The 72089-nt window shown below is 43.3% G+C and overlaps 1 protein-coding gene across 6 annotated transcripts; it reads left to right on the top strand.

Annotated features, from left to right (window-relative positions):
* The first annotated feature begins 13044 nt into the window (after window positions 1–13044).
* LOC131419428 (ral guanine nucleotide dissociation stimulator-like) lies at window positions 13045–47631 on the top strand. 6 transcript variants are annotated; one of them, XR_009223217.1, is made up of 8 exons: window positions 13045–13128; window positions 13898–14113; window positions 14488–14590; window positions 15523–15647; window positions 16927–16998; window positions 18083–18264; window positions 18806–18896; window positions 47350–47631. XR_009223217.1 is itself a non-coding variant. In XM_058564488.1 (7 exons), the coding sequence occupies exons 1-7, from the start codon at window positions 13078–13080 to the stop codon at window positions 18834–18836; spliced, it is 780 nt and encodes a 259-aa protein (XP_058420471.1). In that variant the 5' UTR covers window positions 13045–13077; the 3' UTR covers window positions 18837–19228. The 6 variants fall into 6 exon arrangements, 2 of the variants coding, with proteins under 2 accessions (XP_058420471.1, XP_058420472.1); XR_009223219.1 differs by lacking the exon at window positions 47350–47631 and adding an exon at window positions 31944–32412; XR_009223218.1 differs by lacking the exon at window positions 47350–47631 and adding an exon at window positions 19539–19575.
* The last annotated feature ends 24458 nt before the right edge of the window (window positions 47632–72089 follow it).

The raw sequence follows: 72089 nt of genomic DNA, 5'->3' as shown, positions 1-72089 counted from the left end.
TTTTTCATTTGCTATGCAGAAGCTTTTTAGATTGATGTCATCCCACTTGTTAAGTTTTGCATTTGTTGCTTGCACTTTTGATATTATATCCAAAAAACTCGATGTCAAGACCAGTTTCATGGGGCTTTTTTCTCTATATTTTCTTCTAGTTGTTTTATATTTGGTGTCTTACCTTTAAGTCTTTAATTCAATTTGGGATCATTTTTAGAGTGGTGTAAAATAGGGGTCCAATTTCAGTTTTCTGCATGTGGTTATCCAGTTTTCCCAACAGCATTTGTTGTAGAAACTATCCATTCCCCATGGAGTCTTCTTAGCTGACTTGTCAACTGTTAGCAAACTGTATGTGTGTGGTTTTATTTCTGGGTCCTTGATTCTGTTCTATTGGTCTAGATGTCTCATTTTATACCTGTATCATACTGTTTTTATTACTATAGATTTGTAATAAAATTTGAAATCAGAAATTGTGATGCCTTCAGCTTTTTCTTTCTCGGGGTTCCTTTGGTTATTGGAGGTCTTTTGTGGATCCACATGAATATTAGGATTATCTGTTCTATTTCTCTGAAAAATGCCATGGGAATTTTAATAGGAATTGCAGAGAATCTTGAGATGGCATTGAATAGCATGAACATTTTAACAATACTAATTCTTCTGATCCATGAGCATAAGATATCTTTTCATTTCTTTGTGTCTTTGATTTCTTTCCTCTGTGTCTTATAGTTGTTAGTTTCTAGATCTTTCACCTTCTTGGTTAAATTTATTCATGAGTATTTTACTATTTTTGATGGCATTGTAAATAGGATTTTTTTCTTTATATCATTTTTTTTAATAATTTTTATTTATTTATTTGTTCCCCCAAAGCCCCAGTAGATAGTTGTATGTCATAGCTCCACGTCCTTCTAGTTGCTGTATGTGTGACTCGGCCTCAGCATGGCCGGAGACGTGGTGCGTCAGTGCGCGCCCAGGATCCGAACCCCGGCCGCCAGCAGTGGAGCTCGCACACTTTACTGCTAAGCCACGGGGCCGGCCCTTTATATCATTTTTAAATAGTTCATTGTTAGTGTAGAGAAAGGCAAGAGATTTCTATATGTTGATTTTGTCTCCTGCAGCTTGAGTGAATTTGTTTATTAGTCCTAACAGTTTGGGGAGGAGTCTTTAAGTATTTCTCTATATAAAATCATATCTGCAAACAGAGACCACTTTGTTTCTTCATTTCCAATTTAGATGCTTTATATTTCTTTCTCTGGCCAAATGTCTCTGGTTAAGACTTGCAGCAGTATGTTGAAGAGTGGTGTTGAGACTGGGCTCCCTTGTCTTGTTCTTTGTCTTAGCAAGAAAGCTTTCAACCTTTCACTGTTCAATATGATGTTAGCTGTGGGTTTGTCATGTAAACCTTTTATTATGTTCAGGTATGTTCCTTCTGTAACCCTTTCTTGAGAGTTTTTATCATGAAGGGGCCTTGAATTTGTCAAACTGCTTTTTCTGATTTGAGAGATTATTTTAGGATTTTTATCTTTCATTCTATCAATGTGGTGCATCACATTCATTGATTTGCATCATGTTGAACTTGATCATGTTGTTTGATCCTTTTTTTGAGTTTAGATAGTTTTGTTACAATGTGTCTTGGAGAAGAATGTTTTAGTTTGAAATTTTAGGGTGACTGATCGGCTTCAGGACCTTGGATGTCTACATCTCTCCCCAGATTTGGGAGGGTGTCAGCTGCTACTTTTTTAAGTCAACTTTCTTTTCCTTTCTCCCTGTCTTCTCCTCTGGTATTTTAATAATGCTTATCTATTTCTTTTCAAGGTATCCCATAATTCACACTGCCTTTCCCCAATCTTATCTGTTCCTTTTTTTTCTTTTTGCTCCTTTGACTCGATGATTTCAGATGACACATCTTCTAGTGCACTAATTATTTCTTGTACATGGTTGAATCTGATTTAGAAGGTCTCTATTGAATTCTTCAGTTCAGTCATTGTGTTCTTCAACTCTAGGATTTCTGTTTATTTTTCCTTAACGATTTCTGTTTCTATGTTGAACTTCTCACTTGTTCATGCACTATTTCCTTATTTTATTTAGTAGTCTATCTTTGTTTCCTTAGAGTTTTATGAATTTCTCAAAGAGCATTGTTCTGAAGTCTTTGTCACATAGTTCCTATATCTCCATTTCTTTGTCGGTCATTGGAGTTTTATTCTTTTTCTTTGGTGGTGTCATGGATCTTTGATTATTCATGATCCTTGTGACCTTCCATTGGTGTCTGCAAATTTGAGGAAGTAGGCATTTCTTCCACTTATTACAGACTGGCTTTAGTAAACCAAAGCCTTCACATTCAGCCCATCTAGGGGTCCTGGGTAGGCCATCTGGTGGTGTCCAGGGGCAGGCTTGTTGCTGGAGTCCTTGAGCAGCCTGGTACTGGGGTGAGTGGAAAGCTTGGGTCCACGGTATTGTGTCTGGCCCTGGGCACAGCTGGGACCCTGAGTTCACGAGTAACCCCACTGGACCCTGGTTTGGCAGGTCCTCATTGAGAGCCTGTGACCACAGGAGTCATCCAGGGCCATGAGAGTTGGCCAGAGCTGGGATGATCTGAGAGTCTTGGCTCACGGGAGCCTGCCAGAAGCCTGTGCCATGAGAGACAGTTTGTGCTGGTGTGGGCCAGAAGTCTGGATTCCTGGTAGCCTGGGGCCACAGGAGCTACCTGAGATTGCAGGAGCCAGCAGGCGCTGGGTCAAGATGGAAGACTGGGTTCATGGGAACCTGCCAGTGCCTGGTGCCATGGGAGCTGCCTGGGGCCGCCTGAGTCAGCAAGCACCTGGGTGGGCTGGGGGCTTGGTTCTGCAGAAGCCTGTCAGAAGCCTGGTTCCATGAGAGCTGTCTATGGCTGCTGGAACTGGCAGGTGGTGTGCTAAGCCACGGGCCTGAGTTCCTAGTAGCCCCCGGGGAGCCTGGAGCCATGGAATCTACCTGGGGTAGATCTCTTAGAACTCAATTATAAAAAACAAAGAAGTTTGAAATGAAACTTCATTCAAAGAAATTTGAAATGAAACCATTTTCATTGGTTACCCAATGAAAATGGGTAACTAGCTGCAATGGACATGTCTCCAGGTGAAACACAGATGGCCAATAAGCACTAGATAGATGCTCAGTATCATAAATCATTAAGAAAATGCAAATTCAAAGCATAGTGTGATACTATTTCACACTCAAAATGAAGGCTATACTCCACATAATGGAAAGTAACAAGTGTTAGTAAAGATATGGAGAATGGGAAACCCACATACATTACTGGTGGGAAAGTAATTTGATGCATCCACTGCAGAAAACAGTTTGCCATTTTTAAAAATCTTAAACCTAGAATTACCATGGACCAGGAGAGTCACAAGGTTGGTATGTCCAAAAGACCATTGGAAACATATGTTCAAAGAAAAACTTTTCCATGGATATTCAAAGCAACATTATTCACAGTGGTCCAAAAGTGGAACAAACCCAAATTTCTATCCAGTTATGACTGCATAAACCAAATGTGCCCTATTCATAATATAGGACATTATGGAGCCATAAAAAGGAATAAGCTACTGCTACATGCTCGGCCATGGATGAACCTTGAAACATGTGTGCTCACTGAAGTCGTCCACAAAGGCCACAGATAGCATGATGCCATTTGAATGAACTGTCCAGAATAGGCAAATCAATAGGGAGAGAAAACAGATGAGTTGTTTTCATGGGCTTGGGTTAGGAGAAAATAGTGTGAATGAGTATGGGTTTGTTTGGGGGTGTTGAAAATGTTCTGGAATTAGTTAGTGGTGATAACCACACGACATAATCATTGTACTAAATGGCACTGAACTGTATACTTTAAATGCTTACAACAGTGTATTCTGTGTTAAGTAGATTCTCCATAAAAATTTTGAATTTTTTAAATTAATCAGGGTATTGATTAATTTTAATTTAGTTAATTTAAAGTTGGTTGGGATAGTTAATAAGGGTAATTAATAGAGTTATTAGGGATAGGGCACATTGTAGCCAAGAGAGTAAATATCCGATGATGGCTATAGTAACAGATCCTAAAATTGTACAAGCAACAGTCTAAAATCCAGTCTGTTTCCATTGTCGCCAACTTGGAAAGACCAGCCATGAAAATAGGTCAGTGATCTCGGGGGCCTTGGGTATCTTTTAAAAGATTTAGGTAACATTACGCAATATTTTAACCTCTTGGGCCATCTGGTGGAGGTAGGTTTGAACTTGTGTGTTGATGTACATTCAGCAAGTGGTTCTAAGAAAGGCAAAAACCCCTCCTTTGTTGGTTGGTATAGACAATCTAGGGCCAGGCCATTCTCTAAAACCATTTAGGCAAGAGACTCATGAGACTGTTCCACAAGGGCTAGGATAGGGTCTTATGGAGTTGTTGTCGATGTTGGGTTAAGGTTTTTGATACTTCTTGGTTGCCTCAGTTACCTGATTTTGCGTGGGTAGGGCCACCGCACCTGTGTCCAGTCCAGTCAGTCAGTCCTAGTAGAACTGAACACCCAGTCCTATAGGACTGACAGTGTCTCTATGGGTTGGTGGTAGCCAGTCAGGGCAGGAACCTCAGGGGACCTGCAACCTGAGGGAAGCAGGCTGAGATAGAAACAATGATGTATTGCAGAATATAGCTTGGAGAAATCTGCTCAGAGGGCTGGGGAAGAGAGAGCCTCACTGTGTGAGAGCCTTGTGATATCAGCCTACAGTAAAACCCAAAAGTGGATGTTCCTGGTGTGAAATATTCATTACGGCCTTTGGAAGTAAAACCAGTAATTTGCACCCATTCACTAGTTACCTATGCTATATGATTTCAGGGGGTATGGTTAAAGTGTTTGTCGGCCAAGATCTGTTTGGGCCTGAGCACAAAATCACCAAGGTGGTCTCGAAGGCTACCCCAAAATGACTCCTCAAGGAGCAGTTGGGGCAGAAAGTGGGTGGAGCATTTTGAAGGAAGCCTGGGGCAAAGATGTTGTGCGATTGAGTTGGGTAAAACTGAGTGTCTCCGCAGGGTAAGCCCTTCAGCTGGGGTACAATAGGTGATTGGAGGCCAAGTGACAGACCCTGCGGCTCCTGATTCCCAGTGCACGGGCAGGCCTCTCAGCCCATTGGACATAAATGGTGGTGGTGTTTGTGAAGCATCTTGATGGCAGTGTGGAAAGTATAGGCGACGTGTGGTGGGAGACGTCATGATAGTGTCGGGAGGAGCTGTGTGTGAGATTACGGTGTTGAAGGGGAAGGACTGGAGGCAGGTGCAGTGGGTGTGTGACCAACAATGGTCAGTGAAGGGACAGCCGGGGGGTAACTGGGGAAAGCAGGGACCAGCAGAAGTCATGTGTTTAAAACAAGACACCAGACCCAAATGGAGCCGCTTAGGCTATGCCTCACATAAACAAGTCGAGACTTAATTAGACTTTTGGCCCAGGAATAGAATCTTAAACCAGTCAATCAGGAATCACCTCATGCGCAGCAGGTAGGTCATCTTCCTGATAGAACCCTGCCATCCTCTAAAGGAAAGTAACCTTGCAGTAACCAACCCGCTTTTTTATCTAGTGTAACTTCCTTGTTCTTGCTCCCTTCTGCCTATAAATTCCTTCATTTTGTAGAACTCCTTGGAGGTCCTTTCTCTCTGCTAGACTGGATGCTGCCTGATTCATGAACTGTTGAATAAAGCCAATAAGATGTTTAAAATTTACTGAATTTTATTTTGTTTTGTACCAGTTTGGTGGCAGCAGTGGGATCCAAAGGAGACGCCTGATGGCTTCGAGGATGAGAAACAGTCATTGGTACCAGCAAAACCTTTGAGTTCTCCATCTTTTTCACTGTTTCTGAGGGCTGTGGGTAAGTTTCTCTTGGATCTGAGATCCACTCTGTTTGCCTTGACCTCCTGATCTACCTGGCTTTCCAGTCCAGGGTCAGTGGGTCAGTCTAGACTGACAGGATGCTCTAAGAGAGCATCAGTCTTAGCACTTGGTTAGTCAGCAGTGCCAGGCAAAGGCTTAGTGGTTCAGCTTGAGCTGCCAGATGGTTCTGCCAGGAACCCGAGTCCCTGGCCCTCAGTTAGTCCACAGTCCCCGTTTGTTGGGGTCTGCTGGGTGAGTCTGCAGTCTCCATGTGTTAGGGTCTGCTGCTTCAGTCCGTGGTTCTTGCTAATGGAGAGGAGTGGAAGAAATGTGTGCTCCATGCACATCCAATCTTTGAAAACTTCCTGCGTGCATTTTACATGCATTTTGCCCTCTGTTGACTGTCGATGGGTTCTAAGGAAATGGTGAAGCCACAGTGAGGAGGAACTGTGGGTTTCTGCACGACTACCTCGAGGAGTGCCGCCCCCTCAACCTCAACAGCCATCCGGCACTATTAGAAATGAAAGACATCCGATCACCGTGGATTGGAACACTCCTTATTGTGACGGTGTCAACATTATCCAAAGAGATCAACAAATGCAATGCAGTCCTTATCAAAATCCCAAGGGCATTTTGTGCTGAAATAGAAAAAAACCCATCCTAAGATTCTTATGGAATCTCAAATAAGCCCAGATACCAAAAATAATCTTGAAAGGAGATACTAAGTTGGAGGACTGATTCTTCCTGATTGAAAATTTACTATAAATCTACAGTATCAAAACAGCATTGTCATGGCATAAAGACAGCCATATTGAGCAATGGAAACAGAATTGAGAGCCCAGAAATTAACCCTCACCCATGTGATCAAATGATGTTTGACAAGGGTGCCAAGATTATTAAATGGGGAAAAGTCTTTCAACAAGTTGTGCTGGAAATAGTGGATATCTACATGCAAAGGAATCAACTTGGACATTTACCTAACACTGTATACATAACTTGATTCCCAGTGAATCAAATACCTAAGTGTAAGAGCTAATGCTCTAATACCCTTAGAAGAAAACATAAGGTAAAACTTGACAAGATAGGATTTGGTAATGATTTCATGGTTCTGACACCCAAGAGCAGCCAATAAAATAGGAAAATATGTATGCTGGACTTCATGGATATTAAAAAGTTTTGTGCCTCAAAAGCCATTATCAACAGAGTAAAAGCACAACCCATAGGATGGGAGACCACATTTGCAAACCATGTATCTGACAAAGGCTTAATATCCAGAATACATAGAGGAGAACTAAAGTCAACAACAAAAAACAAAAAATCAAATCAAAATTGAACAAAGTATATGAGTAGACATTTGCTCAAAGAAGATATGCAAATAACCAATAAGCATATGAAAAGATGCTCATCATCAGTAATCATTAGGGACATGCAAATCAGAAACACAGTGAGAGACCACTTCACATTCATTAGGATGGCATCTATCAAAAAGAAAAAAAAAAAGAAGAAGAAAAAGAATAGAACCACTGTTGGCCAAGATGTGGAGAAGTTGATACCCTTGTGTACTGTGGTGGGAATATATAGTTGCTGTAGAAATCAGTATAACAATTCCTAAAAAAAATTAAAAATATAATTATATAGGACCCAGCAATTCCTATTCTGGGTGTATACCCCACCAAGGAGTTGAAAGCATGTTCTCAAAGACATATTTCAACACTCATGTTCATGGCATCATTATTCATAATAGCTAAAACATGGAAGCCACACAAGTATTGTAATCAAGGAAGGGCTTACAGCCCAATGCACCCATTAGCCAAACAGGATACCCGCTCTTGTAGAAGGGGAAAAAGCTTCATTACGAGGTTGGCCAGCAAAGAGACGAAGTTTAAATCTTTCTCCCCAATGGGCTGTTGAAAAGGGCTTGAAAAGTGCAAAGGAGCGGGTGCAGTAAGTTTGGGAGCAGTCCTAGGCATTTTGTGCAAGCACAGATTTTCGTGTTCTGTCACACATCCCACGTTCAAAAGATGGTGTCCTTAACATGGTTGGCAGGGGAGTTCTTGGTCCCCCAGTTCATCCTCCAGTCACTTATGCAGTTGCAGTTTGAGTCTTGCAAGCCGTCTTGTTGTCTCATTGGCTCAAAGTAGTTGAAATTTGCTTAAGGAAGAGAAATGGAGTTTCTGAAAAGCAACTCTCGGCCCAAGATTAGATCCTTAGTAAATATCATATGGGGTATGGCTTAAGAAAGTAGTCTCCAGGGTACTGTTGAGAAAAATCTGGCTGGGGCCCCATTTTATTTTGGGCTTGGTTGTGGGCCTTGCTATGGTATCTGTCCAGGGATGTATGGATGAGCAAAATGTGCTATATACATACAATGGCATATTATTCATCCTTGAAAAAGGAAGGAAAGTCTAATATACGGCACACCATGGATGAACCTTCAAGATATTACTCTAAATGAAATAAGCTAGTCACAAAAATACAACCTTGTGTGATTTCCCTTCTAGAGCTTCCTGAAATCACCAGATTCAGAGAGACAGAAAGTAGAATGGTGTTTGCCAGTGGGTGGGAGGAGGGGGAATGGGGGATTATTCATGAATGGGTATAGAGTTTCAGTTTTGTAAGATGAGAAGTGTTCTGAAGATGGATCGTGATGATTGCACAGCAATATTAATGTCTTCAATACACGTCAATACACATTAAAACATACTTAATGTATCTATGGGGCCTGATGACTTGTCCTGGCCGAGCACAAGCTTGTGCTGTTGCACATCTTACCCCTCACTGTACAGTTGGGAAACTAGCCCAGAAAGAGGCAGGTACTGTCCCAGACCACAGGAGGTCGTCAGAGTCCTGAAGACTAGAGAGAGCTCCAGCTTACTTGGCCAAGGCTCCACCCCTTCCCTCAGGTTTCCTTTGGCAATGAGTGGCGTTAAGATCCTAGAGGATTGCGGCCCACCCTTTTCCATATGGGGTCATTTTCCTCTCCTCATCATCACACCTGCACAGGCACACTCCCTCACACTTGACTTCTCATATGGAGAACACTGAGGTGCAATCAAGAAAGAGCTGACACCGGGGAAGTGACAAGAGGCAGGAGGGAGAGAGGTTGGAGGCAGCTCTCCCACGGGGCAGTAGCATCCGTTCTCCTAGATTCGTGCACAGGGGCCCAGAGATGGGAAGAGGAATCCCTAAGGTTCCTAGGTGTCTACCTGTTCCAGATCCATCCCTGGCCCAGCCTGGGGATCACAGGACTGGGGTCCTGCAGTCCACCTCTGTGGGCACCCAAAACTGTGATGAGCCCATCCTCCCTTTGTGTAGGCATTGGGAACAGGAGAGAAGATCTCAGTGAGGGTCCTCCTGTATAAAGTGGAGTGCATCCAGCGAGTGACTCCAAGTGTTCCATGCACTCACTACATGTCTGTTGGACTAGGTTCTCTGTTGATGACCTACTGTGCTCTGAAACCCTGAGAAAATGATTTCCAGCCCCTGGAGATCCTTTAGAACTGACGAGGCTAGGGGGCTTGGGTGGATGAGAACTGAGGATAAGGAAGAAGATGCCAGAGCACTGGACACCAAGTCCAGAGTCCAGGGAGAAGACTAATCCTTGTTGGACCCTTGCGGTCCTCATCTGGAAGTAGGGGAAATCATTGTCATGGCTGCAGTTAGGATGCCTTAGGAGTGAAGAGGACACCTGGTGGGGAAAAGCAAGAGAGGTGCACGGTAGGCTCCCGAGATTCCTCCCACTCCCTCGAAGCTGACAGGTCCTGCTGCTTTACCCCTGGGACCCTGGAGAGCATCTGCCTTGAGGACACCTGAAGAAAGATTCCTTTCTGTTTGGAGTTCCGGCCTGGGCAGCAGTGCTAGTTCTGGCCACGAGGGGGCGGGCAGCCTCTTGTGTCAGTGGTGGCCAGTGAGTTTTTGCTTTTATTTTTTTTCAGTTGTATTGAGGTATACTTGATATACAGCACTAAGTTAACATTGCTGTGTGGTATATTTGAAACTTGCTAAGAGAGTAGATCCTAAAAAGTCTCATCATCAGGAAACAATCTTTTTTTCTGTTTGGTGATTGATGTTAACTAAACTTATTTTGGTAACCATTACATAATATATATATATATCAAGTCATTCTGCTGTAATCCTGGAATTTACTTGGTGTCCACTGAACTATTCTTGAGCTCCTGGAGCAGCGAAGAGTCAACCAGAGGTCTTTCTGGCTGTCCCCCTGCCTCAGAAACAACTTGTACCTCCTATTACTAGTGTTCATCTCCACAATGAAAGTTGGTCAAAAGCAGGGGGCGGGGTGCAAGATCTACCCATATACTCATTCAGCAGCTGTGTCCTGAGCACTCACCCTGTGCCAGGTGCCCTGGTGGGCTGAAGTGCAGGATGAAAATGACCAAGTGGTCCCTGCCTGCCGGGAGCTCACAGTCTAGAGGGGAAATGGACAAAAGCAAAGACATGAGAAAGAAAAGAGCAAGTGCTGTAGAGAAACACAGCAGGGGGCTGTGAGGGAGGGCTGGGCGTCACTGGGTAGGAGGGTCTGAAAGACCTCTCTAGGGTGACATTTTCTGGGACCGGAATGACAAGAGGGAGTCAGCCTTGCACAAGTCTGGGAGCAGTGTGTCAGGGAGATGGCACCACTGGTCCTGAGTCTCACAGGCAGAAGTGAGTTTGGCCAGAGGAGGTTAGAAAGGTGGCCAATGCAACTGGAGGGAGGCTGGGAGAAGAGAACAGGAGCTAGGGTGGAAGGTAGGGCCAGGGCCTGGTAGGCTGTGTTCGTTACCTTTCCCTCTCTGACTTCATTGCCCCTAACCTTCCATTTCAAAACAACAAATGTTGACAATCTCACAATTTGTGTGGGTCAGCAATCAGGCATGTTTTAGCTGGGTGCCTCTGTCTCAGTGAGTTTAACAGATTGGGGCTGTGGCCTCAACTGAGGCTCGACTAGGGGAGGACTGGCCCACAAGTTCACTCTCAGCCTTCAGAATTCATTTTGTATTGAGAGCCTGAGTTCCTTTCTGTCTGTTGGCCCAGGCACTCCCTTGCTTCTCTCTTCAATGTGCCTCCACATTGGGCAGCCCCAATACACCGGTATTTGATTCCTCACTTCCAGGGATTTGACAGAGTGAGAGAGAGAGAGATGGCACATGAGAGAGGGAGTAAGAGGAAGTGAGAGACATTTTTAGTTAAAATTTAGACAAGACATCCCATCACTTTGGCTCTTATTATGTTCAGAAGCCAGTTACTAACCTCTTTGTGGTTCCACGGGGAAGTGTATAACATGGGTGGGGCTTACTGGGTACCACTGTGGAGGCTGCCCACCTCATAGGCCAAGATGAGGCACTTCGGTCTCATTCTCCATAAAACAGGAAACAATTGAATGGTTTTATGCCACAGATGGCAATATCTGAATTTCCATTAGTTGCAACCCCCTCATGGTGTTGACCTGAAAATGAGGCCAAGTTGGAAGTGACTGTCCCAATATCACATTCTTGGAGCCCAGGCCTGTTTTGAGTGGTGTTCTGTACTACATCCCACCCCTCCTTGTTATTCTTCCATCTCTAAGTTTGTGCCTTAGGTACATGTGACACCAGCCCACAGGGGTAATAGATATTATCTCATATACACCGGGTGATGTCCCTAGGAAGTAGATTCTAGCTTGATTCCCATGGTGCAGGTTTAGAGACTGGGGAGGACCTGAGAGGCACAGGGACTATCCCAGGATGAAGAAATAGTAAGGAAAAAGAGGTCTGCATTCATCTCTGTCTCCTCAAAACTAGGTCCCTAGTTAGGTTTCCAGGGACCTGTGGGTAGGGCTATGTGGTCTCATTGTGTACAGTTCAAGAGATGACGTGGGGTCATAGACCTCAACAGATCTTAGAACTCTGGTAACCAGGCACCCACATTGCCCCATCCACCTCACTTGATTGGAGACAGTCAACAGGCAAAGATGTTTTGTTGTTGTTTCCCAACTTTTGGAGGATCTGGGCTCAAAAAATCCCAGAAAAAGAATCTTTTTGGTAGTTGGCGATGTTGGCTCAGCCTTAATTCTTGACGCCTCTGGGCATCTGGCAGGAGGCTGTGAAAGGTAACACGGGGCAGCCCAGGGGAGGCTAGTGCAGGCCAGGGCACAGCTGTGATCCCACCTGATCAGCCCCACACCCCTTGCCCCTCTTTGTGTGTGTGTGTGTGTGTGCATGTGTCTGTGAGGAGGAGAGAAGGCAGGACATAAGGGGCGGGTCATTCCTGAGCAGGTGCTGGTTGTTAGGTGTCGGAAACCTAACAGCTAGGTCATGTTCATACTTCAGGCCATGCCTGGCAGCATGAGAAGGTGAGCACCTCTACTCATATTGTTACCGAGCACTAGAGGATTCATCTCCTTCCCTCCCTGACCAGAGTTCTTTGCAGAGATGCCCCTCTGTGCCTGAACTGAGGAACAGATATTCTCTTGGTGGTTGGCCCCAGTGGCAGTGTGCAGGCAGCCCCTGATTTCTTCTGGCCCAGTTCCCAGGCAGTCTTTGCAGAACTCCACTCATTAGGTTGTCGAGTAACTGCCCAATGGTTTCAACTCCACAAACTCACTAGACAAGGGGCAGGTACATGAGGCCACCCACACTTTCCAGTGCTGCTCTGAGATGAGAGCAGGAGCAGAGGGTCTCCACACTCAGGAGCTTGAGATGATGAGGTTGGACTAGAACTAGGGAGGGACCAGACTCAGGCTGTCCCTTTTTGAAGCTAAAGGGGATGTACATGAATGTCACCTTGCCTGGCTAGGAGATGAGCTGCCGTGACCCTCTTACCCTTGTCCGGTGTGAGCTTCTGGAGGCCACTGAGGCAGAGCCAGATGGTAAGGGGGACTGCAGGCTGGGTATTCCTGGAAGGGAGTGGGATCTTTCTTGTGTTTAGAAGGTCACATGGAAAGTCAGCTATGTGGGTGAATCTTTGTTTTTATCCCACTCCAGCGTCAGCTGCTGAGCTCCAGCCAGCGGCAGAAGAAGAGCAGTGGGCAGTGGTGGAGGTAGAGCTGGCTCCAGCTCCGTTGACACCACCCCCTCTAGCACTGGAGCCAGTGTCCCCTCCACCAGCAGTGTTGGAGGTGGAGCAAGGGCCAACATGGGCTCCAGCAGGAGTAGGAGCTGCTTAGCTAGAGTCACCTGGACCATCATTTCTAGTGAGAAGTCCATCTCCACCTGTGGCTCTTAAGGAGCGTGAGAAGCTTAATCTCATGGCCTTCCCTCCTAAGCTGGTGGTGGAGCAGTTTACCATGATGGATGCGGTGAGCAGCTGGGCTTTCAGGGTGGTGTGGGGCAGGCCTTCCCTCTGCTATCGTTGCCCCAGACCTGATCCAGACTCCTATGATCTGGGCCCAAATCCAGGCTCCACCCTTTACCAATCATAAGACCTGGGCAACTTTCTGAACACCCAAGCCTTTGCTGTCCACCTGCAGACCGTGGAGGTGGACATTAAGAGGACCTGTTGCACAGAGTGACTGTGCCAACTCCATGAGGTAGAAGAGATGGAAAGCTGGGTGGGCCCTGGCCCATCTGTGCAGGGAAGGGCTCACTGTGTACAGCCTGGACCCTGGTGGCCCAACCGTCTGCTCAGGAGTCTCAACAGCCTCAGGACTTATTAGACGCCTGATGTGTACTCCACTACAAGGGAGACAGACAAGGCCTGTGGGTGTAGCTGCCACGCGGGGATGTGCATCAGAATGTGGAGTGGGACCAGAGGGGGGATCAGGGTATTGGAAGATGCCCCCTTGGGATGAGCCTAGTTGAGCCACCATCTGGAGCTTGGAGTTAGCCAGCACGGGCTGGGTTCAAATGCCCCTCTCCCTTCCCTGCCAGTATTGGGTCCTGGGTCATCCTGTGCTGGGTGTCCTCAGTGGACAGAGAAGAAAAGCCAGGGACTGTCACAAGGCTCAGGCCACATCCTGAGCTTTCTGAGCTCCAGCTCTAAACTGTGACTCCTGTGTGGGACTTTGGGGGCTGTAGGCACAGACCTGGGGTGTGGCAGGGCTCGGTGACACTCCCCCTGTTCTCCAGGAGCTCTTCCAGAAGGTGGTGTCCTCTCCGTGTCTGGGCTCCACCTGGGGCAAGAGGAACAAGCCCGGCAATGAGCACCAGACACCCAACGTCCAGGCCACCGTCGACCACGTCAGAAGGGTGGCCAGCTTCGTCATCATCCCCTGCCTCGGGGACCCGAGCAAGACAGCCCAGGACAGGGTGAGGGTGGTGGAGCGCTGGATCCAGGTGGCCCAGGTGTGCTGTGGGAGGCCCAGTGGAGCCCCTCTCTGAAGCCTTGGGAACTGCCTCTCCACATTTATCAGCTCCCAGGATTGCAGTGTGTGGTCTAAGCCCCTGCACAGTCCCTAGGACCTTCCTGCCAGGGGCCCGCTGACTTTAACTCCAGGTCCCAGTGAGAGGATGCTCACTTCCTACCTGGCTCCTTCCCTGGGTTGAGCTAAAATCCTGCTCCCTGTGAGTGTTACTCTTTGGGTCCTAAATGTGCCCTTCTGGGACTCCCTGAGCATCTGTCTCATCCAGGAGGGGAGATTTAAATAGAAGGGTACTGAAGCTAGAGCAAGCTGGGCTACAGTGCCCCACCTCACAGCTCATTCTCTTCCCTTCCCCAGGAGTTCGAGATCCTGAAGAACTTCTTCTCGTCCTGCACTGTCAACTCTGCTCTGCAGAAAACCTTCACAAGCCACCTGAAGAACACACGGGGGAAGTTTCCCGGTGGGTAGGCCTCTCTCCATAGGAGGACCAGGGTGGATGGGGGATCTCTTGTATGTCTGCCATTGGCCCCTCAGTCAGCTGGGAACTCCTGGGAGGCAGCAAATGCTGGGGACAGGGCCTGGGCCTCGGCAGGGGGTCTCTAAACCTTCCGGGGTCCTTAATGCACCAGTTCTGCTTTAGGACTCGGCTTCCCTAAGTGTCAGGTACTAAGTTGAGCCAAATTGGAGATTTTCAAGTGTTTATAGCAACAGAACCCCATGCCCAGTTGAAACTCAAAGCAGTCAAAACAGAGCTGTTCTGTAGAACTGGGGAGTGGAGACCCCAGTGACCAACAGGAGAGCCCCCTCCCAGTACCATGAGACCTTAGCGCTCAGAGGAGCCCAGTGAGAACACTCCTTCAGGCAGTTTGAATCTCTTGGGTTTGCAAAGAAAAGGGATTTGCATTCAGACCCCTCACATTATTCCTAAATTTATCCCTCGTTCTTTCCCCTCCCCTGAGAGAGAGCTCTGAAAATCTTAAGGAACTCAATAGTCAAGACAAGTCCTTGAGCAGAGAACTGATGATCAAGGTAGAGTGGAGGCTGGGGGTCTGGAAAGAGAGGAGGGGTGCGGAGGAGGGGCACTGGGCAGGCTGTGGTTTTGATAGTTTCTCCCTTGAACTTTCTCTGAAACATTCCCGTCTATCTCATCCAGATTAACAAGCAGAGGGATCTGTTCTGCCCATGGGCAGGTGGGGTGCCATTTGTGGGCGGGAGGCCCTGGTCATGAGACACAATGGTGTTGGCTGGGCTGTTCCAGGAGGAGTTGCCGAGCTGGCGCCATCAACAGGTCTCTGGCTTCCATGTATGTCCATCCTGCTGGATGTAGCTTCTTCCAGGCTGTTGGGTGGTTGGGGTGGGTTTAGCCCTCAGCCTAAACCTATCCTCAGGAAGCCAGGACCCTGCTGCTCCTTCTATCTTCACCACATCTCCAAGGGGCTGCATCCTGCCTGCCCCAGGGATGTGCGTGGCAGAGGATTCCCATGGCCCAGGTGGAAAAACAGGCTGCTCATCCTCAGGTGAGAGATGTGTGTGCATTCTGGGACTCCCCACTGGACCCCTAGAGCAGTCACTTCACTTGAATCAACCACAGGAGTCTAACCTGAGTGCCTGGTTGGCAATGACATATGCCCCCAGTGGCTTATGAGAAGTGTCTAGGCAACTGATGGATTCTTAGTGGATCCTGCTGAAAGGACCTTAGGAGCTTCATGTAAACGGGGAATCAAAATGTCCTGTCATCCCCTTCTCTGTTGATCAGAGGTGGCACCTTGGAGGTCCAGTTCTTGAGTGGATAAAGAAAGAGTTCAGGGGCCGTCCCTGTGGCGCAAGCGGTTAAGTGCGCGCACTCCGCTGCGGCGGCTCAGGGTTCGCCGGTTCGGATCCCGGGTGCGCACCGACGCACCGCTTGTCGACCTATGATGTGGCAACGTCCCATATAAAGTGGAGGAAGATGGGCATGGATGTTAGCCCAGGGCCAGTCTTCCTCAGCAAAAAAAGAGGAGGATTGGCAGATGTTAGCACAAGGCTGATCTCCTCACGAAAAAAAAAAAAAGGATTCAGTGCAGGGGAATGTCCTGAGGCGTTCCTTGGGGAGGAGAAGGCTTTGGCTTGGCCTCTGGCCCAGCCTGGGGCCCAGACACTCCACGGGACTGGGGCAGGCAGGAGCCACTCAACCAGACTCCCAAGACACCCCGTCCTCTCCATCCATGACTCAGCCCAGGACCAAGCTTTGAGAGCTCAAGGGACAGGACTCTTGTCAGTGGTGGGGCTGGGGGTTAGGCAAGGATGTTGGAACAGGGCCTCTGACTGAGAGGGGCAAGCGGCCTCTCTTCTGTGGGCCCCTGAGCAACACACTGCCTATGTTTGGGTCTCTGTCTCCTCATCAGGGAAATGGAGGGATGGTGATTGTGTGGTGCAGGCCTCACAGGGTGGTGTTGAGGTAAGAGGGAGGAAAGGAATGTGGGAGCTTTCTGCCTACTCCACCTGGAGGGGTGAGGGCCAGAACAATGATGACAGTCTTGTGACACTGAGTCCTCATGAGAACCTGTGTGGTAGCCGGAGTTCTCACACTTTCCAGATGAGGAAACAGGCTCAAGGAGGCCAGGCCACAAGCCCAAGCTCACACCCAGAGTGAGAGTTGGAGCTGGGCTTGTTCTGGAATCACAAGACCTTGGAGGATGGAATGACATTGGTACCAGTTGACTCAAGTCAGATGTCCAGTGTCGGAGGCCAGTGGTGCTGGAGAGAAATGGGGTGAGGGGAGTATGGCCTCACTGACACTGTCCTCGATCCTGGCAGGAGGGGCCCTCCACGTTTGCTCCCCCAGAGAGCAACCCCCAGAGAGTGCAGGAGAAGCAGCAGCAGCGGCAGGTTAGTGTGCCTGTGGGGGAGGGGCTCTGTGCTCCCAGCTGGAGGCCTGAAATCAAAAGATGAGGGCCCTTCATCTTGGTGCCACAGTGTCTGAATCCCCCAGTAGAAGTGACCAAGAGGAGGGCCTGGAAGAGCTGGTGCAGGATGAGTGTGTTTTGGGGAGGGCAAGGGACTGCACACCCTGTGATTTGCCAGAAGCCGGCCCTGGGAGGTGAGGAGGAGGAGTGTGGTGTTCTTGGGGTGTGAAGGGAGTAGGAATTGACGGGAGGCTGCTGAGGGTCCTAGGCTGCTCCTCGTGGGAACCCTGGGGTGGGCCAGGTGGCTGAGTGTGGGGACTTTTCAGGAGAGGGTCTACATGGGGTCGACTTGAGAGCAAAGGTTCATCCCACCCACACCCCGATGTCACAAGGTGTTGTCCCCTATCTTGGAACTCTGCTCAGTGACCTGCTGATGCTGCACCTGGTGATGGGTGACTATTTCGAGGTGGGTGCACCTGAGGTCTAGGCAGGAAGGACCAGGATTCTGAGCCTTGGGATGCGGGAGCCCCCGAACTGAGCTCTGAGTTCTCAGCACTTGGCACATCTCCTCTCATGAAAGCCTTGCAGCCACCGCTGGCAGCTGGGGCATCAGGCCTATTTTAGCGATGAGTGAACAGAGTTTCTGCCAGAGAAACCCATTCCAGTTACCCAGGCTGGGGAAGCTCAGAGTTGCCTGATGGCAGAGCTGCGTGAGGTTTTATCTGAGCTGGACTCAGCCTGTAACTCCCATGTTGCCCATGAAGGGAGAAAGAAGTCGGCCCCCCCCAAGTCAGGAAGCACATAAGTGCCTGAGCAGTCCCCTCTGCCTGAAGCCTCAGCCTCCAAGTCTGTCATCAGAGAGAGTTGTGCTGCCAGGTCCCTCAGTTACACCCCCATGTCCTCCTCCTCTGGAGCCCAGAGGCAAGCCTAGGTCCAAGTCCTGTTTTCTCTGCATGCCTGGCCCCCTCTGGGGATCTGGCAGTAGTGCAACATGAGAAGGGGTGGGCATAGGGAGCTAGTCAGGCTAGGGGTCTTTGTCTGATGTACTCTGGCTGTCTACCTTCCAGGGGAATGGGATCAACCTTGAGAAGAGTACTGAGGAGCAGCTGTGGCACTCCCTGCAGGGGAGAGGAAGGAGGTGGAAATCAGAGACCTTCTGGGCAGAACAGTCCTTGGCTTCACCCGCTGTATCTTACATTGAGTGGAAGAGTTTGATACCAGAGAAGTGGGAGACCCATCCAATTGGCGGGTGGGTTGAGGGGAGGATGGCATCAAGGAAATCTTCCTGGAGGAGGGGTTGATTATTCCCATTCTGAGAACTGGTAGATCCTGGATGGAACTGGAGGGAAGGATGGTTTCCAGGACTGGTCCCCTGCCCCACTCCTCACCTCCAACAAGACCCCTGCAGCATCCCCCACCCAGGCCCTGTCTGCATCCTCTCCTTCCCTCTGGTCCCAGGAATACCGAGTCATGAGGGAGATCCTGCTGCTCCAGGAGGCTGCAAAGAATTACAAGCTAGAGCCCGAGGGAGCCATTTGGGGCCTCGTTCCAGGACATGGAGTTGCTCAACGAGAATGAGAGGTGAGGCCGGGCAGGAGTTGGGTGAGGGCAGGGGTGGACTCTCCCTGTTGGCCAGTCCAGAGAGCCTGTCTCCATGGTGCCCCACTCATCCCCCGGCCTGATTACATGGTGATCTCTGGGACACCCAGACTCCAGCTGCTGGGCAGGCAGTGGGGGGACCCCTGAGGTGTGGTTCCTGGTAGGCTCACAGGTGCCTCTCTGTCCTGTAGCTACACCTTGTCCTGCCAGCCAGAGCGCTAGACCTAGTTGGCCTGCAGAGTACGCAAGGCCAAGAAGAACCGGCCATCATCAAGGTCAGGGGTGAGTGAGTGTCTGGGCCGGGGTGACTGACTCCTAGGGGTTCAGTAAGGCTTTGGGCTAAGCATGGCCTTGGGGAGTCGGATAGCTGGCACTGGGATCCCAGCTCCACTATTGACCAGTCCTGTGACTGGGGTGACTCTCTTCAGCTTCCTGAGACTCCGTTTCCCCCTCTGTGAAATAGGTAATACTAAATGATTGCTCACGTGGCAGGGACAAATGGGGTACTGGTGGCTGACAGCACTGAGCACAGGGTCTGGAGCACCCAGTGCAGTGGGGACATGGTGGGGGGCCATGATTCTGAGGGAGGCCATGCAAGATAACCCGACTCTTCTACTCAGCCCCCAGGCCCCAACCCCGAACCCCATACCAGTGGCCGATCACAGCCCCATCCTCAGCAGCGGGGACACAGCTGGGATGCTTGCGATGCACAGGGTCAGCTCCTCCCATTTGATGGGAAGGGGAGCATTGTAAGCTGATTCCTGGGGTCCCCTGAAGCCCAAGAGAGAAGGGATGACCCCATCCCAGCTCCCTGACATCTCTACCTCAGCACCTACTCACCCATTGGGGAGAGACAGTGGTTATTTATTGTAAATAATAAATGACATATTTGAATATTATATTAAAGTCCTGTTCCCTTTACAGCTTGGGAGTTGTGGTGTGGTTCTGTCGCTTTCTGTAGGCATGTGAGTGAGACACAGAATCTCACATTTCTCCTTGAATCAAGAACTCTTCTGGGCCGGCCCCGTGGCTTAGTGGTTAAGTGCGCACGCTCCGCTGCTGCCGGCCTGGGTTCGGATCCCGGGCGCACACCGATGCACCGCTTCTCCGGCCATGCTGAGGCCACGTCCCACATACAGCAACTAGAAGGATATGCAACTATGACATACAACTATCTACTGGGGCTTTGGGGGAAAAAAATAAATAAATAAAATTATAAAAAAAAAAAGAACTCTTCTGAGTCATCAACTTATTGTATGTTGGAGAAGGGAGAAAGGCCAGCCCCCTTTTTGGCTAGTGACATCACTCCCAATTCCCCCTAACTCCGAGAACAAGTTCATTTCAGTATCATTCAGCCGCTCCAGGGGCGGACACGGTCCCCGGCCCGTTCTCCTGGGATTTAAAGGTTAATGGTACTTTCACAGGCAAAGCAACAACCACTGAAATGTGGATGTCTTTAAAACAGCACTACCCAGGACCAGGTCGTGCCATAGGCAGGGGGTGCCTTTCTACATTCTGGAGGAAGAAGGAATGTTTTCTGCTTCTCCTGTTGAGGTTTCTTTTGACCAAATTTTAGGAACTTGTAGTTTTCTAGTTCAATCTCTGGAATTGCATCAGCTGTAAGTGGGGAAAACAATGTAAAAAGATCAAAACATGCATGTGGAGAGGACAAGGCCCGCAAAGGTGATTTGCAAATGGACTAAAGGCAGACAGGACTTTCCCTCCTGATACCCCTCTAGTGCCTCCATGTTCACCACTGACCTAGAATTGAATCCTGCTGGGGTCCATGTCCAGGACTGTGAAATCTGTTTCCTGCTGTTTTGTATCCAATGGGAAAGATCTGTGACGCAGCTTTAAGTCTACCACTGGGCCTCATTCCATAAACACGACCGACCGCTCTCTGTGAACCAGGATTTCCAGCACAACTGCCTTCCTTATGCCATTCACTTTAGGGCAGAAATTCCCTAGAAGGCTCCCAGCCTCCTCCCTGGCTTGGGCTGATGGATCCCGGGTGAGCTCTGCTTTACCAGGATAAGGGACCATAATCCTGACCAGTGAGTGACCCCACACTGTCCCTTGCTGTCCAGGTGACATCTGAGGCCGTGTCATTCTGAGGTCCATGGTCTTAGACAGTCCTCCAGTTTACATACTCAGTGTTGATGTTGCCAACTTGTCCAAATGGGGCAATTTGGCCCGAACCATTAAAGTGTGTCACCCTTGGGTGGTTGTGTTTTTTTCCCCTGTCTTGCGCTGTGGTTACATTACAACCACCTGATGGGTTGTGAACCCTGTTTGGAGCTTTGAAAGATGAGGCATGACAGGGGTGTGGGGTGGTCCAGCAGGAAATGCCACGGAACAGATGATCCATGGTCGTGCATGAACACAGACTTAGCAATTAAAATACTGAAATGCTTCCCATCTGGTGGTGAATAGACACTGCTCTGACCTCACACCGAGAACCCACCCCGTGACCAGGAGCTTTCAAGGGGTTACCAAGTGGCATTTTGAACCTCATCCCTTGGAAACACCCTGTAAGACAAGAGCCAGATGAATCGCTTGGCACTTGTGAGTTATCGCCTCCTTTCTGATGGCTGCAAGTGTCACCCAGACACACAGGCTGGACTCTGCCAGGGAAGCCTTCTCAGGACAGGCAGAAGCTGAGGATGAATCCTGGTTCCCGGCATCCCAGGCCCTTCCTGACAGGGCACAGCCACCCAGGAAAGTGGTTTGGTAATGGAAAGACTATGAAGGCAATACTTCCCCTCCAAAGAGAAAGAGAAGTACCAATAGTGAAAGCTTGATTCCTCAAATAGTCAATTAAATCTCAACAAGCAGTGAGTTCTTGTCAGATTACTGATGCCGAAAAATGGTCTCTTGATAATAGCATAATCCCCCAGCTGCCATGTCCATCTTCATGAATCAAATTTCCAACACATATGGATCTAAAAAACTGAGGGAAATCTGGTATTTCCTTAGATGCAACTCTGAAGTAGCATGCAAGAAGGAACACAAAAATGGAGACCTAGAAGTAAATATCTAATTTGAGAACATAGACATCGAAGTGCTTTGGAAATAATATTTTGGAATCTATTGGAATATTACACAAAAAGAATAATCCACTTTAAGTAGGTTTTACTGTGACTGTATGGGGAAAAACTGAATCATCCTGTGACGTTGATAACTCGCTGCTGACTTGAAAGTACAAATAAATAAAGTACATAGTAAAGGAAAATGAGAGAACAGCATGAAAAAGGAAGATCTTTCTCTCCTCACCTGCAACTCAACCTCTCACCTCAGAAAGAAACCACTGTCTATATTTTCTATTTCACGCAGCAGAGTTTAATAAAAGAAACGTATTGTTATATTTCAAAGTTTCAAGAGCTCAAAGCACAAAAACATTTGGGATGCTGCCAAGAGACCTCACTGAGGTGCCTGCTCCATTTCATCTGCTGTCAAGACGGCCTTCTTGGCCCCTCACTTTCTCTGCCTCACTAGCAAGTCTGTCCGCCATCAGTGCTATCACCAGTCTCTCTCCTGTGCTCTTCACTGCCCTTTCCTCCTTCCTGATACCTTCCTCAGTCGCCAGAAATTGTTGGCAGTGGAGCTGTGGAATGCCCAGATCAGCTCCTGGAATCATCCCTGCCAAATCTGAAGACCGGCAGGAGTGGGCATGGGACCTGGAGTGCAGACCACTTGCGAGCACACCTGGCAGGGATTCACCTGTGTGACTAGGTGCTAGGTTTTGCAACCCTTTGGCAAGCTTGAAAGGAGTTACCAGTTGTCCTGCATTGCTGCAGGCCTGGAGTCCTTGCAGTCTCTCTGGCCAGCAGACCTGGTGGGGCTGGTCCAAGGTGTCCTCCCAGAGACCCTTCATTGCCAGGATGGGATGGAATTCTAGTACCCAGCCTCTTGAATATGTCACTGGACATCCTTATAGGGATGGAGATGTTTAAACCAGGCTTTGGTTTGGACTGGATCCCACAGTTATGCTGCTTCCTCTGTGAAGACGTGGCTATCATCCTTCTTTTCCTCTTACCCTACAAAAGTAAATCATGAAATTGAGACAAATGATAAAGGAAGCCTGCCTTTTTAGGACAATTATCCTGGCTGTTTTGTACTTCCACCCTCCCTCTATCCTCTGGGAATAGATCTGACCTGTGTCCCGGGATGTCATCAGGCAGATTTGCATCAAGAACAGAAAGCTCAAGGTCAAAACTCAAGGCTACTCCAGATCATTTCTCCTCCCCCATCCTGTTAACACCCCCTCCTTGTTTGAGTGTGTTTCTATTCTTTTCTTGTCCTTGTCACTCTCAACCTCATAAGTCCTGGCACTCTCTCTCAGGACAGTCGGTCCCCAGTCCTTTACTAAATCCCAAATCCTACCATTTCTGTGTTTTCTGATTACTCATTTGCTTAATCCATTGACCACTTGGTGTTCATAGAAGTTAAATCAATAGTGATATTATCAACCACCCCCTGTTAACGACTTACTCCCATATCCCAGATGTTCACATAATCCAAATGGTTATGTTCAAAAGTAAATAATTCAGAAAACATATTCACCCACCACAAATTCCTGATCTCTAATATTTTTATTCAAACACTCATACAGTAGATACCTGTGCCTCATGATCAGAAGTAGTGCCAGATCACCGATCCTCACCTTAATTTCCTCCTACACCTATCAATCCTGAATTCCACGGACTATGATCTCAATAATTTCCTTGGAATAATAAAAAATTCCTTACCACTCATTTATGTTGTAAACCTCCAAACCCAGAAGATCCCAATTATCTGCCATGCCGCAGCTACTGCTGGTCTTATAACAAGCTGAAGAAAAAGCATGAAACATGATCTTTTGGTACCACTGTAAATACAAAACCATCTGTATCAACTGGGAAGCATCCATAATGCCTGGAAATCTTGTTCTCTTTTTTCGTGTTGGCTCAATAACAAGACGATAAATCAATTTAAAAAATGGGCAAAGGACCAGAGTAGACTTTTCCTAATGAAGACATACAAGTGGCCAACAGGTGTATGAAAAGGTGTTCAGCATCACTAATCATCAGGGAATGCAAATCAAAACCACAATGAGCTATCACTTCACACCTGTTAAGACTGCGATTATCAAAAAAACTAAAGATGGCAAATGTTTTTGAGAATGTGGAGAAAAGGAACCCTTGTGGGAATGTAAACTAGTAAAACCATTATGGAAAACAGTATGGAGCTTACTCCAAAAATGAAAACTAGCATATGATCCAGCAATCCCACTTCTGGTATATGCCCACAGGATTGAACTCAGGGTCTCAAAGAAATACCTGCACTCTAATGTTCATTGTAGCTAATTCACGATAGCCAAGATATGGAAGTAACCTAAATGTCACTGACGGATGAATGGATAAAGAAATGGAATATTAGTCAACCTTGAAAAAAGAAGGAGTTCCTGCCATTTTTGACAACATGGATGGACCTAGAAGACGTTATGCTAAGTGAAATAAGGCAGACAGACAAAGGCAAATACTCATTTATATGTGGAATCTTAAATAGTCAAACTTATACAAGCAGAGGTTAGAATGGTGGTTGCCAGGGGTTAAGGGGATGGAGAAATGGGGAGCTGATGATCAAAGGATACAGAGTTTCAGTAATCAAGATAAATAAGTTCTGGAGATCTAGGATATGGCATAGTGCTTACAGCTAACGAGACTGTATTGCGTACATCACATTTGCTAATAGTGTAGATACTAAGAGTTCTTACTACACAATAATAGTAATAAAGGAGGTGAGAGAAAACTTTGGGAGGTGATGGATATGTTTGTGGCCTTGATGGTGGTGACAGTCTCAAGGGTGTATACTTATGTCCAAATTCATCAAGTTGTATATGGAAAAGTATGACATCATCATTGATTCTTCTGCACCTTGAAGTACGCCGTGTCCTCATCACAAGAGAAAAAAATTTGTAACTATGTATGGGGACATATGTTAACTGGACTTATTGTGGTGATCATTTCAACATTTATACAAACACTGAATTATTGTGTTGTACCGCTGAAACTAATTTAATGTTGTATGTTAACTTTACCTCAATAAAAAAAAAAAACAACAGAAAAAACCATTTTAATATTGTAAATGAGTTCAGTGAATCCCTGAAACTGCCTCATTCCCATATGAGAGTTACAGGAAGCAGAGAGGATGAAGTAAGATGGAAGAAAGTTGTACAAAACACTATTCAAATCAAAATCATTTAAGTTGATATCAACTCCTTGTGGCAAAGTTCTGTGAGCACCGATCTTCTTTCACATTTTTCCTGGAAAAGCATACCTTCAGATCCAACCCATAATAGTTTCCTCATTTGCTCTAATAAGAAAATTTTAACTTAATAAATAAAACCAAAAGCAACCCTTATGTATGAATAAAGTTAGTGAACTTTACAGAGAAAAAAGCATATTTGGACAATCTCAATAAAGGTAACAGAAGAACGGAATGATGATGAAGTCTCATTCAAGCTTACCTTTGAAAGCCAGTAAAACCAGGTTATCTTTTCAAGAATGTGTGTAGAGCTGACAACCTTGGAAGATAGAAATAGTGGCCTCCTCTGGAGCAAAAGGCAGGCTTGCTTACTCCCCAGTATAATAAAAATAACACCCTTCCCCAAACCAAAGGTCAGCAGATTTCCTGCCTCTTATTGAAGATTTGAGTTCCTTAAGCTCTGAGTTCTTGCAACCCTCTGCATGTCTCCTGACCCACTGTGTATCATCCTGCAGGAAGTGGGATTTAGTGAACCAGTGCAAATGTTGATACTCTGGCCACTGCCATTGCTGTGTCATTAAGTCCTGTGTCTCTGACCCATGGGTCTCGTATCTTTTGCCAGCATCTGTAAGACCATGGTAGCTAACTTATTCGTTTGCAGGTAAGGTAAAATATCAGACCATTGACAGTTCCAGACAAGCCCTTAAAGTAGCTAGTAGTCTTAGGAACAGAGAGCTATCCAGAACAATATGCATGGATGGTCTTCATTGAAGACTTCATACAACCAAAACTTTAATAAGTCTCTCTGACCTCTTTTATTTCTACCTCAATTAGAAGGAGAGGCACCAAGCTTTATAGACCTAGGGCTTGTGCAAGCCACCTGGAGACCTAGTGACCAGAAACTTCCCATGGGGAGCAAAGACAGATGGGCATATTTCCAAAATGGACCCATATGCCTCCCGATCATCCAAAAGACAGTACATTATCTTAATTTATGATGATTTGATTCATTAAAATCTTGTGATGGGCCAAAGATACACTTCTAAGAGGAATGAGGCACATGGCAGTTGTAAGCAGATTAACACATTTGGTGAATATCAAACTCTGAATTAACTTTAGTGTTCTAATCAATCAAAAGGTACAACAAATTTAATTAGGTAGATTAAATGATATTTAATGGTATGCCTGATTATTACTCTGCAGTAATGAACAAGCAGCTCATGTAAATAACTATAATTGGTCTTTAAAATATGATAGTCAGGACTGTTTGAGATAAGCTGGAGAGAAGGAAGGGGAGAAATAGATAAAAGCTAGCTGCTCTGACACCACTCTCAAGACCCCTGGATCTACATGTAACCCAGGAGATCTAGGCAGATGGCTGTGTGCCTAGATCCTCCTGCACTGTGGTTCTCAGGGATGTCACAGGGCTGAAGCAGCTTCCTGAATCTTGTTTACACGTCCACGTGTACAATACCCTTGACCATGGGGATGAACCACCATTCATTCATACCTTACACCCCTCTAATTAAAAATTAGATTTCAGAATCATTGTACCATTACATGATAATTTATTCCTCAAACTTGTAGGATGGCGAGCTAAAAGAAAATCAAATTTCAATGGCTTCTTTTCTTTGAAGGACCAAGATGTTCTTTCACACTTAGAATCTGGATTAGAGGATAAATCCATAAAGTCAATGGAAACAACTTAAGAAATGGACAGAGGGATACTTCATTCATGTATACACAGTAATCACAGAGACTTGAGGATATCAAAGGAAATTCTTTATTAAGAACCAAAGTTATGGATTCCTATCTTGGGTTCATTACTTTGAATTTTTGACCCAAATCATATACATTTATTGGACCATGTTCAATTCTATGATCTTTAGAAGATGCAGCCTACAGCTGAAGAGAAACAGATACAACACCAATATCTTACCCTCTCTGAAGCACAACTGAGAGCCCCTGGAGTCAGATGTTTTCTAGACAAGAAAAAGTCATTCTTCCTCTGAACAGAGAGAGTAGTGGCTATTCAAACATTCAACTTTAAATTGTTAACATGACTTGTTAGATTGTGATGGAGCAAGCCTCATACCTTCTAAGTTTCATGATTTTTCTCCAGAATACTGAGATGGATGACCTTAAAGTCCAGTTTCCCCATAAATGTCTTTATTCAGTGATAAAATTAAATTCCCTATAAAATAATTCCCATAGGGCTGGCTCCGTGGCTTAGTGGTTAAGTGTTCTGCTACTGGTGGCCCGGGTTCAAATCCGGCATGCACTAACACGTCGCTTCTCCGGCCATGCTGAAGCCACATCCCACATACAGCAACTAGAAGGATGTGCATCTATGACGTACAACTATTTACTGGGGCTTTGGGGGAAAAAAAGGAGAAGGATTGGCAACAGATGTTAACTCAGAGCCAGTCTTTCTCAGCAAAAAGAGGAGGATTGGCATGGATGTTACCTCAGGGCTGATCTTCCTCACACACAAAAAATAATAATAATAATAACAATAATAATTCCCATAAAATTGTTAAAAATATATCATAGTCTCTGACCAAGAGGAAACAAGGAAAATTGAGCAGTTGAATAGCAGTGTAATAAACTCCATGCAAGGATCTTACTGTAGCATTATGTATAATAGTGAAACTGGACATAATCCCATCTCTATCAAAGAAGAGATAAACAGATCATGGTATTCCTGTTCTTTGGAGTACCTCTAAAACTTCTAAAAAACTAAGTTAGAGTGGCGAGCACTGATAAGGAGAGACATCTATGATATATGGTTTGGGAAACAACAAATTGCAAAATGATGTAGTTATGTCATTTATGTTAAAAAAACTTTATGTGTATTTATAAATTCATAGGAAATGCCCAGAAGAATAAGCTGCAAACTCTTAACAATAGTTCCTTCTGAGTAGGGGAGTGAGTTTGCAGGGAAAGGGATGGATGGGGGAGGTTTCACTTTGCTCTACACAGATCTGGGTAATTTCACTTTTTTTACAGTATGTAACTCTTTCATAATTAGAAAAATGAGTAATGTGACCGTTTGGTGCAGGGCAACAACATTATGTTCCCCAGTCTCTGTACTGTATGTTACTGCACAGCACGGACTGTAAGAGAAAGCCCAGAGAAGCAATGAAGACAAAGAAGACATGACACCTGCAAAAAGTCAGTGGAGTATTTCTACATAACAAACCTTCCAGGTGAGTGATGGTCAGTATCTTCCACTGCTCCAGCTCTCCCAAGAAACCTAGAACCTCCCCAGGGTAAGCTGGAGGACCATGCCCGACTAATCCACTCCCTGCATGGGGCCGGTTTGTGCAGGGTGACTGCCATCAAGCAGAAAATGGACTCAGGATGGGGCGTGTGCCTTTGGAGAGGCTGGCAGAGAGGCACAAAGTGGAACACCAGCTAAGTGCACACACCTGAGAGGCGGAGTTCCAGGTGGAGACTCAAAATGTACCAAGAAACTGTGTGAAGTGAAGGAAGCTACTCAACCTCTCTGAGCCTCAGTGTCCCCCCCCTGTAAAATGGGGATCACAGGCCTACTTCACAGAGCTGTTGGGGAAGATACATAAAAGTGTCTGTTAGAATCAGTGTCACATTATTAACAAAGTCGTCTCTGACTTCAGAAAATCGATGAAAAGAATAATGTTGATGACCAAAGATGAGATGCCCAGCTTCGTAAGCAGCCCCAGCAGCATGAGAATGAGAGGAGCTCCGACTAAGCAGGGTTCTTCACAGCTCCACTGGAGAGGATAAACATGGGCTACACCAGGATAAGGGGCTGTTGTACAGTGACTTGTGTAGTGAGAGTGGGTCCCTAAAGACACTGTGAAATAGAGTTACACACAGTGGCTCCTAGGAAACAACTACAAAGCAATCAACACAGCGGATAGGCGTGGGAATGGGGCAAGCAGAGGAGGGTCAGAGCGACAAAATCTGATGGAAGACACTGAACCACGATGAGTTCCCAGCTCTGTCAACAGCTGCTGTGGTTGCGCCAGGAGATCAAACGCCTGAGACTGCTATTGTGGGGACTGCTGGGAGCACAGTGGTCACTGCGGCCATACCCCAACAGCAGTGCATCAGAGCACACACACCCTGAGACTTTCCTCTCCATTAATCCTTGTTTTAAGATGATGAATATTCTCATGTTACAATGTCTCCTTCCAACACTTGTGGACCAGTGTCATCAGAACCCCCTGAAGAGGGCACAGGCCAGAGTAGGATGGAACACTGGGGGCTGGGGGAGCGGCGCTGCACCTGACTACACGGACTATCACCTGGGCCTATTGAACACGAGAGAAGAACCCTAGGATGTGGTCTAACAAGACTTCCCTATCTTACCACATTCAGAGACACTACACACTCTCATTCTTTCTTTACAAAACTGTTAAAGAATTCATGTGTCATTAATTCATAAAGAGGCAAATTCTTGACAAAGTGACAGGGTCCAGTTTCCATGACCAGGTTTTTCAGTTGTTTTGATAATATCCCACATTCAGGAATCGGAAATGTAACCTATTGGGATGTGTAATATAAACAGGGAGTTTTTTTCATGTAGATCAACGCCCAGATTTTTAGGGACGACATAAATCATGAAAGCTGCTAACCATTCCTCCACAGGTTTCAATAAGACATTTAAGTTAATTTACCAATCTCAGGAAAAGAGAATTTGGCAATTCAAGTTTTTTGTTTCTGCATTCAAACATACAGTACAGCTAAGAGAATGAGCAGAAAAAAATTAACAGGAAGGTCTTGCTTGCATTTTATCTTTTGCAAATAAGCAAGATATTTTATGCTCTGTTCCTTTCACAACTCTAATCAATTTTTAAAGAATATGGTACCTCTGACTATCCCTAGGCATGTTTATGTGGGAACCTTGCCAGAATCCAAAGCAGAGATGTTAAAGGTGACGGGTTTCAAATGCTGCCCAAGTGCTGTCTACCTTGAACATCCCTCTCCCAAAGCTGGATGACTAGTCTCTTCCTGAGTGATCAGAGTCGCCATTCGTGTCCCTGAGAGACTGGCCACTCAGGCCTGAGCTGAGATTAGGTGATCAATCTAAAGGGCAAAATGATTAAGCTATTCTCGTCTTAAGGTTGCTGCTTTGGAGGCCACTGCCCTGGAATGCGTTGGTGAAAATGGCCTACTAGATACTTGCCTGGGAATTGGGTTGTTCTCCTCTGCTCTTAGCGGATCCTGGGGAAACCAGTGATTAACCTCACAGATGCCTTAACTTCCACACCTGTGAAAAAGGCAAGAAAGAGCCAGTGTTACCACCCAGCAAAGCTCTTAAGTTGTACTTGCAAGACCAGCCACAAGGGGGAATCTCTCTCAAAAGCTGATGAAAGGATGGCACTTTGGCTGGAGAAGGCAGAGGGCAGCAGGCAAAGTGGAAAGTTTCTGGGATGTCAAACCAGTTCCCATAAGCATTTTAGAGAAGCACCTGGCCCTGGACTTGGTAGGGGGCTGTGGAAAGACCCACAGGCACGCAGGTGGGAGGAGGAATCAAACAACGGAGGAAGGCGGTGTGGAAGAGGCACGAGTCCGACTTCTATTTTGGACAAAACCAGTTGCACGCTGCAGGCCCTTGGCTGCCCATGCAGCCGCCACATCCTCCTAACTCCCTGGTCCCGCTAGTCCCGTCGCATCCCTCTGGGATTCAGTCCACGTGCAGCGGGTGCAGGACCAGAGTCCTGAGTCAAGGGCGGTGTGTCCCTCGGCCAAGCGCACACAGCCCTGTTCCTCCCCCCAGGGTTAGGCACCGCCCCATGCTCACAGCCTCCTGGGATTTGTAGTCCTGCGGTCCTGCAAGCTCCCAGCTGGGAGCGTTTAAGAGACAAAAGCTCCCAGCATACACAGCTAGGGGCCCCAACTCCTACCTTGTCCCCCCGCCCCTGGTCCCCATCCCTCTGCTTCTCCACCCCACTCTCTATTCCGCCTCTTCTCTATACCATGACCACTCTCTATGCCCTGCCCACCCCCCAGAGTATGCGCAGTGTGGTTGGGCTACATCCCTTGAGGCCAGCACTCAGGTAGGGGTGGGGCTCACCAGCCTGGCTATTGCTGAGGATGCTTGCAGCCCTCCTGGAAACTTCCTGGCCAGTATTTGAAGGGTAAATTCTATATCTAAAATGGAAATATTGGGTGCCTGGGATTCTGGAATTTGCCTTTACAAGGCCACCTGTCCTATCATCCCCTCCATCCCTCCAGGTTGCCATGATCCTCCCTCTGGTTCCCGTGGTCAAGGTCGCTGCAGAGATCTTTCCCTTGGACCTCGCCCACCTGAAGGGCCCATACCCATCATAAAAACTCAAAGCCATGCCACTTGCCAAATTGAGGCAAAAATGGAAAGACCCAGGGGGACACGCAAGGATGAGGGCATTAATAAATCCATCTGATGATGTCATGAGTGAACGTGTTCCACTTTAAAACAAAACATTGCTGTTATTCTGAGATATTGAGTTAGGATCTTTGTGCAAATATGAAGGATTTAAAATGTTTATTGATGTATAACATGAGTACAGAAATATATGCAGAAATCATCCATGTAAACCTCAAAGAATTATTACAAAGCGAGCACACTTGTGTGACCAAGAACTAGCACCAGCTTCATTCCAGCGCCAACAATCCATTTCTCCCTCCTTCCTCCCAAAAGGTAAGCGATATCTTACCAGCAAACACTGTATATCGAGTTTGTCTTCTTATACGAGTTTTTTATTACAGAACAATTTAAACAATATACAAAATAAACAAAATAGCATAGTAGGCCCGTCACCCAGCTTCAACAACTACTAACTGTCAGCCAATTTTGTTTCATCCACATTCCATCCCATTCCCACCTCACTTTATTATTCTTTTAGTCCTTTGTGTGTGGGGGGTGTAAGATGTACGCACACTGAAAGACACAACTCTCAACTGTACAGTTTTGGCAAATAAACATGCCCATATAACCTTCACCCCTTTAAGAATAGAATAGTTCCATCACCCCCAGAAAACTCCTTCCTGTTCCTTCCCAGGCAATTTTTTCTTTCCCCCGAGGCAACCACTGCTCTGGTTTTTTCATCATAGGTTCATCTTGGCTGAAATCATCCCAAGTGTTTTGTTTTCTGTCCAGCTTGCCTCCCTCAACACGAGGTTGATGAGACTCACCCAGCATGTGTGTGTCAGCGTTTGCTCCTTGGCATGGCTGAGGGCGTTCTGCTCTGTGGTTGCCCTACAGTGCGCTCGTCTTGCAGGTCATCTCCTGTGAACATTCTTGTACAAACCCTTTTTTTTGCTTCTTAATTCCTTTATTAGCATTTAAGTGACACACCTTTGCATTTTTTAGTGGTTGGTCCAGATTACAATATGCATCTTTAACATATCACTGCCTACCTAGACTTAATAGTGCACCAGTTTAATCAATGTAAAATATGGAAGCCTTGCTACAGAACAGTTCCATTTACCTATGTCTGTCCATTATGTTATTGTTGTCATAAATTTTACATCTACCCATGTTGTAAATCCCACAATACAATGTTATAATTTTTGCTTTAAATAGTCATAGGTCTTTTAAAGAAATTAAGAGAAAAAATTTAAGTATTTGGAGGGAGATGCTTTGAGGCTCTGCAAATGTACTGTTTCTTCTTTAAGTTTCACCCACAGTTTTTGCATTCTTCAGTCAGTCTTGCTCACAGTAATTATTACTGTGGTGTTCTAGTGGCAATTTTCTATTTCATGCTATCCAGCCACGTTTTTATTTGGAATTCTGTGAGGAAGATTCCCCCCCTACTTCTCCCTTCCTTCTTCCTCTCTTTCTCTCTTTCTCTCATTCTTTTTTTTTTTCTCTTTCTTTCTTCCTTTCTTATTTAATCTATTTCATATCAGTATAGACTCATGGATATTTATTTTGTTCTCTGGGTAATAATCCAATGCTACCATTATTTATTTTGTTGCTCACAATTTTCCAGCTTGAGCCATTGGGAAGTCTTTCAGATTGATTCCTTTTGACACATCTCATCATTTTCTGTGTTTTTTTTAAAGCACTTTCCTACTTTCTGGCATTACAAGGTGTTCCAGGTTCATCTTGTATTTTCCATCTCCAGCCCTAGAATTAGCCACTTCTCCAAGAAAACCTGCTTCTTTTTATTGGAGAATGATATAAATGCAGATCTGGGAGCTAGGTGTGCTCATTGATACTAGAGTGTAACTGCTTCTAGACCCACTCAGCAGAGCTTGGAAATGTATGTATGAATATAAACTCAGGTATACACATCTATCTGTTGATCTATCCATCTATCTATCAATCTAACTATCTATCTGGATAGAGATATTAAAAGAGACATGGATTTATACTGATACTTCCAACTCCAATCCAGCACCACAGATTTTATTCTAGCATTCTCCTTTTGTTTATATGTAACTTCTTTTACCAACAGTGAGAAACTTAACTCCAGTTATCTACAATATATTTACTAATGTGTCAACTAGTTTCAGAATTGCTAATCCATACCCTTATGAGAAACACATTTATCACCTAGTGTACAGTGTTTTTGTCCAGTACTTTAGATTTACAGTATCCCGTCAAAGCACTGTCTTCCAAAGTTACTTAGGTCAGGACCTTTCACCCCCACCCCTTCTGTGTGGTTATGTCAGGTGCTTGTAATACAGTGAGATTCATTTGTTGCTGCATTCCATCTGAGTTCCCCAGCATCCTGATTGATTTTTAAAATTTGCAGAGTAAAATTCACTCTTTGCGGTGTACAGTTCTACGGGTTTTGACAACTTTATGGTCGTGTATCCATCTCTACAGTACCATACAGAGCTGTTTTTTTCACCCCCAAAATTCTCTCATACTGTCTCTTTGTAGTCAACCGCTTCCCCCACTCCATCCCTTGGCAACCACTGATCACTTTCCATCTCTGTAATTCTGCCTTTTCTAGAAAGTCATGTAAATGGAATCATATACCATATAGCCTTTTGCATCTGGCTTCCTTCACTTAGAGAAATGCCTCCAAGATTCATCCATGTTGTTGTGTGAATCAAGAGTTTATCCTTTTTATTGCCAAGTACTATTCTAATGTCCCGATGCACCACAGCTTCTTTCTCGACTCACCTGATGAAGGACACTTAGTTTATTTCCAGCTTTTGGCAATTATGAATAAAATGGCTATAAAGATTCACACAAAGGTTTTTGTTTAAACATTAGTTTTTAATTTGTTTCAGTAAATACCTAGGAGGGGGATATCTGAGTCATATAATAAATGTATGTTTAACTTTATAAGAACCTGCTAAACTGTTTTCCAAATGCAACTATCATGTTGCATTCCTAGTTCTAGTTGCTCCTAGTCCGCACCAGCACTTGGTATTTGCAATTTGATTTTTTATTCTAGCTATCTAATATGTGTGCGGTCTCTTATTGTGGCTTCTGCTTCCTTTATGAAAGTGAGTTCTGCTAAATATAGAATCCTGTGTTGACTTTTGGGTTTTCATTTTGCACTTGAAGGATGTCATTTTGTTATTGATTTGTCTCTTTTGTGTTTGATAATGTATCATCCATCATTCACATTATTTCTCCCTGTATGTAATGTCTTCCCATGTATATATGTAGTTCCTTGACTGCTTTCAAGATTTTCCTTTATCTTTGGATTTTAGCAGCTTGACTATCACGTGCCTAGGTATGGTTTTAATTTGTGTTTTATTTTGTGGGTTTCCTGACTTTCTTGGATCTAAAATTTTAGATTTTCCACCAAATTTTGAAAGTTATGCTATTACTTATTGATTTACCTTTCTGCCTCATTTAATTTTTCTGTCTCTCCCCTCTGCTGGAGACTCAATCATCTCACAGGTTGTAAGGCTCTCTTCATTTTTCTTCAAAATTTTTACATTCTTTTCTTCAGGCTAGATAATTTCTATTGCTCTATCTTCATGTTTCTTCTACTGTTTCTCATCTACCGGTAAACTCAAAAGTATTTTTTTATTTCATCTTCTTATTTGGTACTTTTTTGTAATTTCCATTTCTCTGCTGAGTTTCAACATCTGTTCATTCATTATGAGAATATTTTTCTTTACCACCATGATCATCTTTATAATAGTTACTCTCTTATCCTTGTTTGCTAATTGCAACACCTTGAGGATAGCTTCTACTGCCTGCTTTTGCTCATATATGGATTACATTTTCCTATTTCTTCAAATCTCATGATTTTTCAAAATTGTGTACTGGAAACCATGAATGATAGTTATAGAGACTCTGGATTCTATTGTATTCCTTTGAAGAGTGTTGTTGTTTTTCTAGCAGAGAGTTAACTTGGCTGGACTGAAACTCCAATCCTGTCTCCTTTACAGTGAGCATAGCTGAAATCCTCATTCAGGTCTTTCATCTTCCAACTGTTGTTTACACAAGGCCCTCTGGGGCCTACCGTGCATGTGTGTTGTTCAAAGATCTGCCAATTTGGTGTGTGTTGGGGGGAGACATTCATACATATTTTGAGATTTTCCTCTTTGTGTGTCCCTCCCTTCCAGAATTTCTCCCCTAACTTTCCAGCTACTCTGCCAGCCCCAAAATATGTCCTGCAGCATTACAAGTAAGACTGTAGTTTTTCCCCTGTCTGGGCCATGTACAGATTTTGGAATGCTTTGAGGCAAAAGACTCAAGCTTGCAAATATCTCCTGGTGCAATTCCCATCACTTAAGGGAAGACGCTGTCTCAGTTCTGCTTGCTTTGGAAGAGATTTATACATACACACACATACACATTTATTATATGTATATTACATATAGATAAATGATTCTCTATAAATATATATAATATTTTATGCAGATTTTATCATTGTTATCTGTGAGAGTGTTAGTTCAACAAGCTACTCCACCATTACTGGAAGCCAGACCTTGTCTTTTTTGGATTTTATATAAATTGAATTATAAAATATATTGCCTTTTGAATATAATTTCTTTTATGCCGCATTATGATTGTGATAGTTATCTATGCTATTGCATGTAGCTAGTGTTTGTTTATTTGTTGGAAATAATTAATTTTTTTAAATGGTCATAAAATATGCATAACATAAAATTGACCATTTTAACCATTTTTAAGTGTACAGTTCAGTGACATTCAGTACATTCACATTATTGTGTAGCTATAACCTCCAACCATCCACAGAACTATTTTTACCTTGCAGTGAAACTCTGTGCACATTAAGCAACAACTCCCTGTTGTCTCTCCCTCTTGCCCCTGGGAACCACCATTTTCCTTTCTATTCCTATGAATTTGACTACTCTAAGTACCTTATATGAGTAGAATCATACACTATTTTACTTTTGTGGCTGGCTTTATTTCACTTAGCATAAAGTCTTTAAGGTTGATCCATGCCATAGCATGTGTCAGAATTCCTTCCTTTTTAAGGGTGAATGGTATTCCACTGTGTGTATCCAGCACATTTTTTTTGTCAATTCATCCGTTGATGGACACTTGGCTTGCTTCCAGCTTCTGGCTATTTTGAATAACACTGTTAATGACAGGGGTGTATGTATATGTCTTTTTACCTCTGCATTCAGTTCTTTAGGGTGTATACCCATAAATGGTGTTCTGAGATTCATTTTCTCCCATGTGGGAGGGTTCCCCAGACCTCCAACAAGCAATTCTTGGAATGTCAGCTGGTCGTCAGATAATTCAACTCAATTTGATGCTGTCAACCCAGAGATACATCCGATTCCACAGGTTGAGGGCTCAGTCCTATAAGACTGCACACCCACCCAACCTCACTTCAACTTCATATGCTAGTTAGAAGCCCAGGTTGTTTCCTGTACTTCTGACTGACTGGCTGTAAACCAGAGCTTCCCACAACCTCCTCCTTGGGTTTGATTAATTTGCTAGAGTGGCTCACAAAACTCAGAGAAACATTTACTAGATCACCAGTTTATTATACAAGGATATAACTCAAGAACAGCCTGATGGAAGTGGCGCATAGGGAAAGGTATGTGAGAAAGAGCACAGAGCTTTTATGCCATCTCCAGGTGCACCACTCTCCAGTCACTCCTTGTCATTGGCAACCTGGAAGCTCTCTGAACCTCCTTCTATTGGGATTTTTACTGAGGCTCCCTCATGTAGGCATGATCAATTATTAACTCAGTTTCCAGCCCCTCTCCCCTGTCTGGAGGATAAGGAGTAGGGCTAAATATTCCAAGCTTCTAATCAGGGCTTGGTCTGTCTGGTGACCAGCCCCCATCCAGGAGCCATCCAGGAGCCCACCCAGAGTTGCCTCAATAGAACAAAAGATTCTCCTAGTGTTCTTATCACTTAGGAAATTACAAGGGTTTTAGGAGCTCTGTGTCAGGGATGGAGTCAAAGACAAATATTAGAACAAGAGATGCTCCTAGTGCTCTTATCATTTAGGAAATTACAAGGGTTTTAGGAGCTCTGTGCCAGGAACTAGAGGCAGAGACCAATAAATATATTTTCTATTATTTCAGAACCCATAAGTGGAAATGCTAGATGATATGGTAATTCTATTTTTAATTTTTGAAGGAACTACCATACTGTTTTCCACAGTTTTATATTCTCACCATCAGAGCACAAGGGTTCCAATTTCTCAACATTCTTGCCAACATGTTATTTTCTGATTTTGTGATAGTAACTATCCTAATGGGTATGAAGATGTATCTCATTGTGGTTTTATTTTGCATTTTCCTGATTCTTAGTGATGTTGAGCATCTTTTCATGTGTGTACTGGCCATTTTTTATCTTGTTTGGAGAAATGTCTATTCGAGTCCTTTGTGCATGTTTAAATTGGGTGTTTTTTTAATTGTTGAGTTGTGAGAGTTCTTTATATATTCTAGATATTAAGCCCTTATCCGATATGTGATTTGCAAATATTCTCAACCATTCTGTGGGTGGCCTTTTTACTTTGTTGATAGTATCTTGTGATACAGAAAACTTTTGCATTTTGATGAAGTCCAATTTGTTATTTTTTTGTTGCTTATGTCTTTAGTGTCATATTAAAGAAATCATTGTTGGCAATGGCATTTGGACTCAATGACACACAGCTTTTACCCTGTGTTTTCTTCTAAGGATTTTATAGCTTCAACTCTAACATTTACATCTTTGATCTATTTTGACTTAATTTTTGTATATGGTGTAAGGTAAGCATCCAACCTCATTCTTTTGCATGTGGGTATCCAGTTTTCCCAGCACCATTTGTTGAAAAACTTATCCTTTCTCCAATGAATGGTCTTTGCACCCTTGTCAAAAATCATTTGACTGTATAAGCAAAGGTTTATTTCTGGGCTCTCTATACTATTTCATTAGTATATTGTGTGTATTTATGCCAGTACCACACTGTTTTGATTACTTTGTAGTAAGTTTTGAAATCAGGAAGTATGAGTTCTCTAACTTTGTTCTTCTTCTTCTAGATTGTTTTGGCTATTCAGGGTCCCTTGAGGGTCCATATGCATTTTAGGACATATTTTTATATTTTTGCAAAAAACATCATTGGAACTTTTACCTCTTTGAATAAGTTGAGTCTTAAGTATTTTATTCTTTTTGATGATATTGTAAATAAAAATGTAATGTCTCTAGATTTCTTTTTCAGATTACTTATTATTAATGTATAGAAGAACAACTAATTTTTGCATGTTGATTTTGTGTCCCACTACTCTGCAGAATTTATTAGTTCTAAAAATTTTTTTCTGGAATTTTTAGGGGTTTCAACATATAAGATAATATTTGTAAACAAATATAATATTACTTCTTCCTTTCCAATTTGGATGCTATTTCTTTCTTTTTCTTGCCTAATTGCTTTGTCTAGAACTTCTAATACCATGTTGAATAGAAGTGGTGAATGTGGGCCTTCTTGCCGTGTTCCTGATCTTCGAGGAAAAGTTTTCAGTCTTTCACCCATGAATATGGTGTTCTGTGTGAATTTCTATATACGGCTTTTATTATGTTGAAGTAGCTTCCTTATATCTGAGGGTTTTTAACATGAAAGCATGTTCAGTTTTGTCAAATGCTTTTTCTGCATCCATTAAGATGATCTTTTTATTTTTTCCTTCATTTTGTTAATGTAGTTTATTACATTGATTTATTTTCATATATTGAAACATCCTTGCATTCCAGGAATAAATCCCACCTAAAAATGATGTATAATCCTTTTAATATGCTGCTGAATTTGGTTTGTTACTATTTTATTGAGGATTTTTGTATCAATATTCATCAAAGATATTGTACTTTTCTACAATAGAAATTGTACTTTTCTCTTCTATTGTATTCTATTATAGTTTTCTATTTCTGTAGTTTCAAACACCTGTCATTTTATTTTCTCTTAGTGTCTTTGGCTCTGATATCAGCATACTGCTAACCCCACAGGAGGACTTTAGAAATAGTCTCTCCTCTTCAACTTTTTGAAAGAGTTTGAAAAGAATTGGTGTTATTTAATTTAAAAAAAAGGCTTTGTGCCCAGGAATAAATTCAGCATAAAATAAATACAAATATTTTTTAAAAATGTGAAAAAGTTGTTTTCCTAAAAGAAATTAAAAATGAAGCAAGTACATTACTTACCACTTTACTACTTAAAATTTTTTTAACCTAATAATAGGCATGAAAAAATTGTTAGAATTAAAATGACTCAAGTGTTCATTTTCTTCATTACAAATTTTCTGACAGAAGTATATGATACCATCATGTATGACATCTTTTATCAAAAAATGGTCATTTTTTGTAGTATTTGAGAACATTACGAATTTTCCCAGTAGCCTCTGACAATACTCTGATATGCAAAGTTATCTTTTCAACATATATGTCTTATCATCATCCTTACCAAATTAACAAATTCTGTCAGGTGCTAATTAATTAACTACTTTTCCTATGATTCAGGTTCTCCGCCATTGATTTCCCTAACCATCAGGAAATTCTACAACTTCTGCAAGATTAACAATTTTACCTTACACTGTATTTCTCTCATGTGGTCTAAAACATCCAAAAATCATTGATAAACTGACCCTGCCCAAACTAAAGCATGGTGAATTATAAAAGATGGTCTCTGTTAAGTGGGGAAGGATTTCAGGTTGAACTTAATTTTACAAGTGGTCAGTTTATTACAGTGTATTGTTCTGTTATGTATTTCACTTCTTTTTTTAAAAAAGTGATAGTTGAGGGCACTTAGATAATAAAAAGTTGAGAAAATAAGGAACTGATATACTTTGTAAGCTTCAAATGTTTTCAAGCATAAAATACAATAAGAACTAAAGCCAAGAAATGGCAGAGGAAATAGAGATAAGAGGATGAAATTGCAAAACCGAATCTATACTAATATCTCAATGGCTAGCGTTGTGGTGCCAAGAAGGTGGTGAAGTCAAAGAATTCGTAAAGATGATAATAAATAGACTGCAAAGAAAAAAGACTGAAATTTTTATAGAGAGAATTTTTACAGCGATATTACAGATCGAGAAGAGGGAAGAGAAGTTGGAGTGAGAGACTATCTGCTTGTTAAATTACTCCCACTGTAGAGAACAAAAATCCAATTTGCTGAAATATTTGTTTCCCTCTATGACCCTATCTTTATCTGCAAAATGTCAGCTCTGAATCAATGTCACAATCCAGCTTTTCCATCCCTGGGGAACAGAGCTCATCTGAAACCTCATCTGCCCCTCCTGTGAAATAAGGCCGGCCATCCATTCTCACAGAGGAGCCAACTGGAGGTAGGATTTTTGGTTCTGAATTCAGCTAAACATCTTCAAAGAATTGTATCTGGCCTTCCTCATCCAAAGCTATCAGTGAAGGGCTGGCTGGCTTTCAGAGAAGACCAATTCACAGTCAGCTGTGACATTTTCTGTTGAGCTTTCTAGAGAAGGCTGTGGGGCTTGTCAGTAAGAGTTGATTTCTGTACGGGTTATATTTTTTTATTTTATTCAGAGATTTATAAAGAAATTTATATGGTAAGTATTACTTATTATCAAGAAAAAATGTTGTCTATTCTTTGGTCATTTAAGCAAAATCCTCCTCTCAGGGCCCACCCATGGACAAAGACCAGATTTAATCTCCAAGCGTCTGCCAGGCACACTGTGGTCAGTGGGAAGGACTCAAGTTGGGAGCCTGTTCTCTTGTGTCCTGTGCTGGTACTTAATCTTCCATCTCTTCAGTGTACTACTAGACAGAGGCTCAAAGGACTTGACATTGGAGAAATGTACTTTTCATTGTCTTTAGACTTTTACACTTTTCAAAAAGACTCTCAGCATTTCCAGTAATTGTGCAGCAGTTTACCCAATACTAAGCTTCTCACTATTAAAAATTAAAATAAATAAACTTTGAAAAGGAAAAAAGTGATCTTTGCAATTTTGTACAGAATCTATATAATGGGTGCATCCTTATAAATGGAGGAAAGGTAACAAATTTAACTCTTTTGGTTAGTTAACACAGTATTATATTTTATATATTACCAATTTTGAGATTATTTGTATTTAAAAATACTGCTTCAAACCCCTAAATCATTGTAAGTGGTAGAGTCTGCCATCTGCCTTGGCTGAACAATTATATACAGTGTCAGCCAAAATTCTTCCATTCCTGTATAATCTTATATATGGGTGGTAATGGTGGGTTATTATAGATTGTTTAAACACGTGCGTATCACAAAATACAAGTGGCCATTAAAAATTAAAATATTCACCAAATACAAGGTTATCTGATTCCTAGAAAAAGAAAACAATACTGTAACATTAAGGCTAAAACTGTCAAAAAGGAAGCCAAGATAGACTCAAGTCAAGCTTTTGCTGAAAAGTTATTTGGCTCATCTTTGAAACTTTATCTTGTTTATTATGTAAGCAAGATACTTTCAGAGACTGGAATATGGAAAGTGCTTATTGGTAAGTTAACATTGTGATCATTTATTTTGTAAATGTTAATACGAGAGAAGTAATTCACTTTTGGGCCGGCCCCGTGGCTTAGCAGTTAAGTGCACGCGCTCTGCTGCTGGTGGCCAGGGTTCGGATCCCGGGAGCGCACTGACGCACCGCTTCTCTGGCCATGCTGAGGCTGTGTCCCACATACAGCAACCAGAAGGATGTGCAGCTATGACATACAAATATCTACTGGGGCTTTGAGGGGAAAAAATAAATAAATAAAATCTTAAAAAAAAAAAAGAAGTAATTCACTTCCTACTATATTAGGATTTTCAAGTTCTGCTAAATCTAAGGCCACATTACTGGCAAGTTGGGATACCTCTAGACATCTGAAAAATATGAGTCCTACAGAGAAACATATAAATTCTCTCTTCATCTTGTTCTAAATTCTAAAACATTCTAAGGTTTTGGAACAAACCAATGACATTCCAAATTTACAGTAAGGCTGCATGTGCCGTACATGATCCTATAAGAAGAGAAATCCGAATTTTAAATAGAGGAGATTGTGTACAAAAATAAAGTACATTTTCACGTCTGAAAGGGTATTTCAAGAAAGAAGGGATTCTCAGAACATGTGGTAAATGGTAAATAACTTACCAGGGGCTCTCTAAAGGAAAACATATTGTGGAAAAAAGATCTTAAATGCAGAGAGCTAAAAGATCTTAAATGCTGGAATCCTTATGATGAAACAGACGTTGAACTACTTTTTCTTAAAGTTTAAAATGCATCTTATCTTCCAAACAAATACCACCTCTCTGCCTTGTCGCTTACCTGGGCATGGTGACGTGTTTGAATCATTTTTCTAATTCATTGGCTCTTAAACTTGATGGGCAGCAGAAGCACCTGGAGGCCTTGTTGAAACCCAGATTGCCAGGCCCCACCCCAGAGTTTCCAGTTCAGCAGGTGTGCAGCAGCACCTGAGAATTTGCATTTCTACCCGGTTCCCAGGTTATGCTGATGCTGCTGGTCCAGGGACCCCACTTTGAGAACCACAGCCTAACTTACACCCTATATATGGTTACCAAATCCATTATTTCATCATTTGTCTGCTACTTTTCTTTTATCACATCAGCACCTTAGCTCCGAATCTCCTCATCTAGCATTGGCAATACTTGGAGAGTTTAACAACTGGTCCTCCTTTCTGGCTCAATTCTCCCTCTTCCTCTTGATACTACATTCTCTTGCTAGGTAATTCTTCCTTAAACATCAGTTCATCATAGATCTTCCTTGCTCAAAATCTCATGGCTCTTATGCTGAGCACAAGACATTTTAAATTCTCTACTTGGCTCATAAGGTCTGGAATAGCCTGTAGAATGTGGACAACCTATTCCCTACCCTGCCTACTATAAAGGAGTATGTGAGGATTACATAAGATATGCACAATGATGCTTGTTATGCACAGTGTGACATTCTATAAAGTCACTGTGAACACTGAGTCAGTGAATATGACCCACTGCTCCTACGAGAAATGCAGGGTTAGGTTGCTGCAAGCCTTAGTCACATTTTCTTCAACTGATCAATACGTAGCCTTATTCTCTGTGTGTTTCTCTTTAAAGTCACCTTATTTAAAATATATTGTTGATATATTAACATTGAACTCACACCAACAGCACTGTACCTCATGTCTGAAAGAAGCTTGTCGAACACACATACTTTCTCTGTAAAGGCATGTCACAATCTCTTGCCCTGAGGAACACCAGGCAGCATTGCAGCGCTACACATGGGGGACATATTGAACAGCAAAGTCACCAACACAAGGCACAAAAAGATGAGAAATGAGGCACTAAATAGACTGCAAGAAGGACACTTGTTTACAGCATGGGCTGAAACAAGAGGGCAGAGCGTCACCTTGTTCCCCTCAGCTGGGAACGTGCATGTCGAGTGACTCAAGTTTTTCACCACTTTGTGCATATCTGCAAATGGACATGAAAGCCCTGTGAGTGTTTATTTGGAGGCTGTCAGTACATTTTAGCTAGTGTGCAAGTGTGCAAACACGGAATCCACAAATAATGAGGATCAACTATACTATGAAAGCATCTTTTCAAAACCAGAGTATTGCTTATATATAAGAGCAATAATGATAACATAACAGCTAACATTTTAGTGCCTACTATGCGCCAGGAGCTCTTCTAAGCACTTTACATAAGTTAATGCATTTCAGTCTCACTGAAACCCTATGAGACAGGAGTTCTCAGTAGCCTCATTTTATAGATGAGAAAACTAAATCTCAGAGAGTAAATACTTTGCACAGGTTCCCCAGTTAAAAGTGGAATAACTGGGATTGGTGCCCAGACAAACTGGTCCAAAGCACACAGCCTCAACCACTGTGGTAGGAATGTGAGCGAATTTTCTAGCACGCCCCGAAAAGCCTCTTCTTCTCCAGTCAGTGTGGTCTCTCACATACATATTCAATCATCAAACATTTTCTGAGTGCCCCAAAGGTGTCAGGTACTGTGTTTAGATACTGGAGGGACAAATAGAATGTTGACACAAATAATCCATGACCAATCTATAAATCAAAATTGGGTTGAGTTTATGATGAGCCAACATTTGAGGGCCATATAGCCGGGGAGAGTCCTTTCACTAAGAAATGGAGCACTCCAAAGAAGTGGGGTGTACAGAGTGGTTATATACCATCAAAGAGCATGTTTCACATGTGATTGCAATGTTCCTTTCATAATAGCCGTGACATTGACCTTTCAGCACGTTGATTGATGGACACAGTAGGTATCAGGTCTGCTGTCTCCATGGATGTGGCTGTTGTCTCGAGTTGGGTGGTCACAGGATGAGCACAGCAATCAAATCCTAGCCTAGGGAGAAATGCTTATCCTTAAGGAAATGCCAATGTGGGAGAAGTTGCATTTATCACATCAGCACCTTAGGTCATTGTTTTTGTCTTTGGGACATGTTAATTGCTTAAAGCTGATATACAATGGATGAACAGAGGCTACAGGCCCCTTTTGGGGGGGAAAAAAAAACAAGGTCAAGCCTAATTAGTTTTACACCAAATGGCTTCCTCATATGCTCCAATATATCCTATTGCTTGCCATTTATTTATGAAGAAGAAGGATAGTCTCAGCTTTAAGGAGCTCACTGTCAATGAGACATGAAAAAAACAACAGTTAAGAAAAAGTAGATAAGTACAAGGTCCCCGAGTGGCGACATCAAAAGGGGTCTCTAAATGGAGACCTCCCAGGAAAAGTGTCCAAGAGGAAGGAACATTTGACATGAGTTTAGATTGAGAAATAGGAATTAAGTTGATCAAAAAAGAGGGTAGGAAGACAGAAGAAACACATATAAAAAGACAGATATAAAGGATGCTAAGGATTTCAGAGTATGGGGGTATTTTTAAGGCTGGAAAAAAGCCAACATGTAGGAAACAGTGGGTGATGAGGCTAAAGATGAGGACAGCAAGAGAAAGCCTGCGTGTCCAGCTCAGGAGTCTGAATGTTCTCTCGGATGCTCTGAGCAGTCATTGTAGCAGTCTAAGCAGATATCAGATTTAAGCAAATTTAGATTCTAGAAGGTAACTCTGGAGGTATTGTGGAGGAAAGATTAGAAGAAATTAAGACTGGAAGTAGAGGGACCTGTTGGGAGACTGGGCAGCGATCCAGATAAATAGGCCTTGGTTCAGGCCGGGGGTCTGCAGGTGGAGGAGGCCAGGAGGTGGGAAGCAGTGCTGGGCTCCTGGAGGAGGAAACTGAGCTGCCTCTCAGTCACAGGAAGACTGTGCCTGTCATGGCCTCCCCACCCCCATGCCCAAACGCCATGTTCCTTTCTACGTCTGTACCTTTCCCCTCTTCTTCCATTTGAAATCCTCATTCTTTCTTCCCTCCACCTGCCCAAAAGTGATCCATTTGAGGACTTGATCTAGTCTACCTCTCCTAAGGAGCTGTCCTTAATTACATTTTCTGAATAACATTCCCAATTTTTTTAGGTTCTGTAATACAACATACACTAAATACCTTGGCAGAACCTAATTACATCTTGCAAACAGTTTCATGTATGTGGAGGAGCTTGGAACCTTATAATTCTTTGTATTTTCTTCAATACCTACCACAAATATCTTGCACATATAGGTCAATGGATGTCCAGTAAAGTTCAATAAAGAAGAAGCACCTTTTATAAGCTAAGAACTTTTATGAGCTCAGTTATTCCTTTAGATCAGCTGCTGGAACCATTTGTCTTTCTCCACAGGTCAACAGTGTTGCCCAGCACAAATGAATTTTACACCTTCTCAAACTCAATAGAGCAAAGATGGAACTTCATTCCCCCTGCAAGCCCTACTGCCCCAGAGAAAAGCAAAAACAACGTGTGACATCTAATTCTTTCTTCACATTCTCATGTCAAATTGCAACTGTTTTCCAGATGCTAACTGGTTTTCATTCTTAAAACTGACAGAAAAGATTCTCATTATTTCTTTCTTTCCTTTTTTTTGGGGGGAGGAAGGTCAGCCTTGAGCTAACTTCTGATGTCAATCCTCCTCTTTTTGCTGAGCAATATTGGCCCTGGGCTAACATCTGTGCCCATCTTCTTCTACTGTATACGGGATTCCGCCACACCATGGCTTGACAAGAGGTGCATTGGTGCGCGCCTGGGATCTGAACCTGTGAACCCGGGGCTACCACAGCAGAGTGTGCGCAATTAACTGCTGTGCCACCGAGCCGACCCCTCTGTTTATTTCTAAAGCTGAAATGTCTAAATCGTTCTCCAGGCTAGTTGGAGTTTCCATAAAATGAAAATGTACATTCCAGAAAAATCCTTAACTTTCCAGAATAATCCTTAATATATTATGGTAAACACCTTGGCAAAATGTCACTGATTTTCAATGTCAGTGCCTCCACAAGGGTATCCTTGCATTGTGGTCCCTCCCAACCACCTCTCACTTTGCCCCTCCCCAGGCTCATGGGCTCAAAGTGTTTACTGAGCACTAAGAATGATCAGAGTCTGAGGGAGACTTCAAGGATTGTCTGTTTTCTGACCCCAACCATCTCTCTCCATCTCTCCTTTAACCTCTATTTTTCTTACTCTGGTTTCTACTTTAGTTCTTTACTTGTCTTGTGAATTTTTGTTTTGTGGCTTATAATTACCATGTAAATTCATATTACTTTTTGCCTTAGAGTTTAGAAAGAACTTACATTAAACAAGGTTTTTTTCCCAGCTCTTTGATGTGTCTAATACCTTCCAACGCAATTCAAGTGGCTTCTTGTTCTTATATCTCCATCATTATTCCTTCAGAATTATGTTCACCCCACACTTTTGATCTGACCAATGATGCTTTACTCTTTAAACTTTTCTATGCCAAGACTCCCATGAGGAATCCCTCAAGCACCATCAGCTAGGCAACCCCACATTCCTCACATCTGTTTCTGATACCAGCCCTGATATCTGTTCCCCAGCATTGAACCCACCATATATGGGGTTAAATCAAAAAGCACTCATTCCCCCTTCTCTGCTTCTCTAAGTTATATTCACATGTAGATATGGGTTGTTTTACCCTTTGTGTTCCTGAATTCCACAAGACAAATGGAGGTAATAAATTGTTGAAAGCCCAGGTGTCTACAAACTGAAACTCTGACTAATTACCAGTTCTTGTGGTTTGTTACAGGGAGACTGAGATCTCAAAATTATCAAGAAGCTGAAGCTCCCCAACTCCCGCTTCCTGGCGCCGAATCCACCATTCATCACAGGGACAGACAAACAGAGGACACCTGCAGCTCCCCTAACTCAGCTAAACGCAGGCTGATGGGAGGACGCCGAACTGCAAAGCCGCAGCTCCCCTCCCCCACCTAAAACCTTGTAAACTGTAATCGTTAATTGGCAGCAGTTGCCGTCCACACCCCAAGGCCAAATTTCTGGTGATGAGAGAAGATTGGTTGATGGAGCCCTAGATCTCTCGCTGTAGATAGAGATGACAGCGGCTTGGCGCCAGAAGACTGGGATCACTCCTCCAACAAATAATCAGTCACCAAGGATATATTATTTCCCACAGACTTTCCTTTAAAAGCCTCAACTCCTAATGCCTCAGGAGGACTGTGGATTTTGGGGCATGTGCCCACTACAGCCTCATTTTGCTGGCAAAATTAAACCACTTTTCTTTTCCTCGGTCCCTGGTCATTGCGTTCATTGATTCGGCTACGGTGACAGGGTCCTGGGTTTTTCTGGCTACATTTCCTTGATTTGTTCCTAAATAAAGATGTTTCTGAAACTAATAATAAATTGTACCAACTGGTCATTGTATAAAAATCACTATCACAGATATTTTAAAGAGAACAAATGGAAAAGAATATTAAATTCTTCAGATAACTTTGCAATCAAATGAGGCATTGAGGGGAGCAGGGGGCACTGATTAGACCAGGATCCTAAGAGAAGAATTTTAAGTCAATTTCAAATGAGGTTAAAACTGGAATGAGCAAGTATATTACCAGTTATCTGAAATCATAAGCATTTCTCTGACCTTTGAGAATTTATTTGCATATAAACTGTACCACATGTGGGGTAAGAGTGCTGATATTGTTTAATTTCTTTTTATTATTCAGCACTTGGTAATAGATGTGGCTACTCACAATTAATAAATATAATGTGGAGAGACTCAACTTTCAACTGCCTGATATTATCAATTCTTACATAAAGCTAGAGTTTTAAAGATCAAATTTCATTCTAGTTACCTCTCAACTAGTCCACTTATGTCAGAAAGATGTTGAGTTTTAGGAAAATACTTCAAAACACAAATTTTATATGTAATTTCAAAAGCAAAAAATTAGTTAAAAACTGGGTGGTAACCAGTTTTGCTACCATATATTAATATTTAGCATGGGAGCAAACATTTTTAGAGAATATAATTGATATTTGCCTGTTTGTATATTGTAGAATGTTAAAGGAGTTACAGTTTTAATAGTATTTCAAATACCAGAGAATAAAAAACAGAATTGTGTCAGTTTTATGAAATAGTTTTTTAGACATAGCAGATTTTCAGAGCACATTATTTGAAAATAAAACAATCAGTTAGTGAGGTTTAAGCAATGTGGTTTTATTTTAAACTTGCTCATTCTATAGGAGCATCAATAAAAGCCCTCCAGGAGTAGGTGACCCTCTTTCTTCCTCATGAGCACCAGCTGTATTTTCTTTAAGCATCAAACTCTCTGGCAACACCACAACCCTCAACTCCGTTTAGTTGAGAAAATTCTTTATGAGTCATGTGTTTTTTCTAGGGGTATGGAGCTCCCAGACTTATTAACTACAGAGAGAGTAAGAGTCAGAACACATTCAACAAACTCCATTGTACTCAGGTGAGAGGGCAGGTAACTGAACGCACATCTGAAGAAGAACTTAGAGGATGCTTTCTGACTCTGCTTCGTGCCTCTGACTAAGCTGTCCTAGACATCCCCGTTACGGCCACGGAAAAACACAGGCAGCCTTGATGGACCAGAAATCCTCCTATGGCCATCATTTGTACAGAGTAAACTGGCTTAAGACCTCTCGTTTCCTGCTGCAGTGGTAATTTACAGACATACAGAACTGCCATCTAGTGACTAAGAAGAAAACAGCAAGGTGCTTTACAAGAAAAGTGAAATTGTGAGTTTTTTAAAGAAGAACAGTGAAGCACTAAAGTTGGTAAAGTTGACACAAGGTGGCACACGAAAGTTATAGTGAACCTGAAAAATGTGTAGGTGAACTAATCAGTTGCTCTCTCTGCCTCTAAAACATGTCTTGACATCTGACTCATAAATAATATAGTTTAAATATAGTAGAATAACTTTGGAAATAAACTTCTCATCTCATCTCATCCAATGCTGTTGGCAGGACCTGGTATTAAATAGCCAGACGGTGAGTACCCATGTTGAAGTACCATTTTTATCACGGTGGAGAGAATATGAGGCATAAAACCCAACAGACTGATGTTCAGATCTTCCCTCTTATCCTTGATCAATTTTGTAAACATGGTTTTCTTTATCAGTTAAATATGAATTATAATAGTTACTTTAAAAGATTACTGTAAGAATTGCATGAGATAATACAATAAAGGAACCGGTGCACAGTAGATTGACAGTTAATTCTCCTTCTTTGTCTCTCTTCTATGACACATACACAAATCATCTAAGAAGAGAACCCGCCTATACAATAAACTCATAACAAAGAGTCAATAGCTCCAGAAGTAAGGAACATCATTGTCGAGTGCTTAACCTCAACTGCTTCCAAATACTGTTAACTCTCAATTAGTTTTATGTGTTTTCTGTCTTCCAGACACTTCACTGGCTACAAAGAAAGGAGAAGCTGTGAAATTTAAATTCATCCATTTCACCCTCGAATGGCCAAGCTGTAATATCAGGTGTTTTAAATCACCTAGTTCATCAGGTTTTCTGCTTATTACTGTATATTTTACCACGGTTCATAGCCCGAGAAAAATAGAAAATCATCACAATTTTACACACGTGAATATATATCTTGACTATTACAGCTGGAATCTTAATATATAATAATAAATATAAAATTATATAATTATATATATAAATTATATAAAATATAATAAATAATATAATAATAATAAATTAACATGTTGTACATGTTTTGTCCTTGTTGATAATATAGAATACTTTTGTCCAGATTTTCTTTGGCATTTTCATATATAATGAAGAACTCAGTAATATATGCCCTGGAGATAAGGATTCAGAAAAATCTAACATACTATCCTAGTCATGCCTCAAAAAAAAAAAAAAAGCTATAAAAATAATGAGAGGATATTTTGAAGGCACTATTATTCTTATTTCCAGCTTTGTTTCCCTTTACCTCTTTTTAATCTTTCTCCATCTTATTCGCTATTTGCTAATCATCTCACAGTAATTAAGTAACCCTCAGCTGAGTCCACCATGCCTCTTCAAGTGCCCCAGCCTGATGTAGGTCTCAGCTTTGACAAAAAGAAGCTGGGAAAACCTGTTTTGTGGCACTATTCTTAAGAGTATCTTTACTCTTACAATAATAGCTATAGTTTTGAGAGGCACCAATGGATTACAAAATGAAGTACTCGACCAATGTTGTATCCTCATTTTCCCTCCAGGGGAGCACAACTTTCACGTGAAATGCAGGGCTGCTGGTTTATTGTTTTTTCCTTTCAAGATATTTTATTACTTGTAAAACATAATAGGGTTAATAGTGATATGTGAGTAACAATATAAACTTACAAACTGGAAAAACCTGCTATTTTAGTGTCATAATTTTATATACTGTAATAAGCAGTAATACTTTCATAATGTAGTATCTTGATTGATCATAAATTTTTTCCTGGATCATTTTTATGCTAATTCATTTATTAGATTCCTAAATTTATACTTTTATGATCTTTATTTTCAATAAATATAATTAAAGGGACATCAGTTGTTCTTGACAAGTGAAAGGTCACAAAACATTTTTGATAATTTTTAAGTTTAAGGAGGATATGTCTGCTTCTTTTTAAAAGAGAAGTCATTTACTATTTGGAAAAGTTTTCAAAAATCATCAAATTCTTTAATTTTACAGAAAGGAATACTACATTCCAGAGAGCCTAAGTACATTTTCACACACTACCCAGAAACAGACCTGGGCCTAGAACTCATGTCTCAGTCGCCTGACTTCTACTGGACCACACTCAAGAGAGCACACCCTCTTCTTACTGGTAATTTCTAATACTAAGTTATTTTCAAAAGCCGAGTTGGGAGAAAGTATAAATAAATTAAACAGTTTTATATAAAAAGTAGCAACTGCTATCCACAATTTCTATCCCATATGAGTGTTTCCTTTCTTGCAGGTTTCCTTTTTTTAATAGTGAGTCCATTTTGGTACAAGAAAAAAAGACATAAAATGTGGCTTCTTTAGTAACAGAAAAAAAAGCTGTGAAAATTAAAAAGACACTAACTAATGTTTCATCTACTAAAGCAACTTAAGAATATTATTTGATTTTAGAAAAGCTCTGAGAGATTTTGTTAAAAATCATATCCTTGTCATTATTAGTCCAACCAAGCACATTTCCACATGACATCTCCTAGAGTGGCCAGTTTTCTGCTGGATCCAGTTGTTGTCAGGTCCAATGTTCTGGCTGGGTAGAGAATGATGCAGCTTCTGAAAAGCATGTGCTCAGTTCCACTTCAAGGTTGATTTCCTCTGCAAAGTCTAAGTGGAAGAAAACATCCCCTTCCACCTGATTGGATTCCCCTGCAGGCTTAGAGAAACAAGGTGGCCTAGCCAGCTGGGCAGACAGGAAGATAAATCAGAGTTTGTCACAATTTTATGACAAATAAGAGAGAAAAGGATTCCACATCCTAACAAGATCTTCTTACTTGTTGAACAACATCTGAACATTTTTTTCGGAGTTTCCAAAATAGCAGATTGAGATTCTATGTTGGAAAGGAAGAAGATAGTCAGTATACTAAAAAATAAATTTTCTCATTTTCTCAATCAGAAAATAGAACTAAATAAAATATATCTTTAGCTATAAGTACCAAAAACATCCAGTTTATCTTCCAGTTATACTTCTGTGTTATGAGAACATGACTGCTTTTCAATATATTTAATATGTACAGTGACTAACACTCATGCAGTTAATTACTTTTGGAATTAGAATAGCCCTATGCCCTTATTGACAGACATCAATCATAATTACTTTTCTCAATTCCTAGTTTCTATTTTGTGCCAGAAAGTACCTGCTGAGACATTCACTTTTTATATTATTCACTTATCGTAAGTCTGTACAATGATAGATGACAACTCAGCCATCTTGAAGGATGGGGTCTCAAATGCCACATCTCACTATTGACAAATCACCTTCTGGTTTGAATGAGAGATGATGAGCACTGTCACCAGAGACATTCGGGAGAAAGGGATTGTGCTCCTTTAGTCTGTCCTTTAGGAGTCTGTGAGACTGCAAATTCTTCATACTGGAAAACCTGAGGGATAACCAAGTCTAGGAATCTTTTTAAAGCTAGGGGACACTTTCTTCTACGTGAAGCTTGCAGCGATGTTTACAAACATAAGAAGAAAAACAAAAAGCCTTCAGGAATCCCCAGTGCTCCATGGATCGGAGTCTGAAAACCACTCGTCTTTTCCATCCTCCACGTTTTACAGATGAGACATAACACAAGCAGTTGGTGGCAACCTGAAGACTAGACTTCATCTCCTGACTGTCACGTCACTCCCACCTCCGACTGCTGTGCAGACTAGACACCTGACAAGATACAGCAGTCACTCCTGGGGATAATTTAGACATTCCCAATTTAGCAACATTTTAGTTGATGTACGTGACAAGGCTATAGAAAAACAAAAGGTATTTACTACCTAAATTGTATAACGTATAGTTAAATGACATTGAAAGTTTTCATTTCACTTACAGCACAATTTTGATGGGCCCAGGGGCCTTCTTTCATCTGCTCACCCTCCCTGACATCTCAAACCTTCTCTGCATTTCTGCTCTTGCTCACTGTGCTCCAGCCACACTGGCTTCTTGCTGCCCACTGACATCCGAGTCACAGTCCCTCCACAGCATCTCTGCAGCCCTGGGACATCTGCATGTCCTCCTGCCCTGTCTCTTCCCTCTGGGCCTTGCTCCAGCCTCCCTGGGCTCTCTAAAGTAGCAACCCACTCATTCCCTAGCTCTCCCCATTGCCTGTCACTTACCTTCTTCATGAAACAGATCATCACATGATAGACTATGTAATTCACTTGTCTGCCTACTTAGCCATTATCTCTCTTACCCAACAAAAACAAACTCTGTGAAGACAGAGATTTTGTAGAAAATTTTTTCCTTAGTGTATCCCAAGCCTGGCATAGAGTAGGTGTTTAAATATTTGTTGAGTAATTGTAGGAGGGAATGAAAGGAGTAATCAGAAGAATGAGCACAGCATGGAAGTAGGTGAAACCATGAAGAGTGGGCATCCTGGGAAGGGAAAGAGGGAGGAAAGATTTTATATCTGGCAACACAGATACCACTGTGCCTTTACTACTTCCTGCATGTCAGCTTGTCGATGTAAATAATCCATAATCAAACTATAAATCAAAATTGGGGTGAGTTTATTATGAGCCAACTTTTGAGGACCGTGGCCCGGGGCCTTCCTTCCCTAAGGAAGGAAGGGCAACAAAGAAGTGGGGTGTACAGAGCAGTTACATACTGTCAAAGAGAAAGTATCACATATGATTGCAATGTCTCTTTTACTATAACAAGATCCGCCCTGCCAGGTTGCCCTGCCAGAATAGATATAGATGGACACAGCGGGGAGCAGGTCTGCTGTCTCGATGGGCTTGGCTGGTGTCAGGTCTGTTGTCTGGAGCTGGGTGGTCACAGGATGACTGCAGCAATCAAATCCTAGATTAGGGAGAAATGCTTATCCTTAAGGCAATGCCAGTGGCGGGGAAGTTGCATCCTTATCTTAAAGGCATTTACTCTTCTCTTTGGGACATGGCAAAGCAGTTACACAATGCAGGCCACAGGCCTTTTTGGAAAAACAAATTCAGGCCGAATTAGCTTTACCCCAAATGGCTTCCTCATATACTCCAATATATCCTATTGCTTGCCATTTATTTATCAAGCTCAAGGTGTGTCTTTCAAACAGAAATGATTAAGAATAACATGAAGTAGTCACTTACCAACAGATGTCACTGTGGCAACAGAATATTAACAAGTGGCCTTCAAATATAACCATTTTCCCAAATACTATATTTCACTGAGTTAATCAAAAAGGGATTCTTCTCTCTTATACTGACAAATCTCCACTCTGAACTTAGCACTAGAGGTAGTCAATTTTGAATAAAGACCTTTAACATCAAAGCCAGCCAATAGATCCTATTAAAGCAAATCCAAACTCTGGAACACTTGTGTTTTCAGTCACATGCAAATCCTCTCAAACTCAAGATAGGGTCCCGGCTTTGTGCAGATTGAGAAAAGCTTCTCTTCCTCTGTTTCTATTCAGATAGTGCAGGGAAGAGCCCAAAGGGTCTCCTGGTGGAACACGAACAGCTCTTTACATTAGAAATGCAGGCAGTGTTTCCTAGAGTCTTTTCTATAGGCCAAGACATGCTGACTTGCCCAGAGGAGCAAACTTCTGGGCTCCAACAGTAAATAAGACTGTGTGCAGTTTACCACACCAATGAACTACAAAGATGTATCAGGAAATATTTTGAACACCCACACCTAAGCTCTCAGTTTCCCTCTGTCTTATTTCATGACTACCTGAACTGAATTCATTCTCCATCCCCATCCCTTTCGTGATAGTTTTTATTTCCCTGAATCAGCATGTTATAACATCTAAGAGAAATTTATCAAAATACTCTCTTCAAAATAGCTAGCTGAAGTATAGGAGTTGTAGAGGGTCAAGATTTTAAGATGAAAGTGATGTACAGAGTAACTGTACTACAAAATAAAAAGAAAATGAATGAGAACAATGAGAGAAGAAGAAAAAAATGATAAGGAGAAAGAATATAAGATAGAGTAAAAGTAAGAAAGAGAGAAAAAAGAAGAAAGAAGGTGTAGGAAAGAGAAAGAGTTAGGGGAAGCATGAGAAATGGCAAAAAGGGGCACGAGCAGAGAGAACACACTGTGGGAAATCAAAATTGACCACCCTGAAATATATCACGTTACTTTGATTATTTTCTCTGGCGGACATTTGACCTTCCCCACTAACTGCCTAAGGGAATTTAACTCTGGGTATGGACAGCCTGGCAGGGTCCTCAATAAGGCCATTCTTTTCAATGTTCTGTTTACCAAATATTTACATTTGTAAAGGTATCTCCCTCCATGTACTGGGAAGGGGGGGTATGGCCTTGTCTCTGGAAACTCTTATCAGTACAGAAGGAGAGGTCTTAAATGTACATACTTTTTTTGTGTGTGTGAGGAAGATCAGCCCTGAGCTAACATCCATGTTAATCCTCCTCTTTTTGCTGAGGAAGACCGGCTCTGAGCTAACATCTATTGTCAATCCTCCTCCTTTTTTCCCCCAAAGCCTCAGTAGATAGTTATATGTCATAGTTGCACATCCTTCTAGTTGCTGTATGTGGGACGCGGCCGCAGCATGGCTGGACAAGTGGTGCATCGGTGCGCACCTGGGTTCTGAACCTGGGCCGCCAGTAGCGAAGTGCATGCACTTAACCGCTAAGCCACGGGGCCGGCCTTATATACTCTTGATTACTGTGATTTCTGTCTCTCTAACCACATTCTCTATAGGCAGCCCTGTAAAGAATTTTCTGACAAATATTTACATTGCCCTTTCCTTGTGAATTGCATTCTTCCCCTCTGAAATCCGAAAACACTACCTACACCAACATCCTCCTTTGTCTTTAGCTGAAGATGGTATTTAAGATGAGAATCGCTGCCATTGTGTTGAGAAACTCAGTTTCCCTGGTTTCTCCCATGTATACGTGTTATTATACTTGGTATTATTTTCTCCTGCTAACCTGTCTTTTAATTATTTGGCCAGCCAGAAGAACCTTAAGGAAAAGGGAAGAGGGGGCTCCTCCCTCTTCCCTGACAACACCATGCTCAGAGCAAATGACAACTCAACTGGCTTCTGAACAGGGCTCAGGTCTAGAGTCCCTGGGCTGCATTTGAGAACTCCACTCAGTTCTAACATCTTGAGAATGACCACGCTTCATCCAAGCTCTGATGGCACTGCTTATCAGTGCTCTCCTCTCCCAGTACCTGCTGGAGCTTTAGGAACTGCCTCTCTCATCTCTGGGACTGACAGAGTCCCCATTAAATATTCATCAACTGGGATGGTTGCTTTGAAAGAGTAACTCAGAGAGAGCTCTCTCAAGGGTACATTTAAACCTGCCAAATCCTTCACTCACCCTTCTGAAGAATTAAGAAACTAAACAGTTTTTTTTTTTTAATTACTGTGAAGCAAAGTAGGAGAAAACTTTCCTGGCAAAACTTTAAATGTTCCATTTTTTTTGAAGTTACATCACAAAATTCTGAGCATAATCTAAAATTCTGGGCTCCCCACAGTTCTAAATATGTTTCAGAAATGATCTCTGTATCATCACAAAGTAAGCCTATGCCTTAAAAAACAAAATAAACTTGGATGAGTTTTATCTTGTAGAGAGAGGGCAGCAAGAAAAAGACTAGGATGTGCCTCTCTGCTATGAAGGAAAATAAATAAAATCACACCAAAATATACAAAATACACCTCTAAAACTGAATGAAGCTGTCTCTAAAGAGTTTTACATTTTAAGTAAAAATGCACCTATATGAAATTATACATCAGGTTGACTAAAGTCTAGTCAACTTAATAGAAGAAGAATTCATTAAATTTCATTTAAATAACATGATTTATGATTAACTACATAATAAATGGTAGATATTTTAATTCTGGTATACCATGTCCTCCACCAATGAAGGTGGGGTTGAACCTGTAATTTTCCTGAAAGGGCCCAACCGTATGTTCTGCCTATTTGATCATTTAACAGCATGGATCTGCTCCTCATTGCCAACAAAGGATGTCTACACTCAGGCTTTAGCTTGCATATGTAAGGGGAAATGTGGGCTGAGTTTACAAAAAGAAAAATTGAAGATGGAGCATTATCTTTAGGAGACATGGTCATTCTGTTCAAGAACATTTTCTCCCTTCAAGTGAGAAGCTGAGAGAGGGAATGCTGTCAGCCTCTTCCTTGGCCCCTTATAGAATTCTGCATTGCCTCAACCGAACGTGTCCTAAAGTGTTTGAACTAAACTTGAAAATGAGCTGATGACACTGTATTTGCATTATGTCACACAGAATCTCTTTCATTAGGCACCATTCAAAACACTTTTTTGGGACATTAGAGGCCAGAAAAGTTTTGCTTCTCTGAGAGACTGTTGCTTTTAATCTCATGGACATGAGATGATAGAGAATTGTTCCCATTTCCCTTTCTACTTTAAACCTGAGGGATACATTTCCAACTACTTTTAAAAACTGCAGGTCCTCGGGCCAGCCCCATGGCTTAGTGGTTAAGTGCCCAAGCTCTGCTACTGTCAGCCTGGGTTCGGATCCCAGGCACGCACCGACGAACTGCTTCTCTGGCCAAGCTGAGGCTGCATCCCACATAAAGCAACTAGAAAGATGTGCAACTATGACATACAACTATCTGCTGGGGCTTTGGCGGAAAAAAAGGAAGAGGATTGGTGACGGATGTTAGCTCAGGGCCAGTCTTCCTCAGCAAAAAAAGGAGGAGAGGTATGGATTTTAGCTCAGTGTTGATCTTCCTCACACACACACACACACAAAAAATTAAAACATTAAAAAAAAAACTGCAGGTCCTTCTGAAACACATTTCAGTGCACTGGCTTATTTCAGCTTCATTTCATTGTTCCATCCTAAATTCCTTTAGGTTTGATCTATTTTCCATTGTAATCCTTTTGTATACCTAGATATTTAAAAGCTGCTCAAATCTATATTGGAGAAAAGTTGGATTACAATTCTTTCAGCCAGCATGTAAACACAATTTTTAGGGTTTCTACACAAAAAGTTTCTGCCATGTTTCTACCAGCTCTCCTTCCATATATTTTCCTCCAGGATTTCCTGTGACAAAATAGCCTTTCTAAAAGCCAGTCCTCTGTTCACTCTCTTGGCCAGTCACATGTTCATAGAAAGATAAAGCACTGGATTTTTCAAAGATGCAACAAGAATGATCAAGTCCTGAGTCACACCTAGATATCCTGCTCCTGTTCTCCATGAATTTTAAAACTGAAGTTAATTATCTCTTTCATTTTATCTAAATCTATTGAGTAACCTTGGCACTGAGCCCCTAAACTTGTCCACAGCCTGCTTCAGCAGACACAAAACTCTCTCTCAAATGCTTGCATTCGTGTGCTGGGTAGGTATTTTATTTATTTAGATCTTATTCCACAAAAGATCTTCATTGATTCACTCAAATACTTAAGTATATACTATGTGCCCAAAGGTCTTGAAATGTTGGGGGTCTGCAAGGAAGACAGATATGTATAAACAGATAAATTACATTACAGAAATAATTTGAACTAAAGAGATATGTATAAAATGCAAGGGGACTCTAGGAAAAAGAACCACCAGGGGTTGAACCACAACCAAGATATACAGCTAAGTACTGGGGATTTGAGGGAAAAAAAAACCGCCATGGGGGGTGGACAGGGTTTGTACCATATAAGTAAAGGAAAACAAAGAGCGAGAAGATAAAGACAAAAGAAGATAAATGCAAAGGTTTTCTTCTTCTTAATGTTTCTGCCACCAACTTTAGGAACACACTGCTTGTTGGTGTCCTTTCTAGCCAGTCTCATCCTTCAGCCAGCTCCTATAGACTTCAAAAATTCCATTGTAACAAGCTGGGCTCCTCCATGGAGACAATGCCAACTATGTAGAGAGCCAGGAGGGGAGAAAAAGATTCACAGGAATCTGCAGCCCTTCTGCCACTCACTGGTGGGGAGGGGCACTGAGGCTTCACTTTGGCCTCTGTCTCCAAGTTCACATAAAGGAGGGTCAGTTCCTTCCTTGATATATGAAGGTGGAGAGAAACCTCTCTCACAGACGGGATTATGAAAAAATTAAAGTGAGAACCATGAAAAAGGCAGAGGAGGTAGCACCATGAATCTGAAGTAACTGGACATGTGAATTAATAAGCAATATAAAGAGCTGAAGAGAAAAACGAAGGCAAAAAACAAGTTCTCAATTTTCTGAGATGGAAATGCAATTCTTTCTTCTTCAAAAAGAGAAAGATTATTGAACCTTTTCCTTTAAAATAAAATTGAAATGGGCCACATGTTGCAAAGAATGGTTTTAACCATGATGTCACTACACAGTAATGTGTAGCAATCAGTTCTTAAGTGCACTGCAAATAGTTCCTTACTTAACAATTATGTTATCAAAGTTTGCAATTGATATATATATATTTTAGTAAATATTAGACTGTGTGCAAATTTGTCACTATATTATTGACAATGTCACTGTTACAACTGAAAGCCTGACTAAGAGGGAGAAGATAGTGTGATCCCAGATTGCTCGATTCACAGCAAGAAAATTTATGTGCCATCAGGTCATTTGGACAAAAGAATGCTATATGGCTGTTGGGTTTATAACAGATCCATTAGAGAAAAACAAGTCACTACAGTAAATTATTTTCTACTTACTTCCATCACCCTCTCCAGGAACACATATTTTAAAATGAGACTCTTTATTATATTAAAAATGACCAGCTCTGGCACTTTGAAAACTACATCAAATAATGAAGAAAAACTAGGTTACAAACATCCTGGTATTAATTCCAACTACCATCTTTTACCAAACTAAATCTCGAATTATCACTAATTAACTTGCAATCTAGTGCTATTCCAATATACAAAATCAACAACATTAATTTAATACAAATTAAAATGTTTCAGAACTTTTTAAAAATTTCTCTAAAATTTTAGAGGATAATATAAATATATCTCTTGGAAAAGTTGAGAAAGATAGAGACACCAGGAAAGGAAAAGGTGAAAATATTACCCTAATCAAAGATGTAAAACACAAGATATGAACAATTGTTAAATAATTCTCTATGAAATTCTTCAATTCTACTATCTCTACACCTGGCTATTTCCTATCAATAATTTGATACATAAACAAATAGAATAGTGTATTTAATGGGATCAATTCTTTTAGTTGTGTGCTTTTCCTTTTAAAACTACTTATGCTTTTATGTGCTTGTTTTATTTTCAGGTGGTGTCACATTAGAACACACTCATCTCTGAAGATTTTTGCATTAAGGAACACTACTTTGGTCCTTGATCAACTGTAATCTGTGTTATGATAAACTCAGAGTCCTACATGTAACGATTCCTACATCCTATCTTCTGTACGTTGTTCATGTGAGGGAGTATAATCCACCAGGTAAACAGTAATAAGTGTTTCAAAAGCATCGGATATTAAAAGAACATGCAGGGTTGGGTGTGGGCCCCCAATTCAGCACCTTAGTGCAAAGAAGAAAGGAATAAATGTATCCCTACAAGGACTGGGATAAAAACAGGAGATTAAGAGCACGAGGCACCAACTGCAGGCCTTTAAGCAGGGACCAGGAAGAAAACTGTTGACACTGTGGATAATGGTTGGTTTTACAGGCAACTCACGAGGATGATAAGGACGTGAAATAATGATAATTATGATAATAGCATCAAACAGTTCTTCTGAGCCAGGGACTACACTCTGAATGTTAATTCTGCGCTTGAACATACATTAACGCACATAACACTCAAAATATCCAGATGTAGTAGATGTTTTTCTTCTCACAATTTATAGATGAAGAGACTGGGTACACAGGCTAGGAAACTCACCCAGGTTACAAATGGCAGAGCCCAAGCCCAATGTTCTTATGTTAGGCTCTTTTACTACAAGTCCAAGTTAAGTCTCTAATGACTACCTACACTCGCAACTGCCAAGACCGTCGTGCTCCCTCGATGAAGGTAGGCATGGGTGGGGCAGGGACCCAGGTGTGGGAGACTGCCAGATCTCATGTCTGGCACACAGGTTGCCAGACTGCTTCCACCTGTGACGGGGCCCAGCACACGCCCCAGAAAACTTGGCGGCAGGCCCCAGGGCTCTTTGCTCCGGAACTTGTCCCCTTGAAAGGGGCCTGGCAAATGTGGCTGGTTCGGCTGGTTCGGCTGGTTGGCCAGCCTCCTTTGGACAAAGCAGGCGAGCCAAGCCAGCGTTGCAGTCTGCCCTGGGTGTGGCACCTGGGCCCTCAGACACAGGGTCTCACAGGTGCCCTCCATCGTGCATTTCTCCCTGGAGCTGTGGCCTGGGCACTAGGAAGGCCAGGCCTTGCCAACTCAAGAGAAGAGACTAGGACCTGTCGCTGGAAGGGATTCCCCAGCATGGACCTGGCTCCCTAGTCCTGTAGCCTGCTGGGGCCACACTCACTGCTTTGCTGTATGCCTGTCTCAGCCCTTCTGACTCCACAGAGCCTTTCCTCTATCTGGTTGGAGTCAAAAAGTGCGTGCGTGGGGTGAGGCCATGGTTCTGTCTTTCCAGAAAGAAATGAGGCCTGGGTCGAAGCAGCTGGCCAAGGCAGAACCTTGACCTCGCACCCCAGTCCACCTTTGGCCATCAGGGCCAGACCACCGCTTCCAAAGAAGGGAAGCAGCCTGCGAGCTGAGTGGAAGTGGGGGATGGGAGAGAGACAACACCTGAAGCCAAGTCAAGAATGGCTGTGCACCTTCTTCACCTGCACCTGGCAGGCATGAGGGAATGCCCAAGCTGGTCAGAGTCTCGCAGATGGGGGGAGCCTTCACTAAGGACCCCCAAGGCCCACCATAGGCCCCAGTGGCCATGCATGCACCCTTGGCCTGACAGGTTGAACCCAAGCACACAGGGCCCCAGGAGGGGCCAGAGAAAGAAAGGCCCATGGGAGAGGTAGGCAAGGTGCGCAGGGCATGCCCCCCTCCTCTTGTCAGGTCCCTGAGACAGACAGAGAGAGAGAGACACAGAGAGAGAGAAACACAGAGAGAGAGAGATAGAGAGAGAGAAATCCCAGACCATTAGTCTCTGCCGCCACCGCTGGTGACATCTCATATACCATACCACTTCCCCCACCACCCCCACGCCCTCACCCATTCCAACCCCACCACAGAGAGGCCGGTTCCTGATTCTCTCCATTCTGGCCCTTCTGGACCTGACCCCAGTGCTGGGCAAAGGGTTCAGAGAAACATTTACATGTCACTCTCCATGGGAATTGTCTTCTTCCCCTCTCAAATCCCAAAACCTAACCCTCAACATCCTCCTTTGTCTTTAGTGGAAAATAGGATTCAACAGGACAATCTCTGCTACTGTGCTGAGAGATTCAGTTTCCTGGGATTCTCCCATGTACACAAGTTCTTAAGCTTGGTACTATTTTCTCCAGCTAACCTGACTTGTTAATGATTTGGCCAGTCATAAGAACCTTAAGGGAAAGTGCGGAGGGGGATTCTCTCTCTGCTCCCGACAGCTCTGAGCTGGCTTGGTCCCTGAGACCTGGCCAGGGGTAGCCCATCCCCAGGCGCCCTCTCCTGGGGCATCCCAGGAAATGCTCAGCACCAGCCCCACCACATTCGCCACTGCCAAGTCCGTCTTCCTCCCTTGGGAGGCCTGGGCAGGAATGGAACTCGGGTGTGGTAGGGCGCCAGATCTCAGGTCTGGCACACCGGTTGCCAGGCTGCTTCTTCCTCTGACGGGGCCCAGAACAAGCCCCAGAAAACTTGGCGGCAGGCCCCAGGGCTCTTTGCTCCAGAACTTGTCCCCTTGAAAGGGGCCTGGCACACGTGGCTGGTTCAGCTTGTTGGCCAGACTCCTTTGGACAAAGCAGACGAGCCGAGACAGCCTTGCAGTCTGCCCTGGGTATGGCACCTGGGCCCTCAGGCACAGGGATTCATGTGTGCCCTCCATCATGGATTTCTCCCCAGAGCCGTGGCCTGGGCATTAAGAAGGCCAGGCCTTGCTGACTCCAGAGAAGAGGCTGGGACCTGTCATCAGAAGGGCTTGTCTAGTGTGGCCCCGGCTCCCTAGGCCTGTAGCCTGCTGGGGCCACACTCACTGCTTTGTCCTATGCCTGTCTCGGCCTTTCTGACTCCACAGAGCATTTCCTCCACCTGGTTGGAGTTGAAAAGTTCAGGCGTGGGGTGAGGCTGTGGTTCTGTCTTTCCAGGAAGAAATGAGGCCCGGGACGAAGCAGCTGGCTGAGGCAAAACCTTGGCCTGGCACCCCAGTCTGCCTTTGGCCACCAGAGCCAGACCACTGCTTCCAAAGAAGGGAAGCACCCTGCGAGCTGAGTGGAAGTGGAGGATGGGAAGGAGACAACACCTGAAGCCAAGTCAAGAACGTTGGTGCACCTTATTCACCTGTACCTGGTGGGCGCAAGAGAGCACCCCAGTCTGTCAGAGCCTGGAGGGCAGGCGGTGCCTTGACTGAGGACCCCCGATGCCTGCCCTAGACCCCGGCAGCCATATTTGCGCCCTTGGCCTGACAGTTTGAACCCAAGCCTGCAGGGCTCCCGGAGCAGCCAGAGAAAGAAAGGCTCATGGGAGAGGTAGGCGAGGTGGGCAGGACATGCCAACCTCCTCTCCTTAGGTGCCCGAGAGAGAGACAGAGAGACAGACAGACAGAGAGACAGAGAGATCCCTCATCTCTGAGTCGCTGTCACCATGGCTGGTACCAACTCAGATGCCATCCCACTTCCACCCACCACCACTGCTGTCTTGGGCCAGCCCCACCACAGAAAGGCCAGTTCCTGGTCACCTCCATGCTGTCCCTTCTGGACCTGAACCCAGTGCAGGGGAAATGGTTCAGACAATTGTTTACATGTCCCACTCCATGATAATTATCTTCTGCCTCTCTCTAATCCCAAAACCCCATCCCCAAAATCCTCCTTTGTTTTTGGGTGAAGATAGGATATAAGAGGAGAATCTCTGCCATTGTGTTTAGAGACTCAGTTTCCCTGGTTTCCCCCATGTACACACGTGCTTAAGCTTGGTATTATTTTCTCCAGATAATCTGATTTGTTAAGCATTTGGCCTGCCATAAGAACCTAAAGGGAAGGGGCAGAGGGTGATTCTCTCTCTGCCCCTGACAGCCCTGAGCTGGGTCAGTCCCGCAGTCCTGGCCAGGGGCAGGCCATCCCCTGGCCCCCTCTCCCGGAGCATCCCAGGAAAGTCTTACTGCCAGTCCTACCTCACTCACCACTGCCAAGACCATCGTCCTCCCTCGAGAGGTCTGGGTTGGACAGGGATGCAGGTGTGGGAGACCAGATCTCAGGTCTGGCACACTGGTTGCCAGGCTGCTTCCTGCTCTGATGGGGCCCAGCACACATCCAAGGAATCTTGGTGCCAGGCCCCAGAGCATTTTCCTCCAGAACTTGTCCACTCAAAAGGGGCATGGACCAGGTGGCTGCTTTGGCTGGTTGGCCAGCCTCCTTTGGAGAAAGCAGGCAAGCCGAGCCAGCCTTGCTGTCGCCATGGGCACTGCACCTGCACCCTCAGGCAGAGGACCTTACACATGCCCTCCATCATGGATTTCTCCTCAGAGCCATAACCTGGGCACTAGGAAGGCCAGGCCTTCCCAACTCCAGAGAAGAGGCTGGGACCTGATGCTGGAAGGGTGTGCCCAGTGTGGGCTCGGGTCCCTAGGCCTGAGGCCTGCTTGGGCCACACTCATTACATTGCCATATGCCTGTCTCAGCCCTTCGGACTCCACAGAGCCTTTCCTCCACCTGGTTGGAGTCAAAAAGTGCAGGCCTGGGGTGACGCTATGGTTCTGTCTTTCCAGGATGAAATGAGGCCTGGCACAAAACAGCTGGCTGAAACAGAGCCTTGACCTCCCACCCCAGTCTGCCTTTGGCCACCAGGGGCAGACCACCGCTTCCAAAGAAGGGAAGCAGCCAGCCAGTTGAGTGGAAGTGGGGGAATGGAGGGAGACAACAGCTGAAGCCAAGTAAAGAAGGGCGGCATTCCTTCTTCACCTGAATCTGGCAGGCAAGAAAGAGAGCCCCACCCGGTCAGAGCCTGGCAGTCGGCGGGGCCTCAACTGAGGACTCTTGAGGCCCGCCACAGGTCCCGGCGGCTGCGCATGTACCCTTGGTCTGATGGGTGGAATCCAAGCCCGCAGGGCTCCTGGAGTGGCCTGAGAAAGAAGGGCCCAGGGGAGAGGTAAGTGAGGTGGGCAGGGCATGCCAACCTCCTCTCCTCAGGTCCCTGAGAGAGAAAAAGAGAGAGAGACAGAAAGACAGAGAGAGAGAGAGAGAGAGAGATCCCTGATCTCTGAGTCTCTGTCGCCACTGCTGGTGCCAACACACACGCCATCCCAATTCCACCCACCACCCTCACGACCGCCTCGGGGTGAGCCTCACCTGGGCACGGCAACTGCACAGCCACTTCTTCCTTCCAATTAGTAAGGATCAAGTAGTAACTGAACAACATTTGGAACGGGTTCCCAGTTAGGGACTTCAGAGGGAATCACACGTTCCTTTGAGAAGGCACATTCTCATTCCAAGTTCCAAGTCGCTGTCTAGCAACAAGTTTGTATAGGATGGGCAATCATACCAGTGGTGATCTAAACTTGGTATGACACCCATTCCTGGAAATAACTTTGTGCCTGATCTCTCCCCGTTACATCTCGTAAGGATCACACAGTGAAACCAGGTTTACAACATGATGCCATATATGGCACATGAGAAGGATTCTCACATGCCTTTCAGAAGGCAGTGTTCTGATCCTGGCTTGTCAGTGCTGATCAGGGAAGAGGTTTGTATAGGACTGGAAATCCAAAGTGGACCTGAGGCAAACCAGGTCTAGCACACAATCCTGGAAATAACTTCATTCCCCATCTACCTTCCTTCCAGCTAGTATCTCATAATACCTAAACAAATTTTGGTACAGATTCACGTTTTGGGCCTTCACAAAGAATCTCACGTTCCTTTGAGAAGGCAGTATCTGATTCCAAGTTCCAAGTCGCTGTCTAGCAACAAGTTTGCATAGGACTGGCAATCATACCTAGAGCTTAGCTAAACTGGGTATGATGCCCACTCCAGAAAATAACTTTGTACCAGATCCCTCTCCCTTCCATCTCGCAAAGATCATACACTGAAACCAGGTTTAGAACATGATGGCATTTACAGCCCTTGAGAAGGATTTTCACATGACTTTCAGAAGGCAGAGTTCTGAATCAGGCTTGTCAGGTCACGTCTGGGAACAGGTTTGTATAGGACGGGAAATCTAGAGTAGACATAAGCCAAAACATGTCTAGCACTCATTTCTGGAAATAACTTGATGCCCCATCTCACTTCCTTCAATCTAGTAAGGATCACATAGTACCTAAACAAGATTTGGCTCAGAATGCTCTTTGGGGCCTTGAGAAGGATTTGCACGTTCCTTTGAGGAGGCACATTCTGATTCCAAGTTGCAAGTCGCTGTCTAGCAACAAGTTTGTATAGGACTGCAAAACATAGCTAGAGCTGAGTTAAACTGGGTATGACACCCTTTCCTGAAAATGATTTTGTGCCTGATCACTCTCCCTTCCATCTCATAAGGATCACATACCTAAACGAAGTTTAGAACATGAAGCCATTTACGGCCCTTGAGAAGGATTCTCACATGTCTTTCAGAAGACAATGTTCTGATACCGGCTTCTCAGGGCAGCTCTGGCAACAGGTTTGTAGAGGACTGACAATCCAGAGTGGAGCTGAGCCAAACCATGTATAGCACCCATTCCTGGAAATAAATTCATGCCACATCTCCCTTAGTGCAAGTTAATAAGGCTCACATAATACTTAAACAAGTTTGGCACAGACTACCATTTTGGGACTTCAGAAATAATTACACATTTCTTTGAGTTGGCACTTTCTTTCTTCAAGTTCCAAGTCGCTGTCTGGCAAAATGTTTGTATAGGACTGGCAGTAATACCTTGAGCTGAGCGAAACTGGGTGTGACATCCATTCCTAAAAATTGCTTTGTGCCTGAACTCTCTCCCTTCCATCTTGTAATGATCAGACACGTAAACCAGGTTAAGAAAAAGATGCCATTTTTGGTCCTTGAGAAAGAATCTCAAATGCCTTTCAGAAGACAGTGTCTTGATCATGGCTTCTCAGGGCAAGTATGGCAACAGGTTACTATAGGACTGGCAATCCAGAGTTGAGGTAAGCCAAGCCATATATAGCACCCATTCCTGGAAAGAATTTCAAGCCGCATCTCACTTACTTCCACCTAGTAAGGATCACATAATTCCTAAAGAAGATTTGGGACAGATTAAAGTTTGGTACCTTGAGAAGAAATAACACATTCCTTTGAAGAAGCACTTTCTGATTCCAAGTTGCAAGTTGCTGCCTAGCAACAAGTTTGTATAGGACTTGCAAAGATTCCCAGAGATGAGCATAAGTGGGTATGTCTTCAACTCCTAGAAATAAATTCATGGCCCATCTCCCTTACTTCCATCTAGTAAGGATCACATATTTCCTAAAAAAGATTTGTCACAGATTCCCAAATGGGCATTGAGAAGAAATTGCAAGTTCCTTTGAGCAAGCACTGGGTAAGAATCCAAGTCCGGGAAATAACTTCATGCCCCATGTCTCTTACGTCCATCTCATAAGGATCACATAATTCCTAAAAAAAGTTTGACACAGATTTCCAATTAGGACATTGAGAAGAAATAGCACATTCCCTTGAGGAAGCACTTTCTCATTCCAAGTTGTAAGATGCTGCGTAGAAACAAGTTTGCATAGGACTGGCCAAGATTTCCAGAACTGAGCTAAAGTGAGTATGTCTCTATCTCCTAGAAATAACTGCATGCCCCATTTCCTTTACTTACAGCTAATAAGGATCACATAATTCCTAAATAAGTTTTGTCTCAGATTCCCTTTTTGGGCATTGAGAAGAAATAGCACGTTCCTTTGAAGAAACACTTTCTGATTCTAAGTTGCAAGTTGCTGTCAAGCAACAAGTTCTGTAGGACTTGCAAAGATGCCCACAGCTGAGAAAAACTGGGTATGACTTCAAGTCATGGAAATAAAATCATGGTCCATCTCAAATACTTCCATCGTGTAAGGATCACATAATTCCTAAAGATGTTTTGGGAGAGATTAATACTTGGTGTCTTGAGAAGAAAAAGCACGTTCCAGTGATGAAGCAGTTTCTGATTCCAAGCAGCAAGTTGATCTCTAGCAACAACCTTGTATAGGACTGGCAAAGATTCCCAGAGCTGGACTAACGTGGGTCTGTATCCAACTCCTAGAAATAACTTCATGCCCCATCTCCCTTTCTTCCATCTAGTAAGGTTTATATAATTCTTAATAAAGGTTTGACACAGATTCCCAATTAAGACATTGAGAAGAAATAACACGTTCCCTTGAGAAACCACTTTCTCATTCGAAGTTGTAAGCTGCTGTGTAGAAGAAAGTTTGTATAGCACTGGCAAAGATTGCCAGAACTTAGCTACAGTGAGTAGGTCTCTATGTCCGGAAATAACTGCATGCCCCATTTCCCTTACGTACAGCTAGTAAGGATGACATAATTCCTAAAGAAGTTTTGCTAGAGATTAACGTTTGGTGCCTTGAGAAGATATAGCATGTTCCTTTGACGAAGCACTTTCGGATTCAAAGTTGCAATTGTTGTCTAGCCACAAGTTTGTATAGGACTTGCAAAAATTCCCAGATATGAGCTAAAGTGGGCATGTTTCAACTCCTAGAAATGTCTTCATGCCCTATCTCCCTTACTTCCATCTAGTAGGGATGACATAATTCCTAAAAAAGTTTGTCAAAGATTCCCTTTTTGGGCATTGAGAAGAAATCGCAAGTTCCTTTGAAGAAACACTTTCAGATTCCAAGTTGCAAGTTGTTGTCTAGTAACAAGTTTGTATAAGACTTGCAAAGAATCCCACAGCTGAGAAAAACTGGGTATGACTGCAAGTCCTGGAAATAACTTCATGCTCCGTCTCCCTTACTTCCATCTCGTAAGGATCACATAATTACTAAAGAAGTTTTGGCACAGATTAATGTTTGGTGCTTTGTGAAGAAATGGCACGTACCTTTGAAGAAGCACTTTCTGATTCCAAGTTTCAAGTTGCTGTCTAGCAACAAGTTTGCATAGGACTTGCAAAGATTCTCAGAACTGAGCTTAAGTGGGTATGTCTCCAACTCCTAGAAATAACTTCATGCCATATCTCCCTTACTTCCATCTAGAAAGGTTCACATAATTCCTAAAAAAATTCTGACACAGATTCCCAATTCTGGCATTCAGAACACATAGAACGTTGCTTTGAGCAAGCACTTTCTCATTCCAAGTTGCAAGCTGCTGTGTAGAAACAAGTTTATATAGGACTTGCAATGATTGCCAGAACTGAGCGAAAGTGGGTATGTGTCTATCTCCTGGAAATAACTTCATGCCCCATATCACTTATTTCCATCTGGTAAGGATCACACATTTCCTGACCAGATTGGGCACAGATTCCCTTTTTGGGCATCGAGAAGAAATAGCCAGTTCCTTTGAAGAAACACATTCTGATTCCAAGTTGCAAGTTGCTGTCTAGCAAGTTGTATAGGACATGCAAAGATGCCCACAGCTGAGAAAATCTTGCTATGACTCCAACTCCAGGAAATAACTTCTTGCTCCATCTCCCTTACTTCCAGCTACTAAGGATCACATAAATCCTAAAGAAGATTTGGAAGAGATTCATGTTTGGTGCATTGAGAAGAAATAGCACTTTCCTTTGAAGAAGCACTTTCTGATTCCAAGTTGCAAGTTGCTATCTAACAACAAGTTGGTATAGGCCTTGCAATGATTCCCAGAAATGAGCTTAAGTAGGTGTGTCTCCAACTCCTAGGAATAACTTCATGGCCCATACCCTTACTTCCATCTACTAAGGATCACATAATTCCTAAAAAAGTTTTGACACAGACTCCCAATTCGGGCATTTAGAACATATGGTATGTTGATTTGAGCAAGCACTTACTCATTCCAAGTTGCAAGCTGCTGTGTAGAAACAAGTTTGCACAGGAAGTGCAATAATTGCCAGAACTGAGCTAAAGTGGGTATGTCTCTATCTCCTAGAAATAACTTCATGCCCCATCTCCCTTACTTCCATCTACTAAGGATCACATAATTCCAAACAAAGTTTTGACACAGATTCCCAATTCGCACATTCAGAACATATAGCACGTTGCTTTAAGCAAGCACTTTCTCATTCCAAGTTGCAAGTTACTATCTAGGAACTAGTTTGTATAGGACATTCAATGATCCCCAGAACTGAGCTAAAGAGGGTATGTCTCCAACTCCTAGAAATAACTTAATGCCCCCTTCCCTTACTTCCGTCTACTAAGGATCACATAATTCCAAACAAAGTTTTGACACAGATTCCCCATTCGGGCATTCAGAACATATAGCACGTTGCTTGAAGCAAGCACTTTCTCATTCCAAGTTGCAAGTTACTATCTAGGAACAAGTTTGTATAGGACATTCAAAGATTCCCAGAACTGACCTAAAGTGGGTATGCCTCCAACTCATACAAATATATTCATGCCCCATCTCCCTTACTTCCAGATAGTTAGGGTCACATAATTCCTAACAAAGTTTTGACACAGATTACCAATTCGGACATGCAGAACAATAGCACGTTGCTTTAAGCAATCACTTTCTTCTTCCAAGTTGCAAGTTACTATCTAGGAACAAGTCTGTATAGGACTTTCAAAGATTTCCAGAACTCAGCTAAAGTGGGTATGTCTCCAACTCCTAGAAATACCTTCATGCCCCATCTCCCTTACTTTCAGCTAGTAAGGATCACATAATTCCTAACAAAGATTTGACACCGATTCCCAATTCGGGCATTCAGAACATATAGCACGTTGCTTTAAGCAAGTACTTTCTCATTCCAAGATGCAAGTTACTATATAGGAACAAGTTTGTATAGGACATTCAAAGATTCCCAGAACTGAGCAAAAGTGGGTATGTCTCCAACTCCTAGAAATAACATAATGCCCCATCTCCCTTACTTCCAGCTAGTAAGGATCACCTAACTCATAACAAAGTTTTGACACAGATTCCGAATTCGGACATTCAGAACATATAGCACGTTGCTGTAAGCAAGCACTTTCTCATTCCAAGTTGCAAGTTACTATGTAGGAACAAGTTTGTATAGGACTTTCAAAGATCCCCAAAACAGAGGTAAACTGGGTATGTCTCCAACTCCTAGAAATGTCTTCATGATCCATCTCCCTTACTTCCAGCTAGTAAGGATCACATAATTCCTATCAATGTTTTGACACAGATTCTCAATTAGGGCATTCAGAACATATAGCACGTTGCTTTAAGCAAGCACTTTCTCATTCCAAGTTGCAAGTTACCATGTAGGAACAAGTTTGTATAGGACTTTCAAAGATCCCCAGAACTCAGCTAAAGTGGGTATGTCTCCAACTCCTAGAAATAACTTCATGCCCCATCTCCCTTACTTCCAGCTAGTAAGGATCACATACTTCCTAACAAAGTTTTGACACAGATTCCCAATTCGGGCATTCAGAACATATAGCACGTTGCTGTAAGCAAGCACTTTCGCATTTCAACTAGCAAGTTACAAACTAGAAACAAGTTTGTATAGGACTTTCAAAGATCCCCAGAACTGAGCTAAAGTGGGTATGTCTCCAACTCCTACAAATAACTTCATGCCCCATCTCCCTTATTTCCAGCTAATAAGGATCACATAATTCCTATCAAAGTTTTGACACAGATTCCCAATTCGGGCATTCAGAACATATACCTCGTTGCTGTAAGCAAGCACTTTCTCATTCCAATTTGCAAGTTACTATCTAGGACAAGTTTGTATAGGACTTTCAAAGATCTCCAGAACTGAGCTAAAGTGGGTATGTCTCCAACTCCTAGAAATAACTTCATGCCCC

This window comes from Diceros bicornis, chromosome 21 (assembly GCF_020826845.1).
Source record: "Diceros bicornis minor isolate mBicDic1 chromosome 21, mDicBic1.mat.cur, whole genome shotgun sequence".
Lineage (NCBI taxonomy): Eukaryota > Metazoa > Chordata > Mammalia > Perissodactyla > Rhinocerotidae > Diceros > Diceros bicornis.
This window is presented reverse-complemented; position numbering and strand designations above follow the sequence as displayed.

Coding starts and splice junctions, on each gene's coding strand:
- LOC131419428 (XM_058564488.1), top strand. CDS start 13,078: ATGGCCTTCCCTCCTAAGCTGGTGGTGGAGCAGTTTACCATGATGGAT. Junction 14,114..14,487: donor GCTGGATCCAGGTGGCCCAG/GTGTGCTGTGGG, acceptor TCCCTTCCCCAG/GAGTTCGAGATCCTGAAGAA. Junction 15,648..16,926: donor AACAGGCTGCTCATCCTCAG/GTGAGAGATGTG, acceptor CGATCCTGGCAG/GAGGGGCCCTCCACGTTTGC.